At 53.5% G+C, this 50,792-nt stretch overlaps 3 protein-coding genes and 1 long non-coding RNA gene across 4 annotated transcripts; 2 read left to right on the top strand and 2 right to left on the bottom strand.

The window, feature by feature from the left end:
- Nucleotides 1–8,955: 8,955 nt before the first annotated feature.
- Nucleotides 8,956–11,490, top strand: CDK5R2 (cyclin dependent kinase 5 regulatory subunit 2). Its single transcript, XM_002812865.4, has one exon. It carries the CDS (start codon nt 9,111–9,113, stop codon nt 10,212–10,214), a length of 1,104 nt encoding a protein of 367 aa, XP_002812911.1. The 5' UTR covers nt 8,956–9,110; the 3' UTR covers nt 10,215–11,490.
- A 16-nt stretch (nt 11,491–11,506) lies between these two features.
- LOC100938611 (uncharacterized) lies at nt 11,507–27,535 on the top strand. Its single transcript, XR_008523023.1, has 4 exons — nt 11,507–14,043; nt 21,363–21,480; nt 25,999–26,090; nt 27,161–27,535. It is a non-coding gene; the product is annotated as an uncharacterized LOC100938611 (long non-coding RNA).
- Nucleotides 27,536–29,777: 2,242 nt separating this feature from the next.
- Nucleotides 29,778–33,875, bottom strand: FEV (FEV transcription factor, ETS family member). The gene is made up of 3 exons (XM_024243650.2): nt 33,715–33,875; nt 32,920–32,994; nt 29,778–30,947 (listed from the first exon to the last, which is right to left on the bottom strand). The coding sequence occupies exons 1-3, from the start codon at nt 33,764–33,766 to the stop codon at nt 30,355–30,357; spliced, it is 720 nt and encodes a 239-aa protein (XP_024099418.2). The 5' UTR covers nt 33,767–33,875; the 3' UTR covers nt 29,778–30,354.
- A 5,256-nt stretch (nt 33,876–39,131) lies between these two features.
- On the bottom strand, nt 39,132–42,361 carry CRYBA2 (crystallin beta A2). The gene is made up of 4 exons (XM_054549052.1): nt 41,960–42,361; nt 41,048–41,189; nt 39,795–39,937; nt 39,132–39,341 (listed from the first exon to the last, which is right to left on the bottom strand). Exons 1-4 carry the CDS (start codon nt 42,118–42,120, stop codon nt 39,194–39,196), a joined length of 594 nt encoding a protein of 197 aa, XP_054405027.1. The 5' UTR covers nt 42,121–42,361; the 3' UTR covers nt 39,132–39,193.
- Nucleotides 42,362–50,792: the final 8,431 nt, after the last annotated feature.

Consider the following 50,792-nt stretch of genomic DNA (forward strand, 5'->3'; position numbering starts at 1 on the left):
TTCCCAACAGTTTCTCTAAAACTCCAAGAATTGAGTCTCATTGGCCTGGTTTGGGTTACCAGCCCCTTCCCTGAACCATTGTCACTAGGATGGGAGCTGGCTAAGTCTATGTCTTTAATCTATGTCTTGTGGAGGGCTTAGCCCCATGTAAGCCACATGGATTGAGAATGTGGGAGAAGTGGTTTCCCAGGAGGAAGTTAGGGTATTCCTACCATGGAGTGGTGGGGCCGGAGGCTTGGCCAGAGAGACAACAGTGGTGCTCTCCAGAAAGAACAGATGGGACCCAGCCATTTCCTAGAGTTTTCTCCTCCCTTTTAATTTTTTTCTTACAGGGATTTCATCTTGAGTCCACCCAAAGAAATTATGATTCCAGGCCAGGCGCGGTAGCTCACGCCTGTAATCCCAGCACTTTGGGAGGCTGAGACGGGTTGATCACGAGGTCAGGAGTTCGAGACCAGCCTGACCAAAATGGAGAAACTCCGTCTCTACTAAAAATACAAAATAAGCTGGGTATGGTAGCCTGCGCCAGTAATCCCAGCTACTTGGGAGGCTGAGGCAGGAGAATCACTTGAACCCGGGAGGCAGAGGTTGTGGTGAGCCAAGATCGCACCATTGCACTCCAGCCTGGGCAACAAGAGTGAAACTCCGCCTAAAAAAAAAAAAGAGAGAAATTATGATTCCATAGGTCTGAGGTAGAGCCTGGAAATTATATGTTTACAAAATTCCCCCAGGTGGTTCTGCTGGGCAGAGTAGTTTAGGACCCATTAATCTAGTGGATGGCCTTACCCGCCTCTGCTCCCTACTCAAAAGCAAGTATATGTGGGGCTCTAGCTTATAAATTAGGAATGTCTTTTTACTCAAAGGAGGTCAACATAAAGAATTGTCTTTATATTTAGGAACCAGACAGAGGCAAGTGTAAATTAATGAACCTGCTTCGAAGCCCATCCCCCACCCACCCCCAATTCTGGACAAATAGGAAGTCAACAAAAGGCCCCTCTCTAAGACATCGGAGCAGTAAGCAGACCTACCACGCTCTTCACACAGAAGTTACTCATTAACCCTCATTATGCAGAGGAGGTAGGACCCTTTGTCACTGTGAGCAGGGGGTTGCAGAGGCCTGGTTCTACCTTGGGAACAGTGCTTATCATCACAGCCTGGGGTTGGACAAGGAAGCCCATGCACTGGAGCAAACACAGTTCCAGGTGAAGGAGCCAGACCCCAGTTAAAAATGAATTCTGGCCAGGCACGGTGGCTCACGTCTGTAATCCCAGCACTTTGGGAGGCCAAGGCAGGCGGATCACCTGAGGTTGGAAGATCGAGACCATCCTGGCTAACACAGTGAAACCCCATCTCTACTAAAAATACAGTAAGTTAGTCAGGCGTGGTGGCACATACCTGTAATCCCAGCTACTCGGGAGGCCGAGGCAGGAGAATCACTAGAACCTGGGAGGTGGAGGTTGCGGTGAGCCGAGATCGCGCCATAGCATTCATTCCAGCCTGGCCAACAAGAGCGAAACTACGTCTCAAAAAAAAAAAAAAAAAAAAAAAAAAAGGATTCTAACTCTGTGTGCATATGAATTTAGGACAAGCTGGAGATGGATTAGCTGCGATGGTGGAAGGTGGAGGGGGGTGGGCAGGATTAGCCGAGTCATCAAATCCCATTATCTGTAACTGGCCCTAGGACACATCATTTTACTGCCATTTCTCACTATTTTTCATATCTCTGCCACCTATGCTGTACATTCTTTGAAAGCTGGAGCCCTACCTCACACCTTTTTGTGTTCCCACCACCTAGCCCAGTACCGTGTAGGCTACAGTTTCTCAAATAGTATCTGCTCATGTGATTTAATACTCTTATTGAACATTTTCCTCAAAGCCCTTGAAAAGCAGAACTGACTCTCCATAGAGCCTCTGGAGCTTTGGGGAGACCATGGGGTGTGGAATGAGTAGCCAGAGTACAGCTCCCAGAAAGCACAGTCAGGACTTGGGGCCAGTATGGAACCTGGCCCAGAATCGATACTCAGAGCTTCAGAAAATTAATGTGGCCTGCAGCAGGACCAGAAAAGGGGACCAGAGCCTAATATGCTGTCCGTCTTCATGACCCTAGGAAGCAAATCAAACCACCCCCAGGAACAGTCTGAGTAGCAGTGGGTATGAGCACAGTATCTGAGAGGAAAGCACAGATATAAATTTGGGTTTCAGAAACCAAACAAAAAGAAATGATAGTACCACCCTGGTCCTTTAATGAAAAATGTTCTAATGAGAAAAAAAAATGCTAATGGCACAGGTCAAGTGAAGCTTTCCTGCTCTGTAAAAATAATGATGACAGTATAATTTGTTAACAATTAACATTTATGAACACCATGCACATGTGATATACAAGCATTGTTGAGCATTGCATGATTAAATAAAATCTTACAAGCTTATGATGATGGTCCTTTTTTTTTTTTTTTTTTTGACAGTTGGTAGAACTAGCTGAAGTTTTATTTTGGGGGGAAAAAAATGGAATTGTTTTGTAGCTGGAGATATGGGCAAAGGGGGTGCCCCAGGCAGTAAACTCCCCTGCAGGTGGGCTGAGGGCTAGGGCTGAGCCTCAGGTGGGTCTCCCATTCCCTGTGCTCCCCTGCACAGTGGCCTCCCTCCCGGGCTCTGGGGCAGCCGCAGAAGGGGCAGGCTGGGAGGGGCTGCCACAGCTGTTCGCTTGGGCTGGACATCAGAGGACTCGGACACCAGCTTCCCATTTCCCATTGCAGGCCTCGATCTTCCCAACCACAGCCCTGGTGGAGCTGGTGCGGCTGAAGGCTGGAGCCCAGGCTATAGCTGAGGCCAAGGGCTTGTGAGGCCCCCATAGGCTGAGCTCATACCACCTGCATAGCCACTGGTGGTCTTCGTATGGATGGATACTCATGTTCTGCATCCCAGACTCCAGACAGCTCTCCTCACCCTCCAGCAGCTTCCTGTAGGTGGCGATCTCGATGTCCAGGGCCAGCTTCTGGTACTCACCCAGCTGCGCGCCATGTCCTGCTTGGCCCGCTGCAGGGTGGCCTCCAGCTCAGACAGCTTGGTGTTGGCATCCTTAATGGCCAGCTCCCTGCACTGCTCGGCATCTGCGATGGCGGCCTCCGGGGAAGCCCTCCAGGAAGCCTCTCCAGGCCCTCAGTCTCAGCCTGGAGCCTGCTGATGTTCGGTTCATCTCGGAGATCTGTCTTTGTACAACGCAGGTCATCCCCATGCTTCCCAGCCAGTGTCTGCAGCTCCTCATACTTGGTCTGGTACATGCTCTCAGTCTGAGCCCAGCTGTGGTTGGTGATCTCCTCCTACTGCGCCTTGGATGGTCCACTTTTATAGACCTCAGAAGAATTAAGAAACTTGCCCCAAGGGCCCCAGGTCATAAGTGGAGGGGCTGGATTTGAACATAGACCGAATGACCTCAGAACCCACAAAGGAGACCCTGCACTGTCTGTCCCTCTTAAGGTGACAAACACTTTTTGTGCGATTTGTGAATGAGTGAGATTTCTTCTTTGCCCCTCCCTCTGCTGATAAAGGCCTCTGAGAAGGCTGGGCGAGGTGGCTCATGCCTGTAATCCTATCACTTTGAGGCTGAGGCAGGCAGATTGCTTGAGCCCAAGAGTTAGAGACCAGCCTGGGCAGCATGGTGAAACTCCATCTCTACAAAAAGTACAAAAATTAGCCAGGCCTGGTGATGCCTGCCTGTGGTCCCAACTACTTGGGAGGCTGAGGTGGGAGGATCCCTTGAGCCCAGGGATGAGTGAAGATCATGCCACTGCACTCTAGCCTGGCAAAAGAGTGAGACTTTGTCTCAAAAAAAAAAAAGATGTGGGGAGGGATCTGGGTCAGTGAGCCCCTTGTTCTGGCCCAAAGGAGGCCTGGACTCCAGGGTTCAACTGCTTTCAGGAGGCAGCTTCGGAAACTCTAGGGCCCCTGAGTGACTCCTGTAAATCAAGATAAGAAAGGCCTTCATGGTGGTGAATACAGTCTGGGGACTGAGTACCATGCAGGGGTTGTTGGGAGCAGATGAAAGAAGAGGGCCTTGGGGCAGAGAGGAGAGGGCTGTGTTTCGCTCTAGGGAGCATCTGAGCTAGAGTTCTCGAAGGCCCTTCTTTCCCCCCAGAGCCTCCAGTGAGGTTTGCACACCTTCCTGGGGCTACGCCTGATAGGCAGAGGAAACCTTCCACCCAGAGCACAAGGGTGGGAAGGCTGGACTCTCAGAGGGTCTGTGTTCGTAGATGAAATCAATATAGAGGAGGAAGGGATAGGATAAGGGATATGGAACTAGATGAAGACCCAGTCACAGTGGCAGTTTCTGGCAGCCACCTGCCTGGTTGAGATGGAAACGCTGATTCCAGCTCCAGCCCCCAGACAGGCTAAGAATATCCCAGAAAAGCAACAGCTACCACCCCCACCCTTCTTGATCTGCTCCTACATCTGTAGTGCTATGCTGGGCGCCAGCGGGGCCTAGGAGGAGAAGGAGTGGGGGACGAAAGGGAGGAGGCAAAAAGCGGGCTTGGTGGAGGCAGAAGGTGAACCAAGACCTAAAGCTTCTGGTGAGTGCTGGGAGGACTGGACAGAGAGAGCTGTTCTCAGGGGACAGTAAAGGAGGTGAAGGCAGGAGCCAGGGAGTTGGAGGGAGATCAGGACAGAGGATAGGAAAGGAAGAAATGGCCCCCCTTCCATCAAGGAAAGCAGCAGAGCTTATTGCAGGGAAAAGGAGTCACCAGCTCACCCCGTCCTCTCTGTCCCCGTCACCCTGGGCCCTCCAGCATCTCAGCATTGGTCCCTTCTCTCCCCACCCCAGAGCATCACATTCCTCATCTGGGCTCCCAACCCTATTCACTGTTCAAAAGAAACTATATTTGGGCTCCTTAATTAAGTCCTTCTAGCAAAGAGCCTGTGAAATGGGAAAGACATGAGAATTCGGGTCTCCCTCCTGACAGCTAGCAGCACCTCCTCTGTCAATTCCTCTCTTCTCTCTGCTTACCCTCTCCCCCCTCCACTGTTATCTGTAGAGGGGTTCTGCTCCCCTCCTTTGTTTTAGCCACCCACTTCTCCCCTGGGGTAAGGTCCTCAGGAGAGGGAGGGAAGGCTGGGCTGGTGCATACCCACCCCCTCTGCACACCTCAGGAGCTGAGACTGATGGGCAAGGGAGTTGGGGGTGCCAGGGTTGGGGGGCAGCAGGATCCAGGCATTCAGATGCCCAGGCTGGGTCTTCATCCTGGCTGTTTTAAGAACCTGTGTCATCATTAGCCTCTTTGTAAGGGCCCCTTGGAGACAGGGAGGGGCAATGACCTTGGTTTCTGGGGCCTTTGATGTTTATTGGGGATATCCTGGGCCTCAGCCATCTTGCCCTCCTCTTCTTTGCCTTCTCACCTTTCGGGGGCCCCTCTAAAGCTTGGAGGGACCTAGGGAGATTTACATTGCTGAGAGCCTAAGCTCCCCTCCCCTTCATCTCCTGGGCTGAACCGCAGAAGTGCAGGCCTCACATGGATGCTGTGCACACAAAGACTGAGCCCATCAGACAGAAACAGATTAGGGAGAAGCAGACAGGGCTGGAGCTGGAGAGTGAAACAGATTCACAGGACAGATTTTGTTTAGAATCACAACTGTGGAGTTGAAAGAGGCTTTAGGAATCCTCTTCTAGTCCAATTCCTAAAATGTTATCTTATTCTTTTAATATTCATTTTTATCTGATAATAAGAGTCAAATCCATAGAATCCCTGCATTTTAATATGATGAAACCGAGTCCCAGAGAGCTGAAATTACTTCCCCAAGGTCATACAACTGGCAGCCATAGACTAGGACTCCTGTGTCCTGCCTGCCAGACTATGGCTTCTCAGAAGGGAGATAAGAAGAGCCAAAGGGAGGCAAAGCGTGAGCAGTATTGTCCGGAGATGTTCTCTTAAAAGATGGGGCCCACCTGCCCAGGTGGGGTGAGTGAGAGGAGCATCTATGGTGAATCTGACGGTGATGCACTCATCAATAAGGCCAGATCCTACCCAGGCTAAAACCTCAGTCTAGGCCCTCCAGTTCTTGGTCTGGGCCTAGAGTATTTGCCTTAAAGAGCCTTCAGGAATAACCAGTTATCTGAATAGGCACTGTTCTAGGTAACCTACAGAGCAATAAAGACAGACAAGGAGCCTGGCCTCAGGAGCTTTCCCATCTAAGGGAGTCTGATACAACCAGCACTGCCCCAGAGGAACATAAGGGAGATGGACAGATGAGAAGCAACACAGAGATACTATTATAATGAAGATAGGTGAATCATAGAATATGAACCCAAACATAACCTAACCAGAAGCGTACACTTGCAAATGTGGGAAAGCCACCAATCTTCTATGAAGCCCACCTCCTCCATGAAGTCTTTCTGGTTTCACTAGGCTTATTCCCCTTGGTCTCCCCCTGCAGAAACATAATAACCCTCCCTCTCAGCTCTCAATGCCACCGGCTTATATACAACAGCAATGTTGTTACTCTTTCTGGATCTCTTTGATTAGCTTGTCTGCTCGTCTTTAAAATTCCATCCATATCCATCTTGCACATCTTAGACCCAGAGCCTAGCCCTTAACCAAGTTGTTATGTAGCCACTGTTGCTGATGGGAAGAGGCTGGAAAGGCTGAAGTCAGAAAGAGTATTAGGTCCCTTCCAATCTATCAAAAAAGCTTCTTGGAGGAGGTGGGAGTTCAAGAGCTTGACATTCTGAGAGAGGGTTCTGGCCCAGTGGAAGGAGCTCAGAGATGCCGGAGAGATAACCAGAGCAGGAGGGTGGGGAGCATGTGAGCCAGAAAAAAGGTTGGAGGCAGAGCAAGGTGGAAAGTGAGGAGGAGGAGTAGGAACCTCTGAGGCACCTGGTTTGGGGTCCCTGAAGCAGAGGGGGAAATTCTTTGTTCTGACCAAGAGGACAATAGGAGGTCAGAGCTGGGCCAGGAATAGGGTACCATACTGATGACACTCTGTGGGTGCTGCTTAGAAGACGTGGTCCTAAATGACCTTAACAATAGGCCTTATGCCAGTGAGGGACTCCTGGGAGCAGCGCTGGAAGGACTCATGTGCCATTTAGATCCACATGCCCAGTGTTTCCACCAGCGCAACTCAGTCTCTACAGGGCTTGTCCTTAACTACCAGTGAACTGACTATTGCTTGGTTGGCAGATAAAGAGTGACTCAGAACACCTTGTAGGAGGAAGTGGGGCCAATTACAGGAGCTGAAAAGAGGGAACACTTTCCACAACTATGGGGAGAATGAGAGTTTGGGAAGGTCAGCTTGGGCTGCAAGAGAATAAAGATCAGATCCTAGGGAGCAGAGATACCCTGTTGAAAAAGTGCATATTGGGTGCTGAGTTAGGGAGAAGGTACAAGGCTGCATGTGCACGGTGGTAAAGAGGAGGGGAATGGAGACAGGCAGACCACAGGCCTCCAGGAGGGTGTGAGTGAGCAGGGGCTGTGGAATGGCTGGGAAAATGTTGGTACCTCTGGTAGCTGGAACTGCAGCCCAAGTAGATTCTAGAACAGCCTATCTGCAGTGACACACACACACACATATATATGCACAAACCAACCCTGACAGCAGTGGATCCTTGGAGCTATGTTTGTGGTCTGTGAGGAGCATGGAGGTGACTCCAAGGGCAATCCTGAGAATTCACTGAAATACATAGGCAGGTGTTTGTCTCCACATCGAACCCATGTGCTCCTACAAGGTCCACTTACTTAAGAAGCCCGAAGACTCTTGTGCTGGAGGAGCCACAGAGAGCAGGCTCCAAGAAGGGTGGACATGATCTAACAAGGCAGATAGAATAGGTCCAGAACTAGCTGTGCTCAAGACCTGCAGGTAAGTAAGGCCTGGGGAGTCCAAAATCCAGGGCAAAGGGCTGATGGGTACTCAGGAAGGAACAGACAGACCCAGAGAGAAGTGGACAGGACCCAGCCTAACAGCTTGCTCCTGGGAGTGAGGACAGCTGGAACCTGACCTGCAGGAAGCACTTAATGATGAAACCCACCTCGACCTGGACCCAGTGCTGGGGTGGAGGTTGGTCCAACCCTCTTGGGCTTCCGTCCACACAGGAGGCTCCGTTCGCTATCCAGGACTGGGTAGACCAAGTGATCCAATTTCTAGCATTTCCCCAGGGACCAACCTTATCCATCATCCACCCAAGTATGAGATCTGTGTGTGTTAGTGGGGACAACTAACCGAGAGGAGCTGCCCAGGGACCAGAGCCAAGGGTCTGCCCCACAGGCTCAGTTGCAGAGAATCAGAACGGCTAGCAGAAGCCTCAGGGGCATATTTGAGACCTTGCTGCTCCCCCTCTCCCCCTCAAGCTGAAACCCCCAAGGAGGCGGGTTGTGACCTGCAAGGAGGCTCCGCCAGGACTCCCAAACAGGCAGGGCAGAAATGTGCCTGCTGCAGCCCCCCTAGCGACCTGGGGGGTGGGGGGCGAGGTGGGGTCGCAAAGAGGAAACAGACCTGACAGTCCCATTGGAGGAGCCAGTGCAACGCGACCCAGCTGGGACCTGGGCATGCGGTGAGGGTACTCACTGCTCACATTGGCCCCCACAAAAATTCAAAGGCAGAGGGAAGGAGAGCTGTTCCCATGGTTTATCTGCTACCGCGACCCAGTGCATCAGAACAAGCTGACCCAGGCCCTAGGATCCGGAGGAGGTAGGAGCAGCCACCACCCCTCCTCAACTCTGACCCTGAGGAGGCCACTCGAACAACGACCACCGCCTTCCCCTTCCTCCGTTCGGGGGAAGGGAAAAGAGTCAGGGCAGAGGGTGGGGATTGGGGCGGGACTTGAAATTGAAGTGCAAGAGTCTATTGGTCATGGGAGCTGCCCATCAGGAGTGCAACTCGGGAGCGGATTGGCCGCGTGAGGCGGGGCACGGCGCGGCGAAAAAAGGGGCCCAAGGGGTGGGGCTGACGCTGCAGCTGGCGCAGCTCAGGCTCAGAGTAGCGGAGCCGCCTAGCAGCCACCTTCCCCCGCCAGTCCGCGCGCCCGGGCCGGGGCTAGGCCCCCCACCGCCGGGTCCCCCGGGGCTGCAGTAGCAGCGGCGCCGCCCGCGGCTCCCGCTGGGGCCTGGGCGCCGGCCCCGCTCTGCAGGATGGGCACGGTGCTCTCTCTTTCCCCTGCCTCCTCGGCCAAGGGCCGGAGGCCCGGCGGGCTGCCCGAGGAGAAGAAGAAGGCGCCGCCCGCGGGGGACGAGGCGCTGGGGGGCTACGGGGCGCCGCCAGTGGGCAAGGGCGGCAAAGGCGAGAGCCGACTCAAGCGGCCGTCTGTGCTCATCTCGGCGCTCACCTGGAAGCGCCTGGTGGCCGCGTCCGCCAAGAAGAAGAAAGGCAGCAAGAAGGTGACACCCAAGCCGGCATCCACGGGCCCCGACCCCCTGGTCCAGCAACGCAACCGCGAGAACCTTCTCCGCAAGGGCCGGGATCCCCCCGACGGCGGCGGCACCGCCAAGCCCCTGGCGGTGCCAGTGCCCACCGTGCCCGCGGCCGCCGCCACCTGCGAGCCACCGTCGGGGGGCAGCGCGGCCGCTCAGCCGCCGGGCTCGGGCGGGGGAAAGCCTCCGCCGCCGCCTCCCCCAGCCCCGCAGGCGGCGCCGCAGGTGCCTGGCGGCTCGCCGCGGCGGGTCATCGTGCAGGCCTCCACCGGCGAGCTGCTGCGCTGTCTGGGCGACTTCGTGTGCCGACGCTGCTACCGCCTCAAGGAGCTGAGCCCGGGCGAGCTGGTGGGCTGGTTCCGCGGTGTGGACCGCTCGCTGCTGCTGCAGGGCTGGCAAGACCAGGCCTTCATTACGCCTGCAAACCTGGTGTTCGTGTATCTGCTGTGCCGCGAGTCGCTGCGTGGGGACGAGCTGGCGTCGGCTGCCGAGCTGCAGGCCGCCTTCCTCACCTGCCTCTACCTCGCCTACTCCTACATGGGCAACGAGATCTCCTACCCACTCAAGCCCTTCCTCGTGGAGCCCGACAAGGAGCGCTTCTGGCAGCGCTGCCTGCGCCTCATCCAGCGGCTCAGCCCGCAGATGCTGCGGCTCAACGCCGACCCCCACTTCTTCACGCAGGTCTTTCAAGACCTCAAGAACGAGGGCGAGGCCGCCGCCAGCGGCGGGGGCCCACCGAGCGGGGGCGCGCCCGCAGCCTCCTCGGCCGCCAGGGACAGCTGCGCGGCCGGAACCAAGCACTGGACTATGAACCTGGACCGCTAGGGATACCCAGGGACCGCGCCCATCCCCCGCCCCAGCCCCCGACACAAGCTCGGACCCCCCCGGGACAACCAAGCCACCACCGCTGTTATCGCCGCTCAGCGCCCCGGCTGGGCGGAGGAGGAGCCGCCCATGCCCCTCAGGGGAAAGTGGAGGCCGGGACACCAGAGGCCGCGGTGTTCGGATTTGCTGGGCGTGGAGTGGGGACGGAAGATGAGCGCGGGAAGGGCACTCCAACCTCACTCTTCCCGTCTGTCTGCGCCCCCATTTCTCCATTTCTGCCCGGGTGTTCCCCTTCCCTTCAGTCCATTCCCCCTCGGTTTTGTCCATTTCCTTGCCTCCTTTTTGTGTCTTCATTTTTCTTCCTGTCTGCATTCCTCTCTCTCTCTCCCTCTCTCTCCTGTTCCTCTCTTTCTTCCTTCCTCTCCCTGCCTTTCCATTTTCCGTTCCTTGGGTTTGTGTGTCTGCATCTCCATCTTACCCCTTGCCTGACTGTACCCCGTTGACCCCTGTTTCTCCTCCTGCACCTGTGTCCCCATCTCCCCTTCTTGTTGCTCCTGTCATGTGTCACCATCTTTCCTCCTGTCTGCCTTCTTCCTCCACTTGTGTCAGCTTGCATTTTTTATTCCTGACTGAGTCCCCACACCCCTCTCCCCTGATCAAAGGGAATATTAGTTTTTAATTTGGATCGACTGAGGTGCCAGGAGAAACTGCAGCCCCAGGCATCCAGACAGCCACCAGGATGGTCCCTCGCCCCACCCCCACCGCCTCTCCCCACCTTTTCCAACGTGTTGCATGCTGGGAGCTGGGGGGGTGTGGGGGAAGGGGCTGCCGGCTTCTTTCAGGAGGCTGAGGTTTGGAGGCAAAATCAACCTGGGAGACCATCCCGGCCGCGGCGCCTCAGTGGACAGGTGGGAGGAAAAGAAAACTTCTTACCTTGGAGGAGGGACATCCCGCTTCCTTATCCTTAGCTTTTTTGTTTCCCCTCCCCACTGCCCTTTTTAATTTATTTGGTTGTTTGCGGAGGGAGGGGGGAGGGGGGTAGGCTGGGCCGGGAACTGTCCGAGGTGCTGAGCTGGGGCGGGACCGGAATCCTCCCGGTAGAGTACCAGGGACTGGGTTGGGCCTGGGGCCGTGTCCAAGGTGCCAATGATGCGGGCCGACAGAGCAGGCCGCACTGTCTGTCTGTCCGTCTGTCCCGGAAAGAACTATAAAGCGCTGGAAGCGCCTGCAGATGGTTTTGCGCCGGTCTTTCTTTGGGCCCCGGGAGGGAGGGAGTGGGAGTGGTAGTGGAACTGTCACAGACAAGGCAGGAAGGCAAGAGATGGGGCTCTAGTAGGGAAGATCAAGTACCTGAGAACTTCTCCTCCTCCCCATCCCCACCCCCGCCATCGGCTTCCATTTTACAGAGGGTAAAGAGTAAAGCGAGGAATCTGAGGGTGAGGCCCGGTGATAAAGCTGAATCCATCCCCCCACTTCCGCCTCCATCTTGTCTGACCTAGCTCCTCATTAATGCCCGGGCCACTTACAGACCGAATGATGGGGACAGCGGAGTTGTGCCCTTTCTGTGATGAGACCCATTGAGGCAGAACTAGCTAGTCCTTATTGCTATTTTTCCCTTCTTCCCCATCTCTACCCACCATATATCGGTCAAAAGTACAGTCGGGCCTAAGTCTGTGTTCACCACTCCCAAGTGGGGCCTGTCTGCCATACTTCTCTCCTCGTCCCCCAACCACCGTGGGGCAGCTTCGACGATGCCCTGGTCGCACACCCACTCGGGAGTCTTGGGAGGTCCATCCCTGCTTGAGACTCAGACCCTTCCCTTTATCCCCAAGAAGGGGCAAACACGGGCAGCTGGGGAGAAGGAAGCCATTCTCTGGGATTGAAACAAGAGGGAAAATGCGCTGTTTAGCCTGAGATCCCTGCTCGGTCCCCATTGCCTTCTTAGCCACGTGGCTAAGCGCCCTGTTCACTGTTTCATTGGCCCAAAGAGGCCTGGCTTCAACAGAGTGCCCGCGGCTCCGACCCTAGTCCGGCCGTGGCCGAGAAGATCCGGAAAGAACCCGGGGGGACCTGCCCGGGTTCGCTGTCCGTGGTGCTGAATGGCGCGCTCGGGCGGGGTCGGGGCTTGCAGGGGCAGGAAGAGTTGCAGACTCGGCCTCAACTAGGTCTTCCGGATAATTTGGGAATAGGGTGTCATCTATTCTGGCGGCAAGTTACAGAAGTCTGACTCCAGAACCCAAGAATGTCGGTCCCCACTTGCCCTCCCGGGACGACAGGACTCGATTGCCCTGGCCTCAGCCCAGCGCCCTTGTAACCTGCCTGGAGCCGGAAATCCCCAGTCCAGATTTGTGAATCGAGTTCCCGGAGGGAGGGGGAGAGCTGGCGGAAGGGAAGGCGGGAGCAGCCGCCCATTGGCTGGAATTTGGCGCAGTCAGCGCGGTGCCGTCATCTCTCCTGGTTTGGGAGGAGGGAGGGAGGATCACTTGGGTCACCCCGCGGCTGTCGGCTGTCGCCATAGTAACCAGACTGAGCGGGCGGGGCAGCCGCTCTACTCTCCCACCTCTGGCTGGGGAAACAATCCTGGTCCACCTTATTTGGAACTAGCTAGTGAGGCTAGCTATTTGATTAGAGTTTCTGAATTAGAGGAGCCTAAAGGGGATGGGAAAGAGAGCAGAGACCCTACAGAGACGCCCCTCTCAACCCCCAACAAACATCCTGCCTTTGGATACTGCCCCTGAACTCTTAGACACAGCACCCACCCTTTACTGCACACACACACCCCTCCAGGAACTTGTGGTCTGGCACCTGGAGACGTAGAATGAGCAAAGGCCACAATGAGTAACATTTAGTTAAATCTCACTTTTGACATGCCCCAAGGCGTGAAACACTGCCATAATCCGATTAGGAGGAGAGGGACTGGAGAAGGATCAACAAGAATACATGGAAGAATTAGCCTCCTGGGTCAGACTTATCGGAGTCCTGTTTTCTCAGGGATTGAGTGACAGAAGTTGTAAGGAGAAGGACCCAGAACAGTCTTCTGAGAAGGCAAGGGGAGGAGGGAGTAAGTGCAGAAACAGAATAAGGTACCTTCTTTCCTGACCCTGAGTTAACCCGGGGAAAGTGAGTCCAGGCTGCTGATAAGGTGGTGAAGGGGGACGAGAGTTTTAGAGAGAAACCAGAAAGGAAGAGGGGTGGACTAAGGAAAAGATGGAAGTGAAGGAAAGGAGACAGAAACCCAGCTGGAGCAATGACTCAGCACTTCCCCTAAGCAAAGGGCTGGAGTGACTCTCCCAGCATAGGAGCAGCTGTGAGGGCAGGAAAGGAAATGGACAGATAACCGGTAATTCACCCCGTCACATGACACATGTTGATGCATACATTGATGCATAACCAAAGGCACACATTTTAACCCAGAAGTGGACACAAACGCATTTATACTGGTGAATCATAACATGTACACACCTCTACTCCTTTCCTCCCTGTCCCCCTTCCTGGAACAGAGGACATTCTGTTTTGGAGCCATGTTCCCCTGTCCATGGAATACCTCGCTACTTATTAGAAAAGCAGAAATGCAAAAAATCACAGACATGTGGGGGGAGTTGTCATGGTAACTGCTTTGCCTGCCAGGCGGGGTGCCCAGCAACCAGAGCATCTAACAGTATTCAGGAGGACATCCTGTGGTCTCCACTTACCGGGATCCTACCCCAGGCAACCAGATGGGCACCTTTTGAAGATGTCTGCAACAGAGGCTGCTGAAGAAGCCCCTCCAGTCACATCATCATGATCAGGGACAGCTGGAAACCAGGTGTATGGGCCTGATCTTCTTCAGGTACCCCACTTTAAGTAGCACTTCTGGTCTCTTTAAATATAGACGTTTGCTGTGAGTGGCTTCAAGACAGCAGGATTAACACTTCAAAGGCTTTTATTTAAGAACATGACCTGACTGGGAGTGGTGGTTCACACCTGTAATCCCAGCACTTTGGGAGGCCGAGGCGGGTGGATCACTTGAGGCCAGGAGTTTGAGACTAGCCTGGCCAACACGGTGAAACCCTGTCTCTACTAAAAATACAAAAATTAGCTGAGTGTGGTGTTGCGTGCCTGTACTCCCAGCTACTCGGGACTCAGGAGGTTGAGGCAGGAGAGTCTCTTAAACCAGGGAGGTGGAGGGTGCAGTGAGCTGGGATCAGCCTGGGAAACAGAATGAGACCCTGTCAAAAAAAAAAAAAAAAGTATGAGCTTCCCTCTCAGCATCTTGCCACAAAACCTACAAAGAAGATCATATCTACACACACAGGATAGGAGTGTAGATGAGAGGTAGAAAAGTTGCTTAGTTGGCTGGGCGCGGTGGCTCATGCCTGTAATCCCAACACTTTGGTAGACCAAGGTGGGCAGATCACTTGAAGTCAGGAGTTCGAGACCAGCTTGGCCAACATGGTAAAACTCCATCTCTACTAAAAATATGAAAATTAGCCGGGTGTGGTGGCACATGCCTGTAATCCCAGCTACTCAGGAGGCTAAGGCAGGAGAATCACTTGAACCTGGGAGGTGGAGGTCGCAGTGAGCCGAGATCACACCACTGCACTCCAGCCTGGGCAACAGAGCAAGACTCAATCTCAAAATAATCAATCAATCAATCAATCAATCAATCAATCAATGCAAAAAATAAACAATTAGCTAAGCATGGTGGCACACATCTATAGTCCTAACTACTTGGGAGGCTGAGGCAGGAGGATCACTTTAGCCCAGGAATTTGAGGCTGTAGTGAGCTATAATCACACAACGGCACTCCAGGCTTGGTGACAGAGTGAGACCCTAATTCCAAAAAAGGAAACGAAACACCCGGAGAAAATATGGATTATTTATTGTTATTATTATTATTATATTGCATCTTGGGGTGGGTGGAGAATGTCTTTTTAGCAGTAAAAAGACCTTAAAGGAACAGATTGATTCATCTGAGACTCCATTTAAGCTTTTGAATGTCAGAGACAAAGAGAAGAAAAAAGAAAAAAGTTCATCACATAACCCAATTTATTTTCTTCATAGCATTTGTTCCCACCTGATAATATTTTTGTTATTGACTTATTTTGTATCCTTTCAATAAAAACAAGGTTGAAACACCAGTGACAAATGGAGAGAATGTATTTGCAACACAATATATTTTTCAATAGAAAAATAGCTAAAACTGGAAACAACCAATTCACAAAAAGAAACATAAGCAGGCCAGGTGCGGAGGCTCATGCCTGTAATCCCAGCACTTTGAGAGGACAAGGTAGGCAGATCAAAAAGTCAGGAGTTCAAGACCAGCCTGGCCAACATGGTGAAACCCTGTCTCTACTAAAAATATAAAAAATTGACTGGGCTTCGTGGTGTGTGCCTGTAATCCCAGATACTCGGGAGGCTGAGGCAGGAGAACTGCTTGAACCTGGGAGCTGCAGTGAGCTGAGATTGTGCCACTGCACTCCAGCCTGGGCAACAGAGCAAGACTCCGTCTCAGGAAAAAAAAAAAAAAGAAAGAAAAGAAATGTAAGCAAATGATAAGCAAATAAAAAGATACTTACCTTTACTATAGACCAAAGAAATTCAAGTCGAAGCAGCAATGAGATATTACATCTCTTACACTGACACAGATTATCAAAATGGAAAATTCCAACCATAAGGAAAGCATGGGAAAATGAACATATTAGTCTTTTGGGGAGATTGTCTGGATCAAAACGTGAAAGGCAGCATGCTCTTTGATCTAGCTACCATATTTCCAGAAATTTTCCCTAAGAAGATAAGTGGGAAAAGATCTGATGCATAGATGCCTGTCATACTATTGTTTATCATAATAAAAAATTGGATATAACCTAAATGAACATTAGAAGGAGATTAAGTAAATTGTGATAAAGTGATATTCACTGGGATATTACGGACCATTAAAAATTGTACATCAGGCTGGGCGTGGTGGCTCAAGCCTGTAATCCCAGCACTTTGGGAGGCCGAGGCAGGCGGATCATGAGGTCAGGAGATCAAGATCATCCTGGCCAACATGGTGAAACCCCATCTCTACTAAAATACAAAAAATTAGCCGGGCGTGGTGGTGCACGCCTGTAGTCCCAGCTACTCGGGAGGCTGAGGCAGAGGAGTCGCTTGAACTCGGAAAGCGGAGGTTGCAGTGAGCCGAGATCACGCCACTGCACTCCAGACTGGCCACAGAGCAAGACTCTGTCTCAAAAAAAAAAAAAATTGTACATCAGTCTGGACACAGTGGCTCATACCTGCAATCCCAGCACTTTGAGAGGCCGAGGCAGGTGTATCACCTGAGCTCAGGAGTTTGAGACGAGCCTCATGGTGAAACCTTGTCTCTACTAAAAATACAAAAGTTAGTTGAGCATGGTGGCTGTGCCTGTAGTCCAAGCTACTGGGGGGCTGAGAAGGGAGTATCGTTTGAGCCTGGGAAGTGAAGGTTGCAGTGAGCTAAGATCGAGCCACTACACTCCAGTCTGGGCAGCAGAGTGAGACTCTGTCTCAAAAAAAAAAAAAAAAAAAGAAATTGTACATCAATATATATTTATCGACATGACAAAAATGGCATGATGAAGTGGAAATAGGAGATTGAAAACATTGTCATATCATCCCATTTCTGAGAGAGAGAGAGAGAGATTTAAACAGCTGTCTCCTTCTTGTCATTTAGATCTCGACTTAATAGGCTCCTCCTTCTCATCATCATCTCCTGAATTCATCTCAGTCTATCCCACAGTTACCCTCAATCACATGCCCCTAATTTATTTTCTTCATAGGATTTATCTTCCTGAAAATATATTATTATGACCTAAAAAAGAAGAGAATTATAAGGAAAGAAAGAAAAAGAAAAATAGAGAGGGAGCAAGAGAGAGAGAGAGAGAGAAAGAGAGAGAGAGAAAGAGAAAGAGATAAGGAAGGAGGAACAGGAAAAAAAGTGACACTGGACAGTGTCTGGAAAAGGAGAAACACATTTCTGCAGCCATATCCCCCACTCCTCTCTCATACATCTCCAAAGTCCCTTTGCTCCTTCCCCCAACCTCAAGCTGTTTCCAAATCCCTAGGGTTTAACAATGTCCCTTGCTGGATAAGGGGAGTTAAGCTCCTGTCCAGCCTGGCAGCCACGTCTATTACACACAAAGTACATATAAGGTGCATGCCCACACACAGAGCATGGACACACATACGTGCACACTCTTACAAGGATCCATCCAAGAGCATTTAAAAAACACTTCTCTATCTTTTTCATAAGTGCCATAGAAGATCCACTGTCCTTTATTCAAATAATAAAGCTAGGGGAAATTTTGCTCTTCACATTAACTTGTTCATATCCTTTAAATAACGAGAATTAGCACAGTGCCTGGCATGAGGTAGGTTCTCAATAAATAAGAGCTGATGTTTATTCAGATAATAGCTATTTTTTATTATGATAAATGTTATGATAAGCATTTGTGTGTCAGGTCTTTGCCCACTTATCTCCTTAGAACAAAGAATAAAAGAATAAATGGACTAAAAAGGGTGACAGTCTGCATGTTTACCTTTGGTTGCCAACAAGCGTGCCACCAAATACACATTTTTAGAACACAACTATGGTAACTAACTTCTCCTAGATGTTTTACCTTTTCTTTTCTTTTTTTTTTTTTTTTTTTTTTGAGATGGAGTCTCGCTCTGTCGCCCAGGCTGGAGTGCAGTAGCGCGATCTCGGCTTACTGCACGCTCCGACTCCCGGGTTCACACCATTCTCCTGCCTCAGCCTCCCGAGTAGCTGGGACTACAGGCGCCTGCCACCACGCCCGGCTAATTTTTTGTATTTTTTAGTAGAGACGGGGTTTCACCGTGTTAGCCAGGATGGTCTCGAAATCCTGACCTCAGGCGATCCACCCACCTCAGCCTCCCAAAGTACTGGGATTACAGGTGTGAGCCACCTCTCCCAGCCTCTCTTCTCTTTTCAATTGTTCTTGATTTATGCTAGGTTTTTGGTTGGCTTTACTTTGCATTTTAAAACACTTTGAATTTTATTCTGGTGCTTTTATAGTGTCTTCATTTCATTCCTTAATCTATTTTGGAATTCAACTTTGTATGTGGTGAGAGGTAGAGATATAATTATTTTCCCCAAATGACTACTAAGTTGTGCCAATTTTTGAACAGTCTTCCTTTAGCCCCAGTAAATACCACCTTATTATTTATGAAATTCCCACACATATGAATCTATTTCAAGGCTTTACTCTGTTCCATTAGTCTGCTTAACTATTGCTGTTTCAAACCACTTCTTCAATAACTAGTTTTGCAGCATGCTCATTATTCTTTTTCTAAAATTGTCTTGTCTTTTTTTTTTTTTTTTTTTTTTTTTTGAGATGGAGTCTCACTTTGTCACCCAGGCTGCAGTGCAGTGATGCAATCCTGGCTCACTGCAACTTCCACCTCCCGGGTACAAGTGATTGTCCTGCCTCAGCCTCCTGAGTACTGAACTACAGGCATGCACCACTGTGCCTAGTTAACTTTTGTATTTTTAGTAAAGACAGGGTTTCACCATGTGGCCAGGCTGGTCTCGAAGTCCCGATCTCCAAAGATCCACCCACCTCAGCCTCCCGAATGCTGGGATTACAGGCGTAAGCCACAGTACCTGGTCGTGTCTTGTCTATTCTTAATCATGGTACAGAAGAACTTGAGAACCAAGCCTGTCAAATTCCATAAAATCCCTTTGTGATTTGAATTGGGACTGCAATAGATTTGAATTGGGACTGTGAGCCACAGTACCTGGTCGTGTCTTGTCTATTCTTAATCATAGTACAGAAGAACTTGAGAACCAAGCCTGTCAAGTACCATAAAATCCCTTTGTGATTTGAATTGGGACTCTTATAGATCAATTTGGAGATCTGGCAATTTTGCAATATTGAGTCATTCCACCCAGGAACGTGCTCAGTCTCTTCATTTACTCAGGTCTTCTTACTTCAGTTCCTTAGTGAATATTTATAGTTTCTTTATTTAGATGTTTCTCATGTTTTCATTAGGTTGATCTGGGAGCATATTTGTATTGCTGTTGTAAGCCTGTAATTCTCAATTCCTTCTTTTTACAGGGTTATGGGGAGCCGTTTTATTGTTTGTTTGTTTGTTTCGGTATGTTGATCTTATACCTTACTGGAATTTTATTAGTTCTAATTGTGTTCTAGTTGAATCTTTTGGATTTTATAGGTAGGCATTCATATCATCTGTAAACAAGGACATTTTAATATCTTCCATCTCAATATTTACACACAGTGTATATCTTTTCCTGTCTTGTTGCATTGTCTAGGCTCTCCAGTACAATGGTCAGTGGTAGCAGTGATGACAAAATTAAAAGGGATAAAAAAGGCATCTTTCCTTTTCCCTAACTTTTATGAGAATTCTTCTCATATTTTACCAATGGCTTTTTAAATTTGTCTCTTAAATTTGAATATCTTCTTTTATGTTCATTTTGATATGGTAAGTCATGCAAAATCATTTTCTGGAAGTTGATACAATCTTAATCAAAATAATTATTCAAATTACCTGTCCTGTATAGAGCACCAGCTGAGCCATGCTGGACTACATGGTCCTGGGCATGTGCAATTTGAGGATATAGGAGTGGGAGGTGGCTGAATGTTCCCCTGGGGATCCTTTCTCCTCTCTGACTTTTAAAGGTAGTGTGATGTGATGCACAGAACAAAAGACTATGAGTCGGAGGTTTGAGTCTCTCCTCTACCATATATTAGCTACTAATCTAAGACAACGATTCAATCTCTTTGAATTTCAGTTTTCTCATCTATCAGATCAGAACAAGATCTTGGGTTAGTGTCTATCAGGTGCCTATGATAGGAATGACATATTACTGTTGTTAGGGTAACAACTATTGCTGTAGTAGTCAGCACTATTAATAACTATTAACAGGGACTAAACAATGACCAGGACAGGGACAGATTCCAGAATGGGGCCCTGGGGTGCTCTAACCAGCTTTGCTGGCCCCTGAGGTAGTGGGGAGACCTGAAGGCCTGGGCCTCTCATGAGCTATCCTGTGACCTGGATGACTGCGTTTACTCCTTGCTGCCAGACCTTGGTCCCAGTGTGACCCACGTGCCTCTCTTTAGAATGCCAGCCAGGGGACTTGCTTCTGCTGTCAGTATGTAGATACTTTTGCCAGCCTGGCCTAGCATAGCAACGTTCTTGAGTCTAGGTCTTTGGACCAGCAGGCCAGGCCCCTTTTGGGACTTCCCACTCCAGGGATCCCCCCAGGCTGGTTGGAACCAACAGAGAAGAACAGCTGAGTACTTCCTTCACAATTCACCTGCTGATCAGGGATGAGAGGAGATGCATCTTGGGACACTAGGCCCTAAGAATGGCATGCACACACGTTGCTACTGCCTGCACTAATGTCCATGCATCAGGGTATAGTAGAACTATCCTGAGATTTGCAGCAAATCTGGACTCTGCCATTTCCTCACTGTGGGATCTTGGGACTTTGTTTTCCTCATCTGTTATATAGGAATCATGATCATCTTCCCACTATATATATATATATTATATATATTTTTTGAGATGGAGTCTTGCTCTGTTGCTCAGGCTGGAGTGCAGTGGCATGATCTGGGCTCACTGCAATCTCCACCTCTCGGGTTCAAGCGATTCCCCTGCCTCAGCCTCCCAAGTAACTGGAATTACAGGCACCCACCACCATGCCCAGCTAATTTTTGTATTTTTAGTAGAGACGGGGTTTCGCCATGTTAGCCAGACTAGTCTCGAACTTCTGACCTCAGGTTATCTGCCCACCTTGGTCTCCCAAGGTGCTGGGATTATAGGCATGAGCCACATGCCTGGCCTTTTCCCACGATTAATGAGGCTGCTGCAAGTATCATTTGAAATTGTGTCTATGATGTGATCTGTAAGTTGTAAAGCATAGAATAAATACAAGGTGGTCCTGAGTCTGGCCCTCATGTTCATGGTCATAGACATGGCCATTGCACAAATGTGTGTGCAAGATGCCCTAGAACTGTGTGTCAAAAGTAGAAAACCAGGGGGAAAGGTTGGGGGATTGGGAAGGTGATCATAGGAAAGGAGGCTGAACCCAAGAGGTTATCATCGGAGCCTGGGATCTTTCATCACTTTTCCCATCCATCTCCCTATCTTGTGTTGCTCCAGATCTCTCCATGCTGCAGGATAAAAATGGACAGTGCTGCCTGAAGCCTCCCTGACAACCTCCTGCTGTGTTGCTAAGCAACTTGACCTCCTCTTCCAAAAAAGGAACCTAATGCTCAAGGTCTGGCCTTCCAGCCTCCTTTAGTTACTTCCTTCTTCTCCGACCTCAAGGAAGGAAGGAATCTCAAAGAAAGAGCATCTCTGCCTCATGGAGGGAGAACTGGGTGTAGAATTGGAGGATTAGACTGGTGGGAAATGGGATGAACTTGCAAGGCGGGTCTTTGCTTCTGGGCTAATCAGTGTAGGGGATGACAGTTATGGAGCAGCTTTCTGTGCTGGACTCTCTAGGCACAGGCTCTGTCCTTGCAGCAAACCAACAAGGCAGGTATGATCAGTGTTTCCATTTTATGAGGTCACTGAGCCTCACAGAGAGTAAGCAGCCTTCTCAGTCTCACAGGGAATAGGCAGAGGATGAGTCTGAAGCCACACACATCTGGGTTCCTTCTACTCCACCATGCTGTTCGAGATATTTGCAAGGGTCACGGTAGACCACAAGCCTTCTAAAATGCATTTCTCACTTTGCTATTTGTGTGGAACCCCTGATGAATGCTGGAATAGAGCACCTGGCTTGAGGTTGAGCTGGGGTTTGGGCATACAGTTCTGCTACTTCCTTGGCCTCTCAGAATCTCAGAATCTGCTCCTTGTTCCAGTAGTGAAGATCAGAGAATAAGGGGTGGGGATAGAGTGGAAACTGGGCTGCCTAGGCTTGAACTGCATCTCTACCACTTGGCAGCTCTGTGATCTCATGCAAGTTATTTGACATTTTGTGCCTCAGTTTTCCTAATTTATAGAATGGGAATAACACTAGAGCCAACTCCAGAGGGTTGTAAGAATTAAATGAATGTAAAGCTCTTTGAATAGTGCCTGGCACATAAAGGTTCAATAAGTATCAGCCCTTATTATTATTACTTCTAGGAGGCTTGAGCATATAAACCTCTTTCACATCCTTAGTGGTTAAGAGAATTCACTGCCACTGAAATCAAACTGGGTCCACATCCTGCACTGCCCTTTCTCACTGTGTGATTTTAGACGAGTTTCTTAATCCCTCTGTGGCTCAGTTTTCTAATCTATAAAATGAAGAAATTAATAATGTGTACTTCAGGGTATTATTGTAAAGATCAAATATAATATGGGTATCTGTTATGGTAATGTTAGTTGCTGTAACAAGAAAACTTCCCACTTCCAAATTTCATGTAATAGTCTACACAGAATCATGGGAAGTAAGCATTACTATTATCTACATTTTAGAGGAGAAAACTAAGTGTCAGAATGGTGTAGACATATTCCTAAAGTCACATAGCTAGTAGCTAGCTGAGATCTTGTAGTTTGAAATTCAATGCATTCTTTTGTTACTTCATAAAGAAATGGAGGATGTTCTGAGTATAGGAGGCCAACCATGTGATAGTGGTTGCGGAGCCATAGCCAGTCGAGAGGCTTGTTCTTGGTGAAGTTCACCATGGGGCCCAGGACAAGGACTGGGCTGACGTGGAAAAGTAAGCCCAGGTTCCTTTCCAGGGCATGTGGAGGGCATCCGATGGGGATGAGAGGGAGAGGAGGCAGGTGCTTGCTTTGTTTTGGATTTTTTTTTCTGCTCGTTTAATAGAAAGCACTGATATATGTAGCGAGGTACTTAAATCGTTATTTAATCTTTATAGCAACTCTATGAGGTAGGTTAAATGGATATTATCATTTTACAGATGAGGTAATTGAAGCACAAAGAAGTAAAGTAACTTGAATAACGTCACATAGCTTGCAAGTGTCAGAGCTTTTAAACCCTGGAAGTCCAGCCCAAAGCTCCAAACCACTAAGCTATGTTGTCCTTTGTTTTCAAAGAAGGGTATGCTGGGAAAGAAACAGCAAACAGGATCCAGTGGGAGAGAATTCTCAGAAAGAGAAAAAGTCAGCTGGGGCCAGGCACAGTGGCTCATTCCTGTAATCCCAGCAATTTGGGAGGTCAAGGTGTGAGGATCACTTGAGTTTAGGAGTTCAAGACAAGCCTGGCTGACATGGTGAAAACCCATCTCTACTAAAAATACAAAAATTAGCTGGGCGTGGTGATGGGTGCCTGTAATCCCAGCTACATGGGAGGCTGAGGCAGGAGAATCACTTGAACCCGGGAGGTGGAGGTTGCAGTGAGCCAATATTGCACCACAGCACTAGCCTGGACGACAGAGCAAGGCTCTGTCTCAAAAAAAAAAAAAAAAAGAAAGAAAGAAAGAAAGAAAGAAAAATTCATCTGGGCACAGTGTCTCATGCCTGTAATCCAAGCACTTTGGGAGGCCAAGGTGGGAGAATCATTTGCGGCCAGGAGTTTGAGACCAGCCGGGGCAACACAGTGAGACCCATATCTCTACAAAAGCAAAATAAGATTAAAACAAGCTGGGCATGGTGGTGCATGCCTATAGTCTCAGCTACATGGGAGGCTGAGATGGGAAGATCTCTTGAGCCCAGGAGTTCAAGGCTGCAGTGAGCTATGATCATGTCACTGTCCTCCAGCCTGGGCAACAGAGTGGGACTCTATCTCTAAGCAAAGGAAACAAAAGAAATAGGAAACATCACAGTCAATGGGACACTGAACCATTCACCTCTAGACATGACATGCATCATCCCAAGATGGAGGAGTGTCATGGAGAAATCCTGCTGACCAAACTACAGTAGGAAATGCCAGTCAAGTCAATATATAATCAGAGCCCCACCCCACCTCAGAGTGATCTTCTCCAAGCCTGTAGCACTTCAATTAGATAAGTGAAAGCTTGCAAAAGGCATTGGGGCAACAAAACAGTCTCTATTTCTTATCAGGGACAAAACGTACTTCCTTATTAAACAGAGACCTAACCAAGGACACTCATAAGGCAAGCTGTCAGTTTGTCCTTTATAACCAATTGTAGGCGGTGTGCACCTGTACTGAGCAAGCAGCAGGTCATGTTTACGTGAGGAAGAAGCTATCTAGGAAGGCCAGCAAGAGGGGATCTAGTGGGATGGTAAGGATTTCAGCTGTCAGGTCATGGGCTGGCCCAGCCACTTCAGTTCTCCAAGCCTTGGTTCCCTCATTTGAAAATAGAGGTAACCATCCCCATCTGGCAAGGTTGTAGCCAGGTCAAAGGAAATACCACCTGTAAAACATTAGCATAGGGCAGAGCCTGGCAGAGTCATGTTCAATGAGTGGTAAGGCATACTTTTATCATCAGCAGATCCACTTGACATGGATTATAAATAGCTAAAGAAACAAGTTCATTTTGGTGCATTTCAAAGACATATTAAAAGAAAGGTGAAGGCCAGAAGAGCAGAAGGCTCTGAGGAAAGTGCATCACAGTGGCCCATTACGATGCCTGTCTATGGTCACGTGAGCTGGCATATGAGAGTGCTCTGTGAGCCTCAGTGCCTTCAGTGGCATCATTGCACTGTGACTGTGCAGGTCCCAAACAGTATGGACATGAATGTCCTCAAGCTGCATGTTAGCAGGGCTTCTAATTCCATCTGCAAGTGATAGTGTGTGGAGCTTAGTTGCACAGAGCGCATGTTACTGGAGGAGATATGGGTCTGTGTCATCCTGCATGGGAATTATCCTAAAAACAAAGTGATCAGTGACTGCTCAGGACTGTGGAAAGGTCATTTGGAGCAGTGGGAAAAGGTCTGGCAGAGGAATAAGAAGATACAGGTCTTAGAACAAGCGCTGGGACTTCAACCAAGTCATTTAACATCTGGGGCCTTGGTTTATTTATCCTCCCAGAAGATAAAGCAATACCTGCCCTGTCTTCCTAACCTTGGAGGGGTCAAAAAAGTGATAGGTATGAAAGCATTTTGTAAACTGTAGTGCAAGCATACGGCGGGGGAGTGAACCATACTTTCACTAGCGACTTGAATGAGGTGATAAAGAAAAGGCTCAGAACTTCAGAAAATGCAAGAGGGGCTTGACCCTGGATTGGGAGAGGAAAGCAATGGTGGGATCAATACCTTGGAGGGCCAAGGACTGAGGGGTTAAGGGTCCATGAGGACAGACCTGGATCATCAGGAAGCTGAGTGTGGTAAGAGTGTGGCTTCTTCAGGGATTGGGTGGAGTACAGTCCTGCCAAGACCATAGTAACTCAGGGCTTGGAGACATCACAAAGGCAGGGGCTCCCAGAGCTGAGATAATCTGGAGAAGAGGATACCCATCTACTGCATTCTGAGGTTGGGTTCGACCTTGTAGGTCATCTTGGATAGACGTTTTCCAGCTCTTCTTTTTTTTTGGAACAGAGAGAACCTAATTGACCCTTAAAGTTCCACAGAGCAGAGTTTGCAAATCTCTGGTTCAGCCTTATTATTTTAATGAGAGGAGAATGAAATCCCAGAAAAGAGATGTGATTATGTGAAGGTCACACAGCAAGTTGGTTGCCAAGCTGCAACTGGAACTCAGAATTTCTGGTTCCCAGTTCTGTATCTTAGCCTCCCAAACTGGCTATGTGGACAGGAAAGAACAGAGGCATGGGGTGAGCTTTAAGGATGCAATTTCATAGGTAAGAAGATCCCTTAATCTAACAATGTCTCCCCCAGCTGCCTAAAAATGACTAAAATCCCCCCTTTATTGACTCCTTCACAGGATTCCAAGAGTCTCAAGGTTAGAGAAGTCGCCTAGTCCACCTCCCCTCTCTGCTTCTCACAGAAGGGTCTGCTGAACACTCTGGTGACAAGGTTAGAGAAGTCGCTTAGTCCACCTCCCCTCTCTGCTTCTCACAGAAGGGTCTGCTGAACACTCTGGTGACAGAGAACTCACCCAACATGTTCCATGGCAGAGGCTCTTCATTAGATCAAGGTGACATCTGTTTTACTGGAGCTTCCAACCACGTGTCCCAATACTGCTCTTAGTCACATGCATCCAGGTCCTCTCTCTCAGGACAGCACTTTGAATAAATGAGGACAGCTCCCATCCCCCTTTCTCCCAGTTGACTTTCCAGATACATCTCATATTGTTGTTAGCTTTCCACCATTTTTCCTCTTCACTTCCTGGGCCTACTACACTGTGTGTCCTCCACTTGGTCTCCTCCTGAAAGCAACACTGTGCACAATGTTCCTGGGGGCAGACTTATCAAACCAAGTGGACCACTTCCTTCATCTTAGGTGTCATAGCTCCATCAATGCATCCTCAAATTACATTGATTTTTCTGCACTTCACCCTACAGGTTCCCATTTAATGTTGCATTGGCTAGGACATTACTCATTTACACACAGGCTCTGCTGAGCGCCACCTTTGCCAAGACTCTGACCTCCGTTGTTTCATTTAAAGATGTAAGAGCAGGGCCTCACAGTCCTTCCTAAGGAATTTTACTTTGTGGCTGGGTGCGGTGGCTCACACCTGTAATTCCAGCACTTTGGGAGGCCAAGTCAGGTGGATGACTTGAGGTCAGGAGTTCGAGACCAGCCTGCCCATCATGATGAAACCCCACCTCTACTAAAAATACAAAAATTAGCCAGGTGTGGTGGCAAGCGCCTATATCCCAGCTACTCGGTAGGTTGAGGCAGGAGAATCGCTTGAGCCCGGGAGGCAGAGGTTGCAGTGAGCCGAGATCACTGCACTCCAGCCTGTGCAACAGAGTGAGATCCATCTCAAAAAAACAAACAACAACAAAAAAAACCAAAAACAAAACAAAACAATAACAAAACCCAGAAATTTTACTTTGCTACATTCAGCCCACAATTTTTAGCAACCCAGATCTTTCTGGTTCCTGGCTGTATCTTCTCAGTGTGTTTCTTCTTCCTCCCAGCTTCCTGACCCCTGCAAATAGGGCTGTAAAGAGGCTCTCTGATGCTGCACCCCCTCTCTCACTGCCACCGTGCAAATCACAGAGGACCCCTACCAGGCCAGACTGGCTCACCTGCTTGATGAATGCACCAGCCCACTCTCCCATCCCGGAAGGCATGTCGGGGATAATGATGTGGAACATACTTGTTTTCTATTCAGCTATGAAAGCAGGGTATTATCAAATTTTAAAAGGCATCGGCCAGGCACCGTGGCGCATGCCTGTAATCCCAGGCACTTTGGGAGACCGAAGTGGGTGGATCGCTTGAGCCCAGGAGTTCAAGACCAGCTTGGGCAACATGGCAAAACCCCGTCCCCTCTACAAAACACACAAAAATTAGCCGGGGATGGTGGCACAGGCCTGTAGTCTCAGTTTCTCGGGAAGTTGAAGTGGAAGGATCACTTGAGCCCAGGAGGTGGAGGTTGCAGTGAGCTGAAATTCCACCACTGCACTCGGCCTGGCAGCCTGGGCAACAGAGAGAGACCCTGCCTCAAAAAAATAAATAAATAAATAAAAGGCATTGAGAAAAGAAAGAGAGGATTTTGACAAAAAATTATCAATAGTAACAGTGGCGTCTGTGTAACAGGACTATAGGTTTGGCTTTTTATTTATTTATTTATTTATTTATTTATTTATTTATTTATTTTGATGGAATCTTGCTCTGTCACCCAGGCTGGAGTGCAGTGGTGCGATCTCGGCTCACTGCAACCTCTGCCTCCCGGTTCAAGTGATTCTCCTGTCTCAGCCTCCCAAGTAGCTGGGACTACAGGGGCCCGCCACCACGCTCGGCTAATTTTTCGTATTTTTAGTAGAGACGGGGTTTCACCGTGTTAGCCAGGATGGTCTCGATCTCCTGACCTCCTGATCCGCCTGCCTCGGCCTCCCAAAGTGCTGGGATTACAGGCGTGAGCCACCGCGCCTGACCCCTTCACGCGTCTTTACATGCTTCATCCAACCAATAGTTCATGGAGGAGGTCTTAGGTGTGTGTTTCCAAATTTCTTTGGAAAACTAGAAAAAATAAAGCGAAAAATAAAATGAAAATGAATAAAGACTCTTTCCCTGGCTAAATTCTTTGGGAAGGGGCGTCAGGCCCACCCCACACCCCCAACTGCCCAGCCTCCCGCCTGCATTGCCCCTTCCTGTGCCCAAGAAGAGGTATGCGCGTGGAAAAGAATAGCCAGGACTGCAGGGGAGAGGAGAGCCAGGGGCTTGCCTTGAGGAGCAGTTGCCTTGAGGCTGGGGACTGTCCCTTTAGGCACTTTCCCCAGTGTTGTTTTCCTCTAAGGGAAGGCGTTTAAGGCAGCTTTCCTGCCAACAGGTTTTGGAAAAGGTAAGAATAGAACTTAAGGGCAGTGGCCCTGGTGGGAGGGCGCAGTATTCAGAAGGGCCTCTAGGTGGTGAGGAAAGGGGCCCAGCCAGGAGAATAATCCACTCGACCCGCTTCCCAGGCTTCCAGAGGTCAGATGTGGGATGCAGAGTTCCCCTTTTCACCCTCCTCTCTGAAGGCCAAAGGAGACCTGGAGACGACTGGGTGCTGCAGTCCTCAGTCTGGCCAGGCACTTGCGGTTTGCACTGCGCGGCGCACAAAATCCTCCCCGGCTTTGGTACAAAGCTCTCCCCGGCGTACCCTCCTCCGACCAGCAGAGGGCGCGCACCGCCCGCGAGAAGGAGGTGCGGCAGCTAGACTCGGAGGGGAGGCTTCGAGCCGCGAGCGCAGGAGCCGGGCGGGAGACAGACCCCTTCTTCTACAAATGAGGAGGCCAAGCAGAAGAAAGACGGCGACAGATGTTGGGGGGAGGGGACGGTTTGTGAGGGATAGGGAGAGAAAGTCTAAGTGAGAGTAGGATGAGGAGGGGAGAGTGGTTGGGGAAGGGGATGAAATAAAGTGGCTGAGGGAAGGCTGAGGTGGGCTGAAGCTCAGCCAGGAGGGGATGAAGGTTGGGATGAGGTGAGGGGCGGGTGAAAGGATGGGCGAGAGGGGGAAGATGTGATGTGGGTGCCTGTTAGGATGGGGTGGGGTGAGGGGCGGGTGGAAGGATGGGTGAGATGAGGGGGTGGGGAGCGGGTGCCTATTGGGATAAGATGGGGTGAGGGGAGGGTGGAAGGATGGGTGAGAGGGGGAAGATGTGATGTGGGTGCCTGTTAGGATGGGGTGGGGTGAGGGGCGGGTGGAAGGGTGGGTGAGATGGGGAGGGTTGGGTGGGGTGGGGGTGGGGGTTGGGTGCCTATTGGGATGGGGTGGGGTGAGGGGTGGGTGGAAGGGTGAGTGAGATGGGGAGGGTGGGGTGCGGGTGTCTGCTGGGACGGAAGTAGGGATAGAGTGGGATGAAGGGCAACGGGAAGGGAGTGAGGCGAGCTGGGGTCGCCTGGCAGGGTGGGTATGAGGCAAGGCGGCTCCCTCGGGCTGAGCTCACCATTCAGGCCTCTTGCTCCCTGCGGGCGGCGCCCAAGCCCGCGCCACCCTCCTTCTCGGGACCTCTTTCTTGGCAGTTCTCTGCTCTGGCCCGAGATGAGCATCTCCCTGCTTTCCCCTAACCACGGGTTCTGGCGCAGCAAAGAACAGAGAGAGAGGAGGAAGCGGAGAGCTCAGGAGCTTTAATGGGGCTGAAAGGGTAAGAAACACACTGGGCCCTCCTGCGAGTGTGGGGACAGGAGGAAGGGGGCCGTGTGTCACGGAGGACGGTGGCTTTCACCAAACCTGCTCAGGTCCCAGGAAGGAGGACCGTGAGAGGCCTCCACGTGTTGAGGTGGGAGCAGTTCCTCGGGGAAGAGCAAAAGTGGGAAAAGATTTGGCACTCGTTAAAGAGAAGTGATATTGAATGGGGCTTCTAGGAGCCAGGCGGAAATGCACCGGAGTGGTGGGGAGACAACAGAGGTCCACAAATCCCCTCCGGGACCTGGAGACCGAGAAGAAAAAAAGTGAAAGAGGGCTCACATCGCCCTCCTCAGGGGACTGCGGGGTGGGACGGGAGCAAATCTAGTATCAGACAAGGATTGAGGAGCTCCGGTCCCGTCCCCCTGCTAAGTGCGGCAGGTGGAGTAAACTCTGGATTAGAGGACGGTTGACGGAAGCTCCCGGGCCCCTCCCCGGGATGCAGATGGGATCGGGTGAGACTCTGGGCGTGAGGGCGAGGCCGCAGGCACCCGACCGCCCCGTCTAGTGGTAATGGCCCCCCAAGTGAGAGGCTGCGGCCACGGCCCCGAAGGGCCCTGGCGGGGGCTGCAAGCTGGGACTGGGGTAGAGCGCGGCAGTGGCGGCTGCAGCGGTGGCGGCGGGGCCCGGGCCCGGCCAGTAGGAGAAGCCGGCAGGCGCGACCCCGGCCGAGGCGGCCATGAGGTTGAGTTTGGAGAGGCCGGGGAAGGGCAGCGGGGCGAGGCCGGCGGGCAGCTTGTAGAGCGCGCCGTCTTGGGCGGCGGCGGCGGCGGCGGCAGCAGCTGCGGCTGCGGCATGGGCGTGCGCGGGCGGCGGCTGGCAGGCCTGCGCCAGGCCCTGGAAGTCGAAGCGGTAGGCGTAGCGCTTGCCATGCACCTTGCTCATGATGTTCTTGTCGTAGTAGTAGCGCAGGGCGCGGCTCAGCTTGTCGTAGTTCATGTTGGGCTTGCTCTTGCGCTCGCCCCACCGCCGCGCCACCTCGTCCGGGTCCGTGAGCTTGAACTCGCCGTGACCGCCCTCCCACGCGATGCAGCCGGCGTTCGCGCGGTCAGCCAGCAGCTCCAGCAGAAACTGCCACAGCTGGATCTGTCCGCTGCCTGTGGGGAGGGGGGCGGTCAGCCACAGGCGGGAGCGGGGAGGCGGGAACTGGGTAAGAATGCTGGCGGGAAACCGACCCACCCCGGCAGGAACCGGCACTGGGGGAGGAAAAGTGCAAGTCAAACTGTCCAGCTGCGTTCGGCAGGAGCCGCCAGCCCGGGAGGGGCTGATCAGCAGAGTGGTATGTAGCCTTTACCGCGCTTTTGCACAATGGAAATGCGGCTTCCACTGAAGAGCACGTAGCTTTCCGGATGCACGGTTTTGTGGAACTTGGGGGTTGGGGGGAAGGGGAAGCATTGCCTCCCCCACGTGAGCGCAGCGGCGCACCAAGGCACTTGGCTTTCCAAGGCGAGCAAGGACAGATACCCGCCGTCACTCGCCATCTCAGCCGGGCTCCCTTATTTAGGGAAAAGCCGCACAACCGTACAGGGCGGCCTTGGGCAGAATGATTGGACTGCCCCATCCCAGCTGGACCACATCCAGAGGTGGGAAGGGACAGGCGTGCAGCAGGACGACCCCAACCACTGCTGGACAAGACCCATCTAGTCCCGAGTCCCCAAAGACGTAGTTGGACAGGCTACTCCTGAGGTGGAGTGGTGGCTGGCTTCCTTGGGACACCACATCCGACAGGAGTAGGAACAGTGGCCCCCTATACGTGACGGGAGGGGCAAGCTCTCATGGGCTCACTATCCCAGCCACCTTCGGGTGCGCAGGCCTCTGCGCTGGCCCTAAGAATTTGGCCTCCTATTTTCGGAACAGGCGGGATTCCCTGCCTACGAAGGTGCCATCGTTCTCGGGGCCTGATGAACAACTCTGAGGAGGGGAAAGGACCGAGCAGCTGTTGTGCTTGGCTACCAACCTCCTCCTGTCTTTGTGTGATCTCCCTCCGAATTCGGTTGCAGGAGGCAGCAAGGAGGTTTTTCCAGGATATGCGAGTGGTTAGAGAGTGGGGTCCCAGAATTCCTGCTCCCCTGCCTTGGAGCCTCAAGCAGACAGGCAGAGAAAAATCCCGATACAATTACCGCCACTCCCTTTTAGAATAAAACGGATTTTCCTCAAAGTGGTCTGCTTACTGCCTCAAATATAGTCTGGTGAACCCCTCTTCCTTTTTCAGCCACTGGCTTAGAATCCAGACGCTACCCTCCCCCATAATTTCAATCCCAATCCCTTCAAGCCAGCTCAGCAAAGAGCTTCCTGGTTTCTGGTCCTCAGAGTTAAGTTTTAGGGTCAGAAGCAAGGGAAGGTTTGGGTACAAAGGTGCACCTGGCACCAAAGGCGGAGCAACCTCAGCGGCTTGGATGCCCGTTCCCGTTGGGTATAGTTTCCTTCTGGATAAAACAGTCGCCAACCTCGTTTTTGTGGTTTCTGTCTCTTGGTGAGATCTAGGGTAACGACCGAGATGGGGACTGTGGGGAGACGCTGCTTGAAGAGCCAGCCGTCAAAAGGCTAATTTAGCGACTACCCGTGGAGCGCTGGTGGTGAACCTGGGAATCAATTGCAATCGTCTGGCAGACTTGGCCGGCAGAGATCAGCCGGCGTGAGTCAGCGCGGGAGGATGAAGCAGGTGGCAGTAGCCAGGGTCTAGTGATTGGGAAGCCCGCTGTGTTTGGGGAGTAATTCCCCCGGTTCCATTGCCGGCTGATGCTGCGGCCTTGAGCTCCTACTACCAGCAGGGAAAGGACCCTAAGTGTCCCAGCCCCTGCCCCAAAGCCTGGAAAACCATACACAGCAGCAAAAGGGCCTGGGGCTGGGATCCTCTCCATCTGCCTTGGCCTGCAACTCTTTTCCTGGTGCTCAGGAGATGCAGGAGCCAAAAACCAAGTGAATGTCTTCCCAAGGCCTCCCCACAACCAGGCCAGGACTCGGAGCTTCAGTGTGAACCCTGGGTCCACGCTGCTCCCACCTACTGTCCGCCTATGCCCTGACCCCAACCAATCTCGCCTCCGCCGCACAGCGCGCCAGCCATCTCACCTTTCTGAACCGCGGGGCTCAGCGGCCCCCAGCTCGGGTTCTTCCCTTCCTTGAAGAGACCGTCTCCGACGGGATCTGCAAGCAGCAGAAGGAAAGAATCAGGCGAATCCCGGGCGGAAGTTGTGGGCTTGACAAAAGGGCCCCGGGCCAAGGCTCAAGGGGGGTGTTGTGGTCCCCAGGCGCGAGGCTGGGGGCCCGGGCCACCCGGCTCCTCCTCCCGGAGCCTGGTCCAGGCGCGCTGCGCGGAGCCCCTCCATAGAGCCCAAGTCAGGAAACGCGTCCAGGAAAAAGGAAATCCGCTTTCCGAAGGGGCCGGCTGGAGCCTTATAAAGCCGAGCGGGGAACTGCGCCAGCCGAGCTGGAGCGCGGGGAGAGAAGAGGAGGGCGCCTGGAGGGCCGGCCCGAAGCTCGTAGCAGGAAGGTGAGGAGCCGTGAGAGCGCAGGGGCCACGCCCGCGGACCACAGCCTTCTGGTACGGCTCGGCCACAGAGTACTCCACCACGCCAGAGACCCCTGCTTCCCCTCTCAGGCTCTTTCGGGTCCCTGAGTCCCAGCTCTTGGCCCCCAGGCTCCCAATCTGCTCATTTCAACTCCTCTAGACCCTGCACTGAAACCCAGAGCTCTCTATCTGCCTTTAGGTCTCCCCAGTGCCCTAAATTACAATCGGCCCTCCATGCAACCCGAATCTCCGGACACTTCTCCTTCCCCTGGACCCCAGCACTCTCTTCCCATGCCTGAGCCTAGACATCCCGCCCCAGGTTTCGGTGCCACCAGCCTCCGGCTGGTCCCTGGTACCTGGCAGGTACATGTTGATCAGCAGGGGCTGGGAGGCGCCGCTCTGTCTCATCGCCGCCGGGGACTGGGCGGTGGGAGATGGGGGGGACGGGGAAGGGGGGCGAGGCAGGCTTTGCGCTCGGTGGCACCGATCCCCGCCCGAAGCGACCGCGGGTGACAAGGAGGAGAAGACGGCGCCGGGTCCAGCAGGGCCTGGCGGGAGGGGGCAGCCCGGGCGTGGCGGGGGTTGGGGAGGGTCCTGGAGAAACGCTTCCAGCTAAGGGGCCGCTTGGAACCCTCCGGCCCCCGCGCGGCCAGGGGCCGCAATTTCCGTTTTAATTAAAGCGCTGCCGCCTCGGCCCCCAGGACCCCGCCCCCGCCCCTCTTATCGTCCCATCGCAATAAAGTCTCCAACGCGCCGCGCCACAGCCAAGCGCACCCGGCAGCCCCCCGCGTCCCGCAGCCGGGGAGACGCGCGGGGGATGGGCCCGGGCCATGCGCCCTGATGGGGGCCTAGAGCGCGTGTCTTTTCCGCCTCCCTGACTCTCTGCAAACAGTGATGGGGCTGGTGTACCCGGCCCCACCTCGGACCCCAGCAGCCACAGCCCCCTCCCTAGTGCCCTTCTTCCAGTCGGCTCCCGCTCCACTCGCCGCTCACTCTCCTCCCCCTCCCTCCCTCTATCCCCACCCGGGTTCCCGTCTCCAGGCTGCGTTATCTGCATCTTCACTTTTAAATTTCCGCTTCCCTCCCTCTCGCCTGTCGCTGCGCTCCCGGCCCTGCAGCCGTTGCTCCCTTTATCTCTGCCCGCACCCCCGCTCCCTCCTCCTCTTCTCCCACTCTCTGCTCTTCCCTAGAGACCCGAACCCCTTCCCTGTCTCCTTCTTGCTTTGGCCCGTTTCCTGCCTTTCTAGGGCCCCCAAGCCTCAGGCCTGGTGCTTGAGGGTGCTGGGCCATCTCTCCTGGCAACTTATGATGGGTGGCCCCCTCTTCCGTCCTCCCCACCCCCTTCTAGGTCTTTCTTTACTGGCTATTCTAGGCTTTTCTCTCCGACTCTCATCTCCCCTCCAGCCTTCTCTCTCCCTCTCATCCTTCTCCCTCCCTCTCATCCTTCTCCCTCCCTCTCATCCTTCTCCCTCCCTTCCTTTTCTCATTCATTCAGTCCCCACAAATTAGTAGTGGCCTGGACTGCTGAAGGCCTCTAAAGATGTTGAGAATCTGTCCTGGCTTTCCCTGATGGGTTCCTGAGCCTCCTGCTACTTCCCTGTACAACTATTCCGCTCCCACCCTTCCCCATCCCCTGTCCTCCCAGTCTGCCACCCACCCTCACCACTACTCCCATTCTGGCTATCCCTGAACCAGGCTGGAGAGGTGGAGGGGTTAAGACAGGGTCGTGCACTGTACAAGGCTGAAATCTACTCCAAGAAAAGGATTCCTATTTCTAACTCATGCAAAGACGTTGATGTGGTTCCCAAGTGGCCTAGAGTCTCTCTGGGTACCTATGGGGCTTCCTGGCTCTGGAGAGGCAGGCTAAGGAGGATGCTGGCTGAAGATGAGGCTCCAGCTCAGAAGCCCACCTTCTGCAGCCTTGCAGTATGGAATAGCTACTATCAAAACTGGTATTCTCAAAGTCCTCTCTCACTGCTTGAGCCCAGGGGTGGAGGAGGCCTGGGAATGGGCAGGTCTCCTGCTAAGTGCCTGATCCTGGGGTGCCTGATTGAGGATGGCTGGAAACTCCTACTTCTGGGGTTCTACAGGGCCCAGGTTCACCCTCATTTGCTGCAACTTCTGGAGTGTTCATCTTTGCTCGTGGAGAGTGCAAAGGGCCAGGGAGAAGAGTGGGAGGCAGAGTGTGGAGAGAAAAATGAGGGATCCCAGGACCTGGGAGGATCCTAGTGGGACAGGGATGAAGCCTTCAGGATGTGGACTTGGAATCTGGTGGGAGCAAAGACTAGAGGTTGGAATGTTCCCTGTGAACCAAACTCAGGGCTCCGCAGAAGGGGAGGGCCTTGAAGGTGGGGTCAAGATCCCAATCCCTCTCCTTCTCATTCCTCTTTCTGCTTCCCCCACCCACTATGGACAGAAAACAAGGAGCAGGAGGTAAGAACAGAAAATAGCCAGGGGCAGGAGGTAAGAGCTGGGAAAGCTGGGAGACATCAAAATTCGACCACTTAATGCTCTCAGTGGGAGGCTAAGGTGTAAAGGAGAGGGTCCTAGAGAGGTCTACCCAAATATCCCAGCTGTGAGCTGGGCAAGGATCAACAGTACAGGCTTTATGCCTCAGTCTTACCCAGAAGTCATTTGCTGAGGGGGTGGAGCACCAGGAAATGTGTGGATGGGGGGCAGTCATCTCCATTCACCTGAGTCTTGATCTTCTCCATCCCCTCCTGCTGCAAGTACAGCTAGGGAAGCCAACAGCAGAGTCCTTGGCAGTTTCCCCTTCATCCCCTTCCTACCCTGCTGAGTGCTGGTCCCATGTGGTTCTGCAGATGGCCAGCCTGCCCAGAATGAACGGAGGACCAGAAGGTGAAAGCATTCGAGCTTAGACTGGCCTCTGCGACCCCCACTCCTTAGCTGTAGATGGATGTAGGGAGCAGAACATGACCTCTAAGTCCAGAAAACCTAGAAGGTCCATGCTGGCAAAGGCTGCAGCAAATATTAGCTCCCCTGACTTCTGCATTGCACAGATGGGGAAATGGAGACCCAGAGACCTGAGCCCAGTTCAGAGTCACACTTCTAGTTCCTGAAGCCATCTTGCTGATTCTTCCCAGCAACCACAGCTACCCCTGTAGGGAGAGCAGCTCAGTCAAGGGCAGATTCTAGATCTCCCTTTGCTCATTGCCTGCTCCCCAAAGCAAGCAGTGGGGAAGTGGCCTGCTGGGCTCTGAAGCCAGTTTGTCTGGGTTCTACTTTCAACTCCTGACTCTGCCATTTCCTGGCTATGTGACTTTGGGGGAAGTAACATAACCTCTGTACTGTACTTGCATCTCCTCATTTGTAAAATGGGTATGGGCCAGCGCAGTGGCTCATGCCTGTAATCCCAGCACTTTGGGAGGCCAAGGAGGGTGGATCACCTGAGGTCAGGAGTTCAAGACCAGCCTGGCCAGCATAGTGAAACCCCATCTCTACAAAAATACAAAAATTAGCCTGGCATGATGGCAAGTGCCTGTAATCCCAGCTACTCGGGGGCTGATGCGGAAGAATTGCTTGAACCCGGGAGGCGGAGGTTGCAAAGAGCTGAGATGGTGCCAACGCACTCCATCCTGGTCAACAGAGCGAGACTCCGTCTCAAAATAAAAATAAAAATAAATAAAAATAAAATGGTATGATAGTACCTGCCATACAGAATGATGAGGTTTATATGAGATAACACATGTGAAGGGCTTAGAACATATTCTAAACATGTAGCTATTGTAAATATTGCCATTCCACAAGGGGATGGGGAGGTGCCCATGACCAGCCAGGAACCCCAGGTTCCTCTGGGGCCTACAGAAGTTTGGGGCTCTGCTGAGGCCTGTGGCTTTTAGCCATAGCTCAGTTCAGCCTCCACCTAACAGCCTGGATTTAGGGCCAAGAACTCTGTGTTCAAATCCTGGTTTTGTCACCAATTAAGTGGGTCATGTCATCAAAGCTTCTCCTTGGACCCCCAGTTTGGTAAAATGAAATTGGAGAGTATTAGGAGGATTGAATGCAACAAGGGCCATGGACTCTAGAGCCCATTCGAGTGTAAAGCAAAATTTATACCCTACCCAAAGCTCACTCCCTTGGTCCCCTGACCCAACCCTAGGATCCACAGTGGGGAGGTAGGGGAAGGAGGTCCCTACATTGACTACCCCAGTGCTTTTCCATAACACCACAAACATTTGCAGGGGTTTCTCATGGAATCCTCCCAACAGCCCCTGTGAGACAGGCAGGACAGCGGTCAATAGCCCCAGTTTACAAGGTGAGGGAATTGGATCCCAGGTGTTCTGACTTATGGTCCAGAGCTCTTCCCAAAGGAGCAGCTGCCTGACTTTGCACAGCTGAACCTCTGGGGATTTCAGGCCCAAGTCTGACGCTCCCTGGCATTGTCCTGCCCTGCCTGGCCTGGGGCAATAATCAGAGCCACGCTTCCCCACTGATAGGTCCACTGGGGACTTGAAAACACAAGAATCCCTGAAGGACAGGATGAGGGGAGTCCCAAGAATCTTGAGAGGCTCTGTCTGTGTGGGAGTCGGGGGGCATCACCAACTGGACTGAAGAGAGAACTGGGAAAAAACACATTCTAGTGCCAGGGGCTCTAATGGCTGCCGCCATACTCAGCCCTGCCATGCCTGTGGGCACCTGCCACTTGCCCAGAATCCAGGCTCAGCAACTGAGGGGTGACTTCTACAGCTCACCAGTTTTCTGAATTGTAGGGAGGGAAAGGAAGAGTGAAGAGGGGGTGGTATGGAGCAGCTGAGAGGGGGGATATGAAGATGCTTTGTAAATGCTGGAGTTCAACACCACTGCAAGGGATTGTCATTGTTCAAAGGGTCTGGGGGCTGGGCTCAGAGGGTGGAAGTCTCCCCTTCGAAGGCCCTGGGAAGCAGTGGGGTTTCCCACTAACTCCCCTCCTGCGAATGGAGGAAAGGGGACAATGGCAGGAGGCTCAGGCTTCCCTGATTGGGCAGGGAACTGGGTGAAGATAAAGGTTGAAAATGCTCTGGGCTTACAGAGGAAGCCCAGAACTTCAGTGCATGGTAAGGAAGTTCTGCCCCGCATGATGGTGCCTGGGCCAGGGGATGTGTGGAAGCTGCAATCCAGCTATGAGCTCTGCTGTGGGGGTGTGTCCACCCCACCCACAAGATGGCAAAGGTGCCATCTGAGCTAGCAGTACCCCGGGCCCATAGTGGTGAACCTTACCAAGGAGAGGTTTGGGACTGGTACCATTTAACAGAATTGCTAAGGTGGTTTTTTTGTTTGTTTGTTTGTTTGTTTGTTTTTGTTTTTTTTTCCAGAGTCTTGCTCTGTCACCAGGCTGCAGTGCAGTGGCACCATCTCGGCTCACTGCAGCCTCCGCCTCACAAGTTCAAGCAATTCTCCTGCCTCAGCCTCCCAAGTAGCTGGGATTACAGGTGTGCACCACCACACCCAGGTAATTTTTGTATTTTTAGTAGAGACGGGGTTTCACCATGTTGACCAGGATGGTCTCAATCTCTTGACCTTGTGAGCCACCTGCCTTGGCCTCCCAAAGTGCTGGGATTACAGGAATGAGCCACCGTGCCCAGCCAGAATTGCTAAGATTCTTACCAGCACTTTGCTGTCAGCCCCACCAGAGCCTACCCACACACAACCTCAGCCAGCTTACACTTGGTAGCCAAGGATTCTAGAGCCTGTGGGGAGGGTCAGCTTGGCAGAGAGGGACCTTCAGAAAGATGAGGATGGAGATCACAAAGCAGGACACCAAGGAGGCAAGAGGGGCAGGAAGATTCAGGAACCTTTATTGAGTGTCCTCAGGGAAGGTGTCTGGGGCCATGGAGCCTAGTGCTGGACTCTCCGGATGGACTGCAGCTGCCCAGTGTGGGCCTGTGTGCCGAACTCACTGTAAGTACGGAACTGTCCGCTGTGCTGGTCCCGCTCCAACACGTACTGGTAGCCTCGGTAACCTGGGTACTGGTAGGCCACCCACCTAGGCCAGTGAGGGTACAGGGGCGGGGAGTAAGCTCTGCCCCCACCCCCACCCTATGTTCTCCACTAGCAGCCCTCCTTTTGTAGCTCCCAACCCCCAGCCCCAAAATCATTGCTTCAACTTTCCCTACGTGGCTCTCTCCCTCCCCTGCCCACTGCTTCCAGTCTTCCTATCACCGTTCTCGTCCAGTCTTCTATATCCACCCCCTATCGCCTCCATCCCCTCATGTTCTCCAGCCCTTCATCTGTGCCCATATTGTCCGCTGCCCTCCATTCTCCTAGGACCTCCTCATTTCCTCCCTTCCAGTCTGACTTCATCATCTCACCTCCCCTTGCCTCCAAGTCCCCAATATCTCTCTTAGCACCCTCCCCATATCGCTTTTCTCCACCCTCTTCCTTGGTCCCCATTGCTTCCCTGCTCTTCTGTCTCCCTGGTTCCAGTTCCAGGACTCACGCTCCGGAGCTGACTCTGAGGGAACCCACATCCTTGCTGGCCCAGCCCATGGAGGGCAGGGATGGGTAGTCATCAACGAGGTCAAACTTGCAGCCTTGGAAGCTGTCCCTCTCAAACAGTGTCACACGACTGTCATTGTGGTTCTGAGGCACAGCAAGGTCAGGACAGAAATATCAGGGCTTCCAAAGGGTTAACAGATACATCCTCTGCCTCACTTCCCCCACACACTGCCCCACACAAGCTGTGCAGCTGTCTAGGACCCACAGGCACTCCCAGAGCTCACCCCATCCGCTCCCTGGCAGTCTGGGAAAGGGATCACTCAGAGGCTCCCCCGAACCTGGCCCCTCCCATGGCTTTGAGATAAGGAGGTGATTGGGGGGATAGGATTTCCAGAGACCCTTTCAGGTCAGGACTACAGAGCATCTTGTGACGTGGGCCCATTTTGCAGGAGCAAAATCAGAGGTCCTTGGAGAAATCTGTCCCATTCACCAAGACAGTTCCCTGAGGGCCTCATTGACTAACTACCCAATCCCCTGTCCAGCCCCTCCGCACAGCCTCTCACAGATTAGTGCCCAGCTAAGAGGTACTGGATGGCAGAATCAGAATAGACATGTCAGGGCATCAATACTGATTGCATCTTGGCTCCGGCCTTCCCACTGCAGGGTTCTTCAGCCTCTTGGAACAGAAGAACTGGGCTGGCCTGGGCTGGGTCCTCTGCTCTCCACTTCCCAGCCCTACCAGTAACCAGGTCGGCACAAATGGAAAATGAGGTCCTCTCTTGCGGTGTATTTGATTCATTACCAACACCCTCACATACACAATAACACACACACAAACACACACTGAGACTGACTCTTTTCAGTGACCCTGGGCAAGCCACTTTGTCCCTTTGAGCCCCATTTCCACACCAGTGTATGGGGCCAACAGCAGCCACCCTGACCTCACATGGCTGTGTGACGACAGAGGCACTCACTCACACGTGTGGACGATTGAATGTGGGGAAACCCTGGGCGCTCAGGACTGGGATGGCCTCAGCGCTGTCCGTGGTGATGATTTCTGGACTCCGGGCCTACGCCCACAATCCCAACTTTCTTGGAGACACCCTTCTGATGCTGAGAAATAATGCTACTACCACCCATCTGGGAGTTTATTTACACACCCCCCATGCAGGGCTTGAACAGCCTTTCTAGGCGCCACGGTGAGGCCAGGGCCTGGAGCTAGGAGGCAGAGGAGGAGAAGTGGGCTGTGCTCACCGCGCAGAGCACTGGCCGGAAGGACAGCAGCTGGTTGCTATTGTGGCTGCTGCTGCCACTCCAGGCGCTCCAGCGAGGATAGTCTCCCTTTTCCAGAATGAACTGCTGTCCCTGGAAGTCGGGGTACTCAAAGGCCACCCAACTGGAAAAGGAGAAGAGCTGGGAGGTATCTGCCCCAGCCGCACCCTCTCTGCCTTCCCCTTGCTGGCCATGATTGAAAAGACTGAGAAGCACAATGTTTTTCTCCAACCCCAAACCCTTCCCCTGACACCCCCATTGTATGGCAATCCAGCCCCTCTCGGGACTAAAGGTCCGAAACCTGCTGCTCTCTGGGGTTTGAGGCGCCCAGGCTTCCCCCTCAAGGACCCCAGGTTGGGAAAGAGTTTTCCTGGTTATGAAGATCCCCCGACCAAGTGCTCCTGCCTCAAGGGTTTAGGCCTTTGCATAGGGACACATTGGAGGACCCCTCCCGAATATCATAGCAAAAACTGGGACCTCAGTTGGGGCAGGGGTAGGGGGCGGCAGGGTGGGAAAAGCTGGGCTCTGGGAGACCAGGGTGGGGCCGAGGAAAGGGATTGGGTTTCTTTTGTTAAGCCAAGTGCAGAGCCTTCTAATTTTGCACAGAGAAAAACTCTGGGAAGGATGTTAAGTACACTAGAAACCCCTTCACGGTGGGGTCCCATAGGGACCCTCGAGGGGTCGCTTCTCGCCTGTGTCTCTTTAGCTAGCACAAAAATACAGTTTCCCATGATTTATCTTGCGATGGGTAGGGAATTTTGGGAAGGCTATGGGGTTTCCCATGTTGGCAGGTCTCTCCAGGGCTCACAGGACAGGGGGCTGAGGCTCTGAGCGTGGGCCGGTGGAGCCCAGCGCCCCTCAACCCAGCCCAGCCGCGGCCAGGCAATCACTCACACGCCGTTTTCCACCTTGACCGAGCGCACCCTGGGCAGGCCTCCGCGCTCGCAGACGTTCGCACAGTCGCTCAGCAGCCGACAGCGACGGCCCTGGAAGTCCTCCTCGTCCCAGAGCGTGAGGCTGGCGGGCGCCGGGCCAGGCGCGGAGGCGCTGCTCATGCCGCTGCGGACAGGAAGGGTGGAACCACGCGCTCAGCGTCTCAAGACCCCGGTTTCGAGCCACAGCCCGCCCAACCTGGGTAGGGAATGAAGAACCCGGGGGCTGGACCCGGCCTAGCTCTGGACCCGGCTGCCAGGGGCTCGCAGTCTTCCCGCGCTCCCCTCCCTTCCCCACCCCAGCAGCGGGCATTCACCGGGTGGGTGACGCGGCACGCGAGGGAAATGGACGGGCTGCGAGGCTGCGCGCGGCCGGGCGGGCCAAGCTTTATACCCGGGCCTTGTCCCCCTGCCCGCACCCTTTCCCTCGGGGGTGGGGTCGCTGACTCAGCAAGCAGACTGCGGTCGGCTCTGGTCTCCGCTGGAGAGCCGAGGCCTCTCCCGCAGCCGCCGCTGTGGCCCCAGCCCGCGGGGAAGACAACAGAAAGTGCTGAGGCGCGCACCCCGCGCCCGCCGCAGCCCAGGCTGACTCCGCGCTTTCTTTCTTTCCAGCCTGAGCCAGGCAGGGCACGCCAGGCCTCAGGGCAGAACGCGCCCTCCCCTGTCCCGGCCCTCTGGGACGAAGGGACCTGGCCTCCCCGGGGCCTCCGGCTAAGACCGCGCTGCTGACTCGCTGAGCGGAAGTTCTTCCCAGAGTCTAATCGCCAGCCTTCCTCGGCCCTAGTCCAGGCCTCTCTTTTGGGCGATGCTAGGGCGGAGGTAGAGAAGGCTCTGCCCAAAGGATTCGCTTCATGTGCTCAGTCCTCTTTTTCCTGGAGGATCGGTCCATCGCGGCCCCTTTCCTCCCAAGCGTGCGTTCCCAGATCCTGCGCCGCGCCCCAGCGGTGTCCTCGGGCCCGGGAAGGAGAGGAGGCGGTGGTCAGGACCCGCCACGCGGCGGCGCCGGGCGCTGGAAACGACCGCCCGAGGGCCGCGCGGTTTACTCAGTGTTTAGGCATAATAGCCACCCAGGGAGTGGCTCGCCGCGGGAGGTAGGGCTTTAGCTCTGCTCAACCCGTGCCGCTGCGGGTCTCCCACAAAGCTCCAGGCTCTAAGGGTTCCAACCCTGACGTCTGCCTGAGAGTTAGCAGCTGAGGATGAAGCACTTAATTCAGGCCGAGCTCTCTGCTCAGGCTTTCGGGTGCGTGAACTCCATCAATTCTAACACTGACCTGTTAGGAAGATACTCTTATTGTCCTACATTTCGCAGATGAAGAAGTGGAGGCCCAGAGGGCTTTGGAATGTGGTGCAGGGGCCACAGCTAAGAAATCTCCCAGGGCCGGGCGCAGTGGTTCACGCCTGTGATCCCAGCACTTTGGGAGGCCCAGGTGGGAGGATCTCTTGAACCCAGGAATTTGAGACCAGCCTGGGCGACATGGTGAAACCCCGTCTCTGCAAAAACAAACAAAAATTAGCCGGGCATGTTGGCATGCGCCTGTAGTCCCAGCTACTTGGGAGCCTGAGATGGGAGAATTGCTTGAGCCCAGGAGGTGGAGGTTGCAGTGAGCCGAAATCAAGCCACTGCACTCCAGTCTGGGCGACAGAGTGAGCTGGGGAAAGGCGGCGGCGGGGGTGGGGGTGGGGGGTGTAGAGAAAGGGGGAGGGAGAGGAGGAAGAGGAAAATGTTGGGAGCCCCAAAAAGGTTGGGAGCCCCAAGGGGATAGCTCCAGGTAGGAAATTTCCTCACCACTTGCAGTGGAATTTTCTAACCACAGCAAATGAGACGCAAAGGCTTCTTGCAAAATTATAGGTTTTCCTTAATGGTGGTGGGTGTGGGTGGGGATATTCCAGCAGAGGTGAGAGGGGTGAGTGAGAAGGGAGCTAATATTTTGTTGCTCCCACGAGTCACATGCTTCCCTTATGGGTCCTCACAACAGTCCAGCGAGTTAGGTTTGCGTGTACCGATATGGAAACAGAGGGTCAAAGAGGTGCAGGGCCTTGTCCAAACTCACATGGCTAGCCAGTTTCAGAGCAAGAATCGAGCTCAGACCTTTGGAAGCCAAAGCCTGTGCTCCGCCACTGTCCATTGAAGCTCCTGTGCCAAAAAGTGCTCACAGGCCAGCTGTGGACACTCCCAGAAGCCTTGCCACACCAGCTTGCCTTCTAAGCCTTCTTCCCAGTGTTCCATGCTCAGCCCAACTCAGAGCCTTTGCATTTGTTGTTCCAGCTACCTGGAGTGTCTTGGTCACAAGATCGTAGCATGGCTGGCTCCTGTGTCAACTTCTCGGTGATGCTGTTCCAGGCACCCTTCCATCCATCACATCAGCCTTTTTTCTTTCTAGCATTTATCACGCTGTAAAGTTATCTTTTTCATCTTGTGTTTATGGGTGTAGCAGCATCTCCCTTACCAGAGTGTAAGCTCCATTTGAAAGGGCAGGGACTGTGACTTGTTCTCAGTTGTTATCCTCAAACCTAGCACAGTGCTGGATGCGTAGTAGGCACTCAATAAAACTTCTTGAACGAGTGAATGAACAAGGTGGTCAGGCGTGGGCCAAATGTCCACGGGAAAAGGGGTGTAGAGAAAATTCTCCAATGGAAGCGGGGGTGCAGTGCTTGGCAGCTTGCTCTCCCCCCTCTGAAGTTCTGGGTTGCTGAGAGCAGGCGCTGGGGGCAGACAGAGGATCCCTTGGGCTCTCTTTTCCCCGGTGAGGAGTTACTGTTGGAGCTCGCAGTGTGTGTGAAGATGGGTGCCAACAGTACAGGGCCCTAGAACTGGGCATGGCGGTAGAGTCCGAATGAGGAGGATATGGGTCAGAGATGGGACAACCTCAGGCAAGTTTGACTGGGGGTGAGGTCAGAACCGTGTCCTGATTCCCTACCCTAGCGGGGGTTTGAACAAACACAAACCTCAAGGAGGGAATACAAACTACAGACTGGGGCACGAGCCAGTTCTGGACCCTTGGTGTCCCAGTCTTTGCCTTCAGTGTCACCAGCCCGGGCAGGGGTGAGGGGTGAAGAATCAGATCTCGCCTTCCCCCATCTCTATCCGACAATTCTGGATTCGGCCACCAGAGGGCAGGAGCAGGCCGCGCTGGCCCGAAAGCTGGCGCGGAGGGCGGGGTGGAAGGGGAGGTCCAGGTCGGGAGGGGCCGCGGGCGCGGGTGGCTAGTGCGTCAGGCTGTGCGTCTGCGCTGTCCCTGACGCGGGCGCCAAGTGTTGGTCAGAGGGTGTGGGGGTGTCTGTCGGAGACTGGACACTGTGCACCGAGCGGGGCTGGGGGCTGGGGGCTGGGCGTACTCTCGAGGGTCGGGCTCCACGTGTGGGTCCCAAGGCGGCATTCTGCAGGAGTGGTGCGTCTCGCCTTTTCCAGGGTTAGGGGAGGAGGAAAAGCGGGGAGGCCGTCCAGCCGAGGTCCAGGTTAGAATTAGAAGTCCCGCTTGGAGTTGGGGAGGGGACCCCGTGTGTGAGAAGGGCCCCTGCTCCTCCTCCAGTGTGAAGCTCTGGTCTTGGCGGCAACCAGCCTCTCCCCTTCTCTACCTTGTCCCTCCTCGTGGAAATGGTATGGAGGTACCCCCCACCCCCTCACCCATGGCTTCTAGTTCTAGTAAGTGCGACCAGCTCTCTCAGAAATGGGCATACCCACCACCACCACCCACAGTCACTGGCCCAGAAGACCTCTAAACATCTCAGGGTTCCCCAACGCCCTCAGCCCCTCCTGACTTTAGGCCTCACAAGCCAAAGAGAAGAACCACTGAGGGGAAGGGGCTTCGAGACAGCCCTGCCTACTGTGCCAGGAGAGAACTCTGGGATTGATAACCCCCCTTGGGTACCACGGACCCCCTCCTGGTCTCCTCGTTTCCCTACCAGGCTGGTCCAGCTCTGCTCCTCTCCCCAGCTGCCGTGCCCCCCCCCCCACCCCTAGCAGCTGTTCCTGTTTATTTTCCCAGATCAGTTGCGCCCAGAGCTTCCTGAAGGATGGGTGCCCAGGTGGCTTTGTTTGCCAGCTCAGCACAGTCACCCCTACCCCCTCCACATCCACAGCCTGGCCTTGGGGCATGAAGCGGGGAATTAGGTAGACAAAAACCAGCAACCCCAGTCGACACCTCACAGAGCCCTCAAAATCTCACAGAGATCTTATCACCCTCAGGGACCCCCATCCTGACCTCATTCAGTTCTCCGTCTCACATTGGGACGTTTGAGTCCCACAAGGAAATCCTCAGGAACTCACCCCATCCCTAGCCACCATCTCCTGCCCTCTGATTTCACCGAAACCCCCGTCCCATGCAGATCCATAAGATCCCACAGAGAATCCTTTGAGCCTAAGTCCCCTCCATGAGGCCCTCAGATCCCACCCAGACCCCCATCCCATGTGGGGACACATAGATCCTGCAAGGAAGCCCTCAAACCCACTCCTAAGCTCCTGCCCAGATCTCCATCCTAGAAAAAGCCCTGAGAATCCTAAAGAAGTGGCACCTCTCTCACCTAGAGCCCCACCCCAGGAACAGCCTGACTGCTCAGTACTGCTGGGCAGCGGAGAGGGGCTGGTGGCCAATGTCCCCTCCTCGAGCGGGTCGCCTCCCAGCCCTCCCCCGTCATTTTACTGGGAAATCATCCAGGGGTTGGGTACTGAAGATGCAAATTCAGGAAAGGGTGCCTTCCCTCACCCTGCCACCATTACCAGCCCCTCCTTTCCACCCCTGCTTCTCTGGCCCCCGCCCCCACCCCCAGTCTGGAGCCCAGAACCAGCAGATGAGCACCTTCCCTGGGGCTGTGCAGGACTGGTCTCCTGGGAGACAGAGATAACGGGTACAGAGACCAGCCCAGTTTGGGCCAGTTAGGAGTCCCACCCACACAGACCCATTATTCTATCCCACTAGAAACAGAGCCCCTCTCCTCTGCCCCTCAGTGGGGTTAGAGAACTGGCCACCATCCAGGGAGCTGGCAGGCAGCTTTCACCATCACTCACACACCCAGACACAAAGCCACAGGGCTGGCACAGGGTGACAGGGAGAGGGCACACACAGACCCACGTTCAGTCAGATGGAGACAGAGTCATCCACAGTTCCAGGCACATAGATGTGATCCCGCAAGCTTCGCATGTGAATAGTCTCATTCTAGGATTTGATAGAAACCTCAATGTCATATTCATGTATGGGCAGACACTTGGTCACACTTATTCCTCAAAGATTTAATACGATGTACTATGTGCCACGGACTGTACTGGGCACTGGACTCACACACAAGTATGCCCCATCATTTTCACATGTGCACATACCCACTCCACAGTCACCCAGGGAGGCATCAGCTCAGCCACCCACGCAGGGTCATACAGACACTGAATGGTGAAGAGAGTGGGTTAAGAGGCTGTTGTGATGATTTAAATGCATGTAAAACAGAACAGGCCTGCAACGTCCACCCAATAAATGTCCGCCGCCGCTGTTGCTGTGGTTGTGGTTATAACTGGCTCTGACGCACCTGCTTCCCACCACCCCTGGGGCTGGCCTGGTTGGGGGGTGGTCAGGCTGCAAGCATGGCTCTGGGAACTGTACCCTCCATCTCACCCTGGCCCCTGGCAGAAGCCAGCCTAGTGCTCAGGACGGAGCGCCTTCCTGCCTCACCCTATTTGAACCACTCCTCAGTTCACGACCTCAGTTTGGGAAGGTTGGAAGGGTCAGAGAGGAGTGTGCCAATTTCCTTTGTTCTTGCTTAGGCCTCTGCTCTCTAGGAAAAAATGCTTGGGAACCGAGCCGAGGATCTGGCTTCTGGTGTTGGTGCTTGTCCTGGTGCCATTTGGGGCTTTTGGTCAGTCAGTCCCCTCTTAAGGCCTCTGTTTTTTACCTGTAAACTAAGCTGGCTGTGGGTCCTGGAGGGGCCTCCCAGCCTTGACTCCTGTGATGCCTCTGAAAAGTTCCTTCCCCTCCCTATCCAGCCTCAGCCTGCCCCACCCACCCACCCATCTGGCCTAGCCAGAATGAGGGGGCGAGTTGCCACGGTCTCCATGGGGACTAATCTCCAAGAAGGTCAGTGAGGCTCTGGTACTGCCTTGGCCGGATGGGGATTAGCACCTGGGTATGAGCCTCCCCCCTGCCACCCAGTGTCTCCACTCCCAGGTCCCTCCACTCTCACACAGACCCTGGGCGGCCTCTAAGCCCAGAAATTCCAAGGCTAGGCCAAAATCATTGGGGTGGGTGGGGGCAGGGCAGCTGCCATAGCTGTTGGCTTGTCCATCTGTGGCCAAGAGGGAAACTGAGAGAGATGGAGTCAGATCTGTACCCCTCACTGGCCCCCGGTGTCCAGCCACGGCCTGGGCCTTGCCCCTCCCTCACGTTCTGTCCTTTAATGGGAGGAGATGGGCTTCCAAGATAAGGGTATTACTCTCCCCCCACCTCCAAACCTGTCTGCCACCTAGAAATCACCTCTTTATCCTCTGCTGGGGCTAATTCCCGCCCCAGTTTGGGGTGGGATGGGGCTGTTTTGCAGTTTCCCCTTTTCTCCATACACACGATGCCTCCCACCTCTGGTCCCCTGAGCCCTAGCCCCATGTCTCCACATCCCCGATCTCTCTCAGTGTACATCTCTTGTTATCTTGAATTGTCTCCATGTGTCTCTCTCTGTTCCTCTTTCTTGGTTTCTCTCTGGTCATCTCTGCCTCTGGTCTCGCTCTCACAGTCTGGGGTCTGCAGCCTCTGCAGCCCCTGGGATACCCCCTGTGTTCTCACACTCCTCTGTCCTTCAGCCTATGCTCTTGGTCTCTTTCTCATCCTTCTCCATTTCTCTTCTGCTGTTTCTCAGCTGATGCACTCCAACCGCTCAATCCCTTTTCCACTTCCCCCACTACCTGGTCCCTCCCCCACCCAGGGTGCTGACAGGGACGACAGGAAGCAGGCTCCAGCTTTGAGCAGGAGGGGGAGGGGGCCTGCCTTGCACAGCAGCTGCTGAGTGCCCCCCTCCCCACGCAGACCCGCACCTGCAGGCCTGCCCGGCACTGGGAGACTCCGCCCTGTGGCAGCAGAGCAGCAGAGGAGGGACCTGGATGAGAGGCCAGATCCCTGGTAATGGCCAGCAAATGCAGTCTTGGGGATGGATAGGGGGTGGGGGACTGGGGAAATTAGGCCCCGGGGTGAAGGGGCAGTAATTCTCAGTCACCAGGAAATATCCCAGCCCACTGGGTGGCTGCCTCCTTCTCACCACCCTCCCCTCAAGGCCGTGTGTGTGTGTGTGTGTGTGTGTGTGTGTGTGTGTGTGTGTGTGTGTGTGTGTTTGGGAGGGGGTCGTTCCAGGCAGAGACCTCTTTGTTATGCAGACCGAGGGTGTGGAATCCTGGCCCCTGTCATGGTTGGGGAGGGAAGGGAAAGCCCTCAAAGACACAGGGAAGGTGCACCAGGACCATGCCAGGCCCCTGACAGGCAAATCTTTCAGTGCCAGGCAAAGAGTAAAGGGCTGGCCCAGGACAGAGCCTGGTCAGGGGGGCCAGGAGAGGGCTGCACACACCCTAGCCCAGGACCCAAGGACCTTCCCCAGCCCCTGGGGCTGCTCCATGAAGAGCCCTGCTGTAGTCCACCCTCTCCCCCGACCTGCCTGGGATCTGTCCAACGCCATCTCGCCCCTCCTCCCCTTTCTCTCTCTGTGCCACGGACTCGGGCTTAGCAGATCCTTTGGGACCTCTGGGTAGTTGGGTGACATAGAGGCACTAGAGCGGGTGGTGGTTGAGGGGACAATCCAGCACCTCTAGGAACATGCAATTTGGAGGGACTTCTGACCCTGGTTCCCATCTCCCTGGGGCTGCCTCTGCCTGAGCTGAGGGCTACCTACCTACCCCACCCCAGCTGATGGAAGTGAGGATGTGGGATCCTGAGGTTTGAGGAAGGTGGTGAACCGCTGTGCCTGGGGGCTTGTCCTTTTCAGTCAGTCTGACTGTCTCAGACGTGGTTAGACTGAAAGAGGGACCAAGGAAGTGTCAGGAAGTGACATCTCAGGATGTCAGCAGCACCAAAGAGATCCGAGGAGTGGATTTGAGGCTCCATGGCGGCCCTCAGCTTCCCCCGCCCAGATTTTCCACACCTCAGCCTTGGCTCCAACTCCGTGAGGGCCTCCATCTTCCCCAGCATGACCAGGAGCCCAGGAACCGGGACAGGAGGCTGGGGAGGCCCTAGCTCCTGCGGGAGGCCAGACCAACCGTTCACTGAGCAAATGGGAAAACCAAGAGGCCGGGAAATGACTTGCCCAAGGCCACAGAAGTCGCGGGGACAGAGGCGGACTAGAATCCGGGTTTCCACCTCCAGAAGGGTTTCTGTTCTGGGCCACGGCCCCCTTCGCCACCCGCTGGAGTCGGTTTAGCCCGTATTACGACGCAGAATGGAGCCTGGCAGCCCAGAAGCTGCGGGCAGGGCAAGGCAGGGCAAGGCAGGGCGGGTGGGGCCGGATGGGAGCCGGATCTCCACTGGAGCGGCGCACAGCCTCTCCCACCCGTATGGTTGAGATGGCGGTGGCGGTGGCGGTGGCGGCGGCAGGTGCCTGCGTGGCGATCAGGCTGGCCCCCGGGCTGGTGCTGAGAGGCCGCCCCTGCCTCACGCGAGCCGAACGAACAAAACGCTCAGGTCCGGTTTGTGCGAGGGGCTCGTCGCGGGGCGGGAGCGGAGGGCCCGGGGCCTGGCGGTCGCCCTCGGTGATCTCCTGGTCCTGGTCTTCCGCGAGCTCAGTGCTGCACAGCGCCCCGCTAGCCTCCGCCCTCACCTGAGCGCATCTGCGGCTGACAC

Source organism: Pongo abelii, chromosome 11 (assembly GCF_028885655.2).
Source record: "Pongo abelii isolate AG06213 chromosome 11, NHGRI_mPonAbe1-v2.0_pri, whole genome shotgun sequence".
NCBI lineage: Eukaryota > Metazoa > Chordata > Mammalia > Primates > Hominidae > Pongo > Pongo abelii.

Bases quoted from the DNA above. Each gene is read 5' to 3' on its own strand.
- CDK5R2 (XM_002812865.4), top strand. From the start codon at position 9,111: ATGGGCACGGTGCTCTCTCTTTCCCCTGCCTCCTCGGCCAAGGGCCGG.
- FEV (XM_024243650.2), bottom strand. From the start codon at position 33,766: ATGAGACAGAGCGGCGCCTCCCAGCCCCTGCTGATCAACATGTACCTG. The intron at 32,995-33,714 runs GTACCAGGGACC...TGCTGCTTGCAG, and splicing joins GATCAACATGTACCTGCCAG to ATCCCGTCGGAGACGGTCTC. The intron at 30,948-32,919 runs GTGAGATGGCTG...CCCTCCCCACAG, and splicing joins GAGCCCCGCGGTTCAGAAAG to GCAGCGGACAGATCCAGCTG.
- CRYBA2 (XM_054549052.1), bottom strand. From the start codon at position 42,120: ATGAGCAGCGCCTCCGCGCCTGGCCCGGCGCCCGCCAGCCTCACGCTC. The intron at 39,938-41,047 runs GTGAGCACAGCC...GCTGTGCCTCAG, and splicing joins TCCGGCCAGTGCTCTGCGCG to AACCACAATGACAGTCGTGT. The intron at 39,342-39,794 runs GTGAGTCCTGGA...TCACTGGCCTAG, and splicing joins CTCAGAGTCAGCTCCGGAGC to GTGGGTGGCCTACCAGTACC.